Here is a 65,067-nt window from a genome sequence, read left to right on the forward strand (position 1 = left end):
TCGTGGTTCTTTACCTGGTGAAGTGACCCAAATCTTCATTTCTGAAGGGTCTGGGCCATCAGTGGTCCTGGCTGAATTCGATTTTTTACAGCTTTCCATTGATTTAATTACAGGATATGATGCTTAATTTTATGTGTCAACTTGATGGGTCACATTATTAAACATTATTTCTGGATGTGTCTCTAGGGGTGTTTCCAGATGAGATTAGCATTTAAATCGGTAAAGTGAGTAAAGTAGATTGACTTCCCCAATGTGGATGGGCATCATCCAATCCATTGAGGGCCTGAACAGAACAAAATAGGAGAGAAAGAGAGAATTCACCTTCTCTGCCTGATTGTTGAACTGGGACATAGGTCTTCTCCTGCCCTTGAATTGGGACTAACACCATTAGTTCCCCTGGTTCTCAGGCCTTTGGCCTTGAACTAGAGCTTATACCATTGGCTCTCCTGGTCTTCAGGTCTTCAGACTCAGATTACAACTACACCACCGGCCTTCCTGGGTCTCCAGCTTGCAGATGGCAGATCATGGAACTTTTTAGCCTCCATAATTGCATGAGCTAATTTCTTATAATAAATCATATATACATATTATTTATATTTATACATAGTTATATAATCCTATACATTCTGTTTCTCTGGGCATGATAGTACAGTTGACCCTCATTATTCAAGTATTCTGTATTTTTGAATTCCCTTATAATCCTCCAATCAAGACTAGCAGGCTTTTGTGGTCATTTGCAGATATGGACAGAGCAGAGAAAAATTTGAATCAATTTCTGGGCATGTTTCTAAGTTAGGTTATACACAAGGCTACACTCTGCTTTTTGTTGCAGCTCTAATATAAAGATAACCAGACGGGGCTTCCCTGGTGGCGCAGTGGTTGAGAGTCCGCCTGCCGATGCAGGGGACGTGGGTTCGTGCCCCGGTCTGGGAAGATCCCACATGCCGCAGAGCGGCTGTGCCCACGAGCCATGGCCACTGAGACTGCACGTCCCCAGCCTGTGCTCCACAACGGGAGAGGCCACAACAGTGAGAGGCCCGCGTACCTTGAAAAAAAAAAAAAAAGATAACCAGAAGGTACAGCCAGTAGGACAATGCAGTGATAGTACAAGAAGTTCCAGCTCTGGGGCCAGTTGGACAGGGTTTGAATTCCAACTCTGGCACCTGCTGGTGGGGTGGCCTCAGGCAAGTCACTTAACATTTCTGAACCTCATTTTCACTTTACAAAAAAATGAAACTTTTTGAAATAGTTGTAGCATTTTTCCTTTTGTGAAATAAAGAAAATGGAGTTTACCAGGATGAGTTGTTTTAGGATTTAAGATTGTAATCTATGTGAGAAATGTATGTATACATGTGAAATACAGACATATTTCCCCTGGAAACAATGGTTCAATATTTACTACTCAGTGTTTGTATGGGCTTTGTAGAACATAACCACCACAAATAAAGAGAAGTGACTGTACTAACAGGTGCCCTAGGGTATCTCCTGTATATTCTTCTTTACTTTCTGTATAGTAGCAACTCAATTTCCCTTGTTAATCAGGATAAATCACTCCAGCCACTAGAATAACCCCTTATTTACCTGTGTATTCAGAGGCATGAGGACCCCAAAGTGGCCAGATGTCAGTTTCAATTTCCATTTCAGTGGAATCATTGTTGTGTCTCCTGGTGGAACCATTCCTCCCTTTGGAACTAGGACCTCTAGACCAGCCTAGACCAGCAGAACATAAGTTTGTGTGGTTAGGTAGCAAAATCTTTGATAGTGAATCATCAGTGATAATCGTGAGTGAAGCCATTCCCGTTGCCACCCTTTGATTCCTGGACCTGTGAATCCTGGTTATGGGAGACTGATTTAGAGGATATGCTGCCTCTTGGAGGACATTGCCCCAACCCAGGAAGGTATTGTCACTTAGCCAGTGCTGTAACTGAGTCTTCAAAAGGCCATTCCACTATTCCAGCAAACTAACTGCTTCAGGTTGATGGGGAACATGATAAGACCAGCGATTTCCATGAGTATGGGCCCATTGCTGCATTTCATTTGCTTTGAAGTGAGTTCCTTTATCAGAAGCACTGTTGTGTAGAATCCCATGATAGCAGATAAGGCATTCATTCTACAAGTCTACTCTTTGGCACGGTCTGAAGCTGCTGTACACAGGTAGAATTTCTTCTTGATTAGGAAAACCTCAGCTCTGCTTTTAAGGCCTTTCAAGTGATTGAATCAGGCCCAACCAGGTTATCCAGACAATCTCTCTTACTTGAAGTTAACTGATTATAGACTCTAATTACAAAATATCTTCACAGCACCTTGAATCTGTTGGTTTATGTCTCTTGACAAATTTGGGAACCTTTTAGTTATTATATGAGTACTTTTTCAGTCTTGTTTTCTTTTTCCTTTACTTCCAGGACTCTGATGATACAAGTGTTAGATCTTTTGTTATAATCCCACAGGACACTGAGGACCTGATCAATTTTTTTCAGTGTATTTTCTCTCTTTTGTTCAGATTAAATAATTTCTATTGTCCTATCTTCTAGTTCACTGATTCTTTCTTCTGTGCCCTCCATTCTGCCATTGGGCCCATCCACTGATGGTTATTGTATTTTTAGGTTTTAAAATTTCCATTTAGCTCCTTATACCTCCTACCTCTTACTCTTCTTGCTCTTCTTTTCCTTCTTCTTCCTCTTCCTCATTCTCTTCCCCTTCCTTTTCTCCTCCTCCTGCTAAAAGAATATGTTTAGTTTTGTAAGAAGCTGACAAACTGTCTTCCAAAGTGGTTGTACAGTTTGTATTCACTCCAACAATGTATGAGAGCTCTGGTTGCTCCACATCCTCATTAACATTTGATGTTGTTAGTATTCTGGATTTTGGCCATTCTGTTGCTGTGTTGTAGTATCTCATTGTTGTTTTTAATTTACATTTCCCTGATAACATATAAATTGGAGCATCTTTTTGTATGCTTAGTTGCCATCTGTATATCTTCTTTTGTGAGGTATCTGTTAGGTCTTTGTCCTTTTTCTGTTTGTTTAGTTTTTGTTTTTTCCCCTTCCCAGCCCTCACATTGCCTGCTCCACTGATGGATGGGTTCCCCTGGGGCAGCAGAGCTCTGAACTGCAAGCAACCTGTCCCCTGGAAGACTGTGGTGTGTGGGAGCAATTAAAATAACAAATCTACCTACCTGGGCCTGTTACACATTTCACCGTTACCCCCTCTTTTTACCCATTTCTTAATCGTTTTTTTTTTTTATTACTGTTGAGTTTCAAGAGTTTTCTGTATATTTTGGGTAACAGTCCTTCATCAGATATATCTTTTTCAAATACTTTCTCCTAATCTGTGGCTTGTTTTTTTTATTAGCTTGACAGTATCTTTTGCAGAGCAGAAGTTTTTAGTTTTAATAAAGTCCAGCTTATCAATTCTTCCTTTCATATATTGTGCCTTTGGTGTTGTATCTAAAAATCATCAAACCCAAGGTCATCTAGATTTTTCCCTGTTTTATCTTCCAGGAGTTTTATAGTTTTACATTTTACATATAGGTCTGTGATCCATTTACGTTAAGTTTTGTGAAGGGTGTATGGTCTGTGTTTAGATTCCTTTTTTTTTACATGTGGATCTTCAGTTGTTCTAGCACCATTCGTTGAAAAGTTTGTCTTTGCTGCATTGTATTGCCTTTGCTTTTTTTTGTTAAAGATAAGTTAACTATATTTAGGTGGGTCTATTTCTGGGCTGTTTATTCTGTTCCATTGATCCATCTATTCTTTCACCAATACATACTGCCTTGATTATGAAAGCCCTAACTTTGTTGTTCTTCAACACTCTGTTGGCTATTCTGGATCTTTTGCCTCTCCATATAAACTTTAGAATCAGTTTGTTGATATCCACAGAATAACTTATTGGGATTTTAATTGGAATTGCATTCAATCTAGAGACCATGTTGGGAAGAACTGACACCTTACAATATTGAGTTTTCCTACCTATGAACATGGAATAGCTCCCCATTTATTTAGTTCTTTGATTTCTTTCATCAGAGTTTTGCAGTTTTTCTCACATAGATCTTGTACAGGCTTTGTTAGATTTATACCTACATATTTCATTTTGGACAGTGCTAATGTAAATGGTATTGTGTTTTTAATTTCACATTCCACTTGTTCATGGCTGGTATATAGGAAAGCAATTGACTTTCATATATTAACCTTGTATCCTGCTACCTTACCATAATCACTTATTAGTTCTAGAATTTTTTTGTTGATTCTTTTGAATTTTCTGCATAGATGATCACGTCATCAAGAACAAGCAGCTTTATTTCTTACTTACCAATCAGAATACCTTTTATTTCCTTTTCTTGTCTTATTGCATAAGTTAGAACTGCCATATTGATTGTCTTTTTAAATTCATTTTGAGATCTTCCTGGTTCTTAGTATAGTAATTTTTTTATTGAAACCTGCGCCTTTTTGTAATGAGAAAATGGATCTTATTTAAGCCTTCTGTTTTAGCTGCCTTTTTCTGACACTACTCTGGCAGGGTGCCATTGTTCCTTGTTAATGCTTTGTTACTTGTAATCAAACCTTGTTACCGCCAGACAGAGGTAAAAGTCCAGATGACCCACTTGGCCTCCACTGAGACTCAAAGGTGCGGTGCTCCTTGTTACTGCTTGGACAGGGTAGGAGTTCTGGTACCTCACATGACCTCCACTGACAATGCAGTGGCAGTGGTCTTGTTACTGCTGGACGGTGGTAAAAATCTTGATTCTCCAGTAGACCTCTAACACTACCTCAGCAGGGAAGTGGAGGGACACCGCATTACTGCCAGGTGGGAATGGAAGTCCAGTCTCCTCGCATGGTCTCCACTGACACTTCAGGAAAGTTACTCCATGTTGTTTCTTAGGCTCCAAGGTCTCTGGCTGGTTTCAAAGTCTATTTTTGCTTTACACAAAATGTCCAGAGTTTTTAGTTGTACTTAGCAGTCAGATAGAGAAAAATACATCTATTTCATCTTTCTGGGAGCAGAAGTCCTCAGCAAAAGTTTTAAAACTTTATAACACTGAATATTATCAAGGGTATGAGGAAATTGGTACTGGGAGTGTAAATTTTTTCAGATTTTGGTGAGAGCAATTTGATAGTAGGCATCCAAAAATTTGAACAAGATCAGCAATCCTACTTGTAAGAATCTATTCTACGCAAATACTAACATGAGTACATAAAGAATAAAGGTGATTATTTTAGCATTTTTTATAATAGGGAAAATAATCAGAAAAAAATTATCCAAAAATAGAGAAATGCTTAATATGGTATCCATAAATGAAATTGTATGACTTTTTAAAAGCAAGCTGAAAAATAAAACTTATTGAATGTTGTACACATACTAAAATTGTTAAGTGAGGCTTTTCCTGTTGCTTTGGGCAACTAAGGCTATGGGCTATGGGCAAAGGATCATAAAGTAACCTATTCTACAGTGATACCCTCCAGGGAACCTTGAACATTTGCGGCTGACCTCTCTATTAAGGCTAAAAACAAGTGGGCAAAATTAGCTCTGCTGCCTCCAAACATTATCCTAGTACATCCCCTGCCCTTCCTCCAGCCTCAGCCATCATCTCAGTGTTCCCTTACATTCCTATAAAAAGAAGACCTAGGGATAGTGATAGGGTTGGGAAAAGTCTTTGAAGTCAGATGCTGTTGGTTTATGTGGGATATCTGTTTATTCCCCACTGATTTCCATGGAAAAAGGAGAGGTGATGCTTACCCCCCACTGCCCCATCCGCACAAATCAAGTAAGGGAGAGAAGATCAGGAGAACTGCTTACAGACATTAAGGTTGCGTGAAACACTGTGAGACTGATCTCGTCCCCTGAAGGAAATTTTGGGATTTGGGCTAAAATAGTTGATCCATCAATCGGCCCATATACGTACATGAACAGGGGAAAACAGAACTGGAGACAGATGATAAATGGATGAGAGCTGACCACAGGGTGAGAGGACACCAGAGGCAAGAGGGAAGGTGCTGAAGAGGTTGGGAAAGCTAGACATGAAGATGTAGAGACAAATTCCACTTCATGGAACTGTGCAGAAGGGTGGCCTCATAGCATCCTCTCCCCTCCAATATCCCCCTCCCAGAAGAAAGCCTGCAGAAGAACTTACTCTTGAGCCCAGGTGAGAAGATATATTTGGGCCCTTGTTACATAGAGGGCAGCCAAGGCAAGTGAGAAGCAACAACCAGCAGAGGACCACCAGAGTAGGCAGTCAATAAAGAAACATCCTCTCTCATCCTCCCTTACAACCTGCACAACCGAAAATAAGTTCTTAAATAGGTAGAGGAAGAGATAAGCCAGACCTCTGTCCCCCTTGACTCCAACCCAAGTCAGTGACCAAACTCACTGCAGGTCTCTGGAGCCATGGACCATGGCTAGCAGAGATGGGATCTGCATCAGATGAGATTGGAGTTTTAAACTGGACAATACTGAATTTGTCTTTTAATTACGAAGTGTTGGAAATGCTATGGTATCTGCCCAAGATATCATTAAGGATCTGTTTCCCACTCAGAAGAGGAAATTCGACATAGCATAGTAACAGGAGGAAACTGAAACTGGTTTCATTTTTATCCCTGTGAACTTAAACCTGTTAATCAACATGTTACATGTTCATGTGTGTATGCATGTATGCAAGTGTGCACATATATTCATTAGTCTATATGTGTATATATTTTCTAAGCAAAAAGAACTGTTTGGAAGTTTCTGTGCTCCATTATTTACAGTGGCCACAATCTGGCTAATATAAAGATGGAATTTATAACAACCAATAGGTTTTTAATTTGAGAAATAAAAGGGTTTTCTTTATCAATAATGGATGTACGCACTGTATGTTCCAGCCAGATAACACCATGTCCATAAATTTCACAAAGTTGAAAAGGCTTCACCAATTGATGAGAATAAATCTTTCATATTTGTATCCCACACATCCCAATGGGCTAAGTCCCCACTGTCTTGCCTAGTGATCTATAGTCTTTTTCTTAATGAATTTCTAAGAGTTTGACCCTGTAGAGGGTGATTTTCAATGTTGGAATCTCTGGGGGACTGGTTGGGTGGGGGCAGGAGGTAGATTGAAGCATCAGGGCTGTCCTTTCAAGGTAATCAGAAACAGTGGCTTCTGGCTCCATTGAGCCAGTGTTAGCACTTCTAACTTCCTGCTCAGTTTGAGGTTGACAGCTGTCAACTCTTCTCCTTGAACCAGCTTCTTTGGAAGAGCAGGCTCCCTGTCCTCCCATGGGTTTCTGCTGCCTCCTCTGCTAATCTCGGGACTGTTTCCTGATATTCTTTTTACAGTAACTATTGGAAGTCTTCTATTTCTGGTGACTCCCTCTTTAAAAAGGGGGTTCCCAGAGCACAGTAATTTGCTCATCTGGAATACTATTCTTTCAGCCCTCAGTGGCTAGTTCAGAGGATGGTCGAGCCTAGTTTTTTATTCTCCCTGGAAAAAAATGCTATCTTCAATATCTGTACCCTGCTGCACAGCTGGTCCACTCCTTTTCACTCAGCCTTCACTGTCTTTCCACCGCTCCAGATTACTTTGGGGACCCGCAGGTTATCAGGTCTGTCCATCTCTTAACTCCAGCTATAAAGAGAGTTTCAAGTGATTTCTCACAGGACTTCTGAGCTCCATGCAAACCAAGGGGTATGCCTGGGCATCTGTTCTATACATCCCTCAGTATTTCATAGCAGTAAGGCTAATCATGCAGCAAATGTGACCAGAACATTTAGGGAAACTCTACGGGGTGGTGGCGACTAACTCCGATAAACCATATAACTCAGCAACTACCCAACCCAGACGCTACCAAGGGAAATAACTTGCCTTTCCTAGCAATCTGAACAATTTTGGGGGCAGAAACTCACAGTCTCTCTCAGTGAAAGCTGTATAAGAAATAAGTGAAGTTACCCCGACCTGGCTGGAAAACAAGTTGGAAAAATAATGAGACATCTTTGACAAAGACCTAGAAGATAATGTTAAGCATTCATAATGGTTCATTGCAATGGGTATTCTTATATGCTGCTAGTGGGAGTTTGAATGGGTATGACTTTTCTGTAAAGCAATTTTGCAATATTTACAAAGAATCATTCTTGGAATCTATCCAAAGTAATAATCTAAGAGGTAATCAGAGATATAAGGGTACATAAGGATGGTCAATACAGAATTATTTATCATAGGAAAAATTAGAAACAACTTAAATGTCCAAAAATGAATGATAGTTTCCCCATTAAATGGAAGATTACCCAGTCATTAGAAATCATGTTTCCAAAAAATTGTATGATGTAGCAAAAAGCCTGCTTCATAATATTAAGTGACAAGTAGTAGAGTACGAACCGCATATACAATATTAACCTAATTTTGTTATGTTTATCAACCTATATCTCTGGAAGTAAACCTTTTCTTTCCAAATGTTTTAAAATAATCATAGATTGCTTTCATTATCAGAAAAAAACTTACTTAAGAGCATTTGTTTTAATTTGGCAACACCTATATTGGGACTTTCTGGTTTGGGGGTAAAAGTCTTTTCTATAAGGCACATGAGGTAAAATTTTGTTTCTAAAAGTTCTTGAGGATGCAATAGAAAGGCAAAAATTTGGAAACAAGGCTACTCCCTCCCCCAACAGCTGCACAGTTATAATAGTCTTAATTTTTTCATGTTCTCCTTCAGCCCTTGCACAAAAACAAATATTATTTTTTTAAAGTTGTAAGTTGACCCCAAAGGGGATGATGGTATAAGTTAGCAGAGAAGAGAGAAATCTGTTCATCTCAATCCCTCATTCTCTTTCCCTACTCAATGGTTAGACTTCCTTATACGGGCAAGAGAAAAAAACAGTTAAATTTAAAATTTAGTCCAAGTAGTGATCTAGGTAATTGTTGATGAGGTGTAAAGTGAGAAGCAATTTGGCAAAATGTATGAAGAGCCTAAAACTGGTCATGCTCTTTGGCCCAGAATTTTACTTCTGGAAGATGCAGACAAAGATCCAAAATGGGTATCGTGAACAAACTTATGGTTACCAATGTGGAGGAGTGGGGAGATAAATTAGGAGTTGGGGGTTAACAGATACACACTACTATATACAAAATAGGTAAATAACAAGGACCTACAGTATAGCTCAGAGAACTATATGGAATATCTTGTAATAACCTATAATGGAAAAGAAACTGAAAAAGAATATATATATATATTCTAATATTCTAATATATATATATATGTAAAAAAAATGGGTATCATGGCCTAAAGTGAAATACCATCTAAATATCTAAAAATCATGGAATGGTTTGGTAAACTGTGGATAGGATAAATAAAATTTGATAAGACATTAAATCTTTTGAAGGTTCAGTAATTCTTCAGAGTGCCATGCCTTTGGGCCATCATCCTCTTTTCAGCCCTATTTTGCTTGTTCAGCCATTGGTGGAGATAAGCCCAGACCAGGGTCAGAATGGTAACCAAATAGATATGCACATATCATTTGTTTTTGAATTTTTTCTAAATATTATGTAACATGCAGAAAAGGAAATCATTCTAATAGAGAGTCTTAGAAGGAGTCTCATGTTCTTCTTGGTTCTGTATTCAGGGCCAGCAGAGGTTCTAAAACTAGTCATGGTACCAAGAGTTTCTGGGTCTTCTTACATTTAGTTGAGAGTGGTTGGGCATTTTCCTGGCCAAATACCAGAAGTCTGGCTCAAAAACCACATGAAAGTGTTTTCTAGAGTTACGACTTTTTAATTTAATGATGAAGGGAACTTTAAAAACATTGCTGGTGAAGAAATCAAGGCACAGTGAGATTAAATGATTAATGATTAGCTTGGGGTCAGAGTAGCTTAGCCCCTAAAGCTCAGGCCTATGAGTTTTTTTTTTTTAATGTTTTATTGTTTTACTTTGGAAAGTTTTAGATGTTTAGAAAAGTTGCAAACTTTTTTATAGACTCTGTATCTTAACTCACTTTCCCTATTTTAAAACTTTTTACATACACAATTTGTCAAAACTATGAAATTAACATTGGTACAATTATCCTAAATCCATACTTTATTTAGTTTCCTTTATCACTACCAAATGGCTTTTTTTATTCCAAAATATTATTCAGGATACCACATTTTACTTGGTCATTGTGTCTCCTTAATCTCCCTTGATCTATGACAGTTTCTTTAGTCTTTCCATTTTTCATGACCTTGATAGTTTTGAAGAGTACTGATACTTTGCAGAATATCTATTAATTTGGATATGTCTGATTTTTTAAAATAATTAGTCTGGTGTTATTGGTTTGGGGGAAGAGTACCATGGTGTCTATGAGCTTTTGAAAATATCACTTAAAAAATATCCTAATAAATTAGAGTATACCTGATAATGTAATATTGAAAAAGTGGAATTCAGTATCATATAGTTTATGAGTTGCTTTATAAGATTCAGAAGAGAAGAAAAAGCAAAAGACAGGTTCTGGAGATAAAAAGCTTTGGGAAGTTCGTACTTGTTTGAGGGGAAGGCCCCTGAGATGATGCAGAATGCTTGGCAGGTAAGGCATAAAAAAGTTACGCTCAGCTATTATAGGGCATGGCTGACTCTGATGGTCTATCATTCATAGTTCTGGTGTTGATTTTCCAGTAGTGAACATAAGTTTCTGCTAATGCACCTATCATATCCTGAAAATGTTTTGCTTTGGACCGAGAGCACGTATTTGCAAAATGACTTCCTATATCAGTGTGGTAGAAAGGTGGCCCACTATATATAGCCAACCTCCAAATGGCCTGAGATCCAATTCTAGCTTTGGGAAAATAAAAGCCTCCAGGACAACCACCTTGGATGCAAAAAGTGACGTTTGAAATCACTTCCCCAGATATTTGTTCACTCCTGGGAGATTGGTTAGTCTGGGGTAGAGGCAGTGCACCATGTTGGACTAGCTTAGTGAGTGACAGGCTGAGCTGTCTGCAGCACTAACTTAGAGTGTGGCAGAAGCAGCCAGTATGTCCCAGTAGCCCACCCTTCTGGAAACTGGTACAGCAGGTGCAAGACTGCCCTGCTCTTTCAGGTCCTTGCAGAGAAGAAAGTCTGCAACTACTGGAGAGTAAGACCTAAGCTGGAGATAAGGAAGGTGTCATCTTATCTATTTTCAGTGTGTAACACGGGGTCCTACATACAGTGGGTACTCAGTGATGATGCATGGGATGAAATGAGCTACTGTATATCATCATTCTAAGATGCATTATTTTTCACATTTCTAAAATTGCGATGCGCCTTAACACTGGTCTATTTGTTTGAATTTTCTATATTGTTGGTGTTATCCATGCTGGGTTAAATTGCCATGGAAAATGTCTTTTAAAAGATTATACTCTCCCTGGTGGCACAGTGGTTGAGAGTCCGCCTGCCGATGCAGGGGACATGGGTTCGTGCCCCGGTCTGGGAAGATCCCACATGCCGCGGAGCAGCTGGGCCCGTGAGCCATGGCCGCTGAGCCTGCGTGTCCGGAGCCTGTGCTCTGCAACGCGAGAGGCCACAACAGTGAGAGGCCTGCGTACCGCAAAAAAAAAAAAAAAAAAAGATTATACTGGGCTTCCCTGGTGGTGCAGTGGTTGAGAGTCTGCCTGCTGATGCAGGTGACACGGGTTCGTGCCCTGGTCCGGGAAGATCCCACATGCCGCGGAGTGGCTGGGCCTGTGAGTCATGGCCACTGAGCCTGCGCATCCGGAGCTTGTGCTCCGCAACGGGAGAGGCCACAACAGTGAGAGGCCCGCGTACCGCAAAAAAAAAAAAAAGGATTATAATGCATCAGAAGAAATTTTATTTTGGTATATAGATATCAATAATAAATATAATTTTGTTATGCATAGCAAGGCATGGAAATAGAGAACTAAAGTATAGGAACAAATGCATTTTTCATTGGAGGACTATCCATAATTCTGTACTTTCTTGCAAAGGCACGTGCAGATGCTTTATAGAGCTTAAGAAAGGAAGTAAACCATAAGTAGATGAACCTGTTACATTTTGTTACTGAGACACATGCAACAGCTTGCCTGTCACATGCTGTATTAGTTTCCTGTGGCTGCTGTAACGAAGGACCACAAACTTGGTGCCTTAGCACAACAGAGACTTACCCTTTCTTGGCTGACAGCCAGAAGTTCAACATCAGGTTCACTAGGTCAAAGTCAAGGTGTATGTATGGCCCCGCTGCCTCCGGAGGTTCTAAGGGAGAATCCATTTCTTGTCTCTTCCAGCCTCTGGTGGTTTCATCCCTCTAATCTCTACCTCTGTCTTCACATGACCTTTTCCTCCTCTGTGTATCTAATCTCCCTCTCCTTTTCTCTTATAAGGACACTTGTAATGGCATTTAGGGCCCACAAATAATCAAGGATAATCTCTCCATTTCAACATCCTTAACTTAATTGCATCTGCAAAGACTTCTTTCCAATTATGATAATATTTACAGTTTTCAGGGATTAGGATCTGATGTCTTTGAGGCCACCATTCATCCTCTTATACATGTCAAGTAATGAAACTAGTGTCAGAAGAACCTCCAAATTTCTAAGAATAGGTAAAAGACAGGTGGGTATGATTAACTTTTTTTTTTTTTTTCGGTACGTGGGCCTCTCACTGCTGTGGCCTCTCCCGTTGCGGAGCACAGGCTCCGGACGCTCAGGCTCAGCGACCATGGCTCACAGGCCCAGCCGCTCCGCAGCATGCGGGACCCTCCCAAACTGGGGCACGAACCCGCGTCGCCTGCATCGGCAGGCGGACTCTCAACCACTGCGTCACCAGGGAAGCCCGGTATGATTAACTTTTGTTGGTATTTTCTTTATCCTCCCTTCTGACAAAATCAAGAAAGGGTAAGCACTGAAATTTGCAGAATGTGTATCAGTGGCTTGGAAGAAAATCACAGTAATTATAGAGGAAAAATCTTCTAAGAAATATTCTTTGTAACCCAGAGGACAAAATGGGTGGTACAGCACTAGATATTGACAATTCAAAGTGGGAGATAATTCAGAAAGGCTAGACTCTGAATAGAAGAAGTTTTAGGAAAACCTTAATGTGGCAGATTAATTATAAAAGTGGTCCCAAATCTCACCCTTCTCTGTATCCATGCTCTATGCGATGTGACTGCAGCTTTTCCCATCAAGAAGTAGCATCTATTTCCCCACCTCTTGAACCTAGGATGCTCTGTGACTGGCATTAGCCAATACAACGCAGTCAAAGTGACACTAGCAAGTTTTGAACCGAAATCCAAGAAGCTTGTGAGTTTCTCTTCCCTCCGCAGTCACCATGAAAGAAAGTACATGTGGGCCTATTGGATGATGAGAGACACGTGGCTCTGTCACCCTCATCACCTCAGCCAGTAGCCAGCCTGCCATCAGACATGTGAGTGAGGCTATCCTTGACCAGTTAGCTCTCAGACAAATTGCCCCCCAACCACAGATATATGAGCAAGCTGAGTGAGAACAGCATAGCCCTGTCCAGATCAGCAGAACTGCACAGCTGACTTGTAGACGCATGAACAATAACAAATGCTTACAGCATTAAGCCATTGGGTTCTGGGGTAGTTTATTACATGACAAAAACTGATACGTAATGGGTGGAAAATCACTAGATTTTAATGATGGAGTAAATAAATAATTCAGAATGAATTGCACTCTGACTACAAAACAGGTTTTTGGACTATTTTAACTAACTTATTTTGCTTATAGTTTCCTTTTTTGTATCTTTAACAGTGGTAGAGGATAAAAAATATTAGTAAGTCTAAAAGAGTTTTTTAAATGAGTATAAAACAAAAATTCTGATTGAAAAAAGCATCATGTCCTGCCCTTCTTGTAAGGATTTCTTTCTTTTATAGGGCTATCCTATAACCCATCCTTAATTTCTTTTATCCTGGGGAGTCTCCTATTTTCAAGGCAGGAGACCATTTCAGTTTAATTAAGTAGAAAAATTCTATACTCAGCTTTCTGCCACTAATCCACCGTATATCTTCTGGTGATTTACTTCCCCTCTCTGTGTTTCAGCTGCTTTACATGAAAAGTAAGGATGATAATACCTTCTAGTTAGGGTTGTTTTGAAGATGAAATATGATTGTTCACATGCATGGTCTCTGTGTAATGCAGATGGATGAAGAAAATTAATAAAGCTGAATCTATACGAGTTAGCATTTTCCTAAATATGCCCAGTAATAGCACTGGCATACCAGTGGTGATTTTCTCAATAAAATTATTCTATTCCATAAAGTAGATCATTTGGTTATATGTATATATGTTTTCTTGATGTTGGTATCTCTACCCTTTCCCCCCATTACAAATACAACATGACCTTTTTCCAAACACATGTTGCTCACCATTGGTGTAGCAGAATAAAACCAGGTGGCCCATATGCAGACACCTCAACCCTGATTGCATTAGATTACATTTGTAGCAAACAGATTTGGGATTCCTGTCTCACCCAGAGCCTACATCTCAAAAGACTCTGCCCCAGCCATCAGGCAACCTGTCCATCCATCCCCAGCCAACCAGAGCTGACAGGACAAGAGGCGCACAACTGACCTGGGGAATTTAATCAGAGCCTCTTAGAACGAGTCTATAGTAGTCCATATGCATATGCCTTATCTTAAGAATTCAAATTAAGAGGTGCTGAGACTAAAATTTTGGATAGTAGCGCCTACAACTGCATGTTCTTATAGAATTGGGGCCATAGCAACCTAACAAACAAGTTCCATCTGAAATAAAAAGTTCAGGAGAAGTAGAAAGTAAGTCAGCACAGAAAATCAGAAGAGGAAATGCAGAAGACTGGCAGAGAAAGCAGAGATAAGAGCCCAGAGAGCTCCAGAGAGAGAGGAAGGGAGTTGTACTCTTGACTTTCAGTTTCCCAATAGATTTTCCCCTACTGTTTATTTTTTGCCTGGAGATGTCAGCCAGAGTCCTTGTACTATCTTTACAATGCCTCATTCCCCTTTTTATTTGAGCCAGTTTGAAGGGATTTTTGTTCCATGTAACCAAATGACCCCTGTTGGTTTAAAAAATTCTCCTGGGTTTAGAGATGTCTTGGGTTTCTTTTTAGTCCTTGGTGGGGAGAGAAAGAATGCTTGTTAAGAAAAAAAAAAAAGAAAGTTGAAGGAGCTATTGAGTGGGTGACAGATGCCTGAAAGTGAGAGATTAGAGGGCAGCAGAAGAAGATGGTATTCACATAAAGTGCAAAAGAAGAACAAAAACTTTCTATTAAGATTCATTAGTGAATAATTCCAGGAACCAAGCAGAAAAGTTTAGAGGTGACTGGTCCCCAGGGATAGTAAGAATACTGAAGGGAGACATGCATTGTTTTGAAAGACACAGTACTTACTATAGACATTTTCCTGGGATTTAGTGCTAAAAGGAGAATCCGCATGTGGTGAGGACTAATGTTTCAGGTTAATTCCCCATCAACACAATTGATGGTGAGTTTTTTCATTATAGATTTATTGTTAGTTTTAGAATACGTGTCCATTACCAAATTCTAAAATTAAAACTAGATGATATATTTAAACCACTTTTGGTTATAGCAATGCAATATGAACTTACCTAGAAAACAGAGGTATCTCTAAGAAGCCTATTATTAAGCTTTATACATTCAGTCCTCTTCAAACACTTACCACATGCCTGTCACTCTGCTAGGGGCTGGGAAACAAAAGTGGATCAGTCAGACATGGTCCCTGCCCTCATGGAGCTAGTGAGGATAAGTACAAACTAAGTAAAGAAACAGAGAAATGAAAGAAAATAATGATTACCTGTTATTGATAATGTTATAAATGTTGAAATACAGAGTTAGGAACCGGGGACTTCCCTGGTGTTCCAGTTAAGACTCCACACTCCCAATGCAGGGGGCATGGCTTCGATCCCTGGTCAGGGTCATGGGGGAAATTAGGATCAGGATCCACTGTGGACAAGGTGGTGAGGTCTGTTTTGATCACATTCAAGATGACCTGAAGCAACTGGGTTCTCCTGAGAATTTAATAATTATATATAATAATTATTCTACTCAATAATTACTACTGGGTAGATAACTATTTAGGGGAGATGCAGCATATCATTCTTTCAGGCACTTTTATAACTTAATGACCAGAAGAAGAAGAGAGGAAAGGAAGAAAACCAATATTAATTAGTGCCCATGATGTACCAGACATCGCCCACATACATTATCTTACCAGAGCAATCATTACCTTTTTTAAAATAATTTTTAAAATTGAAGTATAGCTGATGTACAATATTATGTAAGTTTCAGGTGTACAATATAGTGATTCACAGTTTTAAAGGTTATACTCTGTCTATACCTATTATAAAATATTGGCTGTATTCACCATGTTGTACAATGTACCCTTGTAGCTTATTTTCTACCTAATAGTTTGTGCCTCTTAATCTCCTACCCCTATATTGCCCCTCTTCTCCTCCCTTTCCCCACTGGTAACCACTAGTTTGTCCTTTATATCTGTGAGTCTGCTTCTTTTATGTTATATTCACTAGTCTGTTGTATTTTTTAGATTACACATATAAGTGATATCATACAGTATTTGTCTTTCTCTGACTTATTTCACTTAGCATAATGCCCTCCAAGTCCGTCCATTTTGCTGCAAATGGTAAATTTTCATTCTTTTTATGGCTGACTAGTATTCCATTGTATATGTATACCACATCTTCTTTATCCAGTCATTTGTTGATGGGCACTTAGGTTGCTTCGTATATCTTTGCCTTTTGGGTAGCATTTGCAAAGCAGTCATTATTATACCCATGTTTTCAGATGGAAGAACTTAGGTCCTAAATGGTCAAGTTTCTTACCCAAGAATTCAGTCAAAAGCTTTTTCCGCTATACCCTCCACTAGATGTAAATCTAACCCACACAAATGGCAACAAATTACTTGCTTATCACCACCTGGATTAATTTTAAAATAAGGATCCTTTCAGTTGTATAGTCTACATTTTATCCTATAAAGTCTCTCAAATTATCTCCACTCTTCAAAGCACCTTTTAAGCTAACGATTCTGACCTAAGGGCCATGTAAATTCAAAAATAATGTCATCTTCTACTGGGAGGGGAAAGAACAGACTTCATCTGAGTGTCAGGGGCAAGGGCAATTCAAACAACCCATCCCCAGCTGATGCCATCTGGTCCCAAGATGTCTGCTTGCTTTATTCTTTTCTCAAATATACACCCAGATTTCAACTAAGAGGTTCCGTTTCTTTCTTTTTTTTTTTTTCCAGAAATTTTATTTTTTAAATATTTTATTTATTTATTTATTTTGGCTGCACCATCTTCACTGTAGCACGCGGGATCTTTTAGTTGTAGCCTGTGGACTCTTAGTTGTGCCATGCATGTGGGATCTAGTTCACTGAGCAGGGATCCAACCCCGGCCCCCTGCACTGGGAGCCCGGAGTCTTACCCACTGGACCACCAGGGACGTCCGGTTTGTTTCAATTTAACCATGGCAACAGCCCCACTGTCAGTTTCTTTGCTCCACCTGCCTTGTATCTTAACTTCTTCCTTCACCATAGCCTCAGAGAGTTAATGATTCACTGGCGGTTCAACGTGTATTGAGGTGTCGGGCGCTAAGCTGGATGCTGGGTACAATGGATGAGATGACGTCGCCTCAAGGAGTCTGGTCTCATAACTCGAAGACATTCTCAACTGTTCTCTCTGCCCTTTCCACCCCTTTCTCCTCCCTCTGCCCTGGGAAGGGATCTGTAGCCTAGTCCTTGGGGTGGTTAATATTCCCATGAACGGGCTGGAGGTGGACCAGCTGAGCCTGCCAGATAGAAAGATCAAAGGCGCCCGGAACCCCGACGCCTGGAGGAAGCCAGCCTGGCTCTCAAGAATGCCACTGGCACCGTGCGAGTTTCCTAGGGCATCGCCAGAATTTGGAGAAAAGGATGCAAAGCTAAGAAAGGAAGTTCCTCTCGCCAGCTGGCTGGAGTCTGCGCCTCTCCTTGTTGGCTGAGCAGGGTCATTATCCTAGAAGCTTCCCTGGGCGGTGCCTTTGCGCTGGGTCAGTCCGCATTGGCACACGCACCCGGCTGTCTCGGAGGCGGCTCCCGGAAAGGGATGCGGACCCAGGAGGCAGTGTAGGCTGAGGCTCGAAATCGGATTCTCCATCCTTCTACTCCCGCCCACTTCCAGAAACTTGTCTCCCGGGTAGAAAAGCCTCAGAGGAGCCGTTCCCTACTCCGCCTCTTGGCTCGGGGCCCTTTCCTGCCCGAGAGCCCCACCCGGCGCTTGCCACGTTCTCCCTACCAGCTCGAGACCCTGCACCTCAACCCCAGGCTGACTTCCCACCAGCCGGAAGCACAGGGCCCCAGGCCAGAGCAAACCCTCATACTCCCCCTGGAGTGAAGGGGAAAGCTTTGCTGACCTGGATTGGACCGCGGGGACCCTCTGCGCAACCGAGAAGTTGTAAAGGGCATGAGTCCCGCGCGCTCGGATTTCTCTCCCCCTTAGGGGTCGCAACGGAGCCAAGAGCAGCCGGGCCCTAATCCATCCAGGCCTTTAATCCATCACCTGAAATCTCTTTGAGAGCTCAAGACGGACGCGCACACACATCCATACACCAGGGTTGCACAAATCTTTTATTAATATTTTCTGAGGACGAGTGGTTTGATGTCTTGATCGGCATTTCAGCGTTAAGAATACACTGCATGCCACCGTGGAGCAAGTAGAAATGTAAATGAAACTGGAGCCCAGAACATGCAGCCTCTTAAGAAAAAGTAATTCCCAAATATTTTCTTTCTCTCCGCTTCAACGTCTTTTGTTTCTTTAATGAGACAGATCCCCAAACAATTATTCTGAGTGTGGTTTCCCGACCAGTAGCCTCAGCATCTTTTGGGAACTTGTTAGAAGTAGAAATTCTGGGGCCTCACCTCCACCTCACACCTCTGGAATCTGGAACTCGATGGATGGAGCCCAACATTCTACTTCCAGGAGCTGTCCAGGTGATTCCCATACACGCCCAGGAATCACTGGCTCAAAAGCCTCCCTGGGCAGTGTTTCCCACTGATCACTAAATATAACTAGCAGGTACCAACCTTGTTTACTACTTATCTGTTTAGAAAGAAGTCTGACGTGACAGTGGGGAAGACTGCTGGAAGCACAGTGAGTTGCCTATAAGAAGTCATAGAAGCAATCAGAAGGGGGGAGAGACAGAGAGAGAGACAGAGAGAGAGAGAGAGAGAGAGAGAGAGAGAGAGAGAGAAGGGAGGAGAAGGGACTTCCCCAGCTTCAGTCCACTTTCAGTATCTGTCTCCTCCTCCTGAGAACACACAGACATGCTTATTTGAAACATGTCATTTTCCTTCCAGGCTTCTACAACCTGCTTTGGTTGTTCTTCTAGACTATCTTAGAAAGCACCTTCTAAGGTATTTTTTATAACTCAGAGGCCACACCTCCCTCACCCCTAACTATCTGGCTTGTGGTAAAGGGGGTCCCCCACTCCTTCTGATACCGCTTGCCTCCTTTACAATCGAGACATGCCAAGGACCTGTGCTGGCACAGTAGGCTCAAAGTCACACCCCGCTGGGACAGGCTTGAGAAGAGCACCAGACATTGGGACGTAGGGCATGGTGGGTGCAGGAGGACTGACGACCTGGCAGAAGAGAAGGGTCCATGGGAAGGAGAGATGTTTAGACTGTGGATGTGTGTGTGGAGGGGGGTGGTCCTGCGCCGGGGCTAGTGGTAGCCACAACCCTGTCATTCCCACCATGTTGCTTGCTCCTTTCTGTGGACAACCTTTGGGTCCCCTAGTGTGCCCAGGCTCAAAGGCTGAGACCCCTGTGCTCAGGGTTTCCAGACAGCCAGGCACCAGTGTAGCCCGTATATTTGCTGGTCCCACTCCGTATCTTTGTTCTCTGAATTTTTCTGGACTCTGGATTTCTAGGAAATCGTCACATTGGTATAAAGCTCTGGACAAAATGGGAGAACATGGAGGAGGGGTAAAGGGTTGTGTGTGTGTGTGTGTGTGTGTGTGTGTGTGTGTGAGAGAGAGAGAGAGAGAGAGAGAGAGAGAGAGAGAGAGAGAGAGAGAGAGAGAAGTTGTAACCTTCAACATTGCATTGAAGGGGTGTGTTGGTTCCTGCAGTAAAAAGACCCTAGCTTGTGCATGCTCTCGAGCTTCCTGCCTGAGTACTTTCAGGTCTGGTCGGGTCTAGTATAGGCAGCTCACCGCCAGCCACTTAGTACAAGTGACCAATATGTGCACGGATCTTTTCCATTACAAAGCAGTTGCAAAACTATAACTTCATTTGAGCACCACTAAGTCTTTGTGAGGTGAAAGAGGAAATATATGAGTACGATTATTATTATCATTATAATCACGTTTATCCCCACTTTTGGAGATGAGAGAACTGAGAATCCAAACACTTTGAGGAAAGAACTGGACGCAAAACTAGGGCTTAACTTGCGCGTCCCGCGTGCACAGCTTCCGGCCTTGCGCTGAAAGCACAGACTGCAAGTTGTCGGTGGGAGGCATGAGGACTTTTTTAACAAATTGTTTTGCTGTTGGGGGTCGTCAAAGAATGAGCAAGCAGAAATTTCTTCTCTAGGGGGCCGCCTACGTAGAGTGCTCAGAATTTTGAGTATTTATTGTAAAAACGTGAGTGGGAGCTTGGAAAATTTGCTGAACGTGAAACGCAGACAACTGAATCACGTTGGGACGCATCTCTGACTTGAACTGTGGATCGGTGAGGTGAGGGTAGACGGTCCATCGCTCTGGTAGAAGCGAATTTGGGAAAGGTGGAGGTGGCCAGAGCTTAAAATGCTCTCTTGAGGGTCAAGTCCGGGTAGGGGGTTAAGGGGCTGGGAGGGAAGCCTGACACCCTGAGAGGTCCTCCGACGTGCGAATGGCAGGTACGTGGATGAAGAGTCACCCGCGTTCCCAGCGCTTGGAGAATGGAGATGTGGACTTGGTAACGTGGTAACTGTCTCTGGCAGAGAACATCCCTCCTGGCACAGCGGTTCCCTGGGTCAAGAGCATCGCCGGCTCCTTCCCTGCTGTCCAGGCTGAGGGCTCCACCCCCTAAGCGGCCTTTGGTGTTGGTTGAAGGTAAGTGCAAGAGCGGGGGAGCCCTTACTCAAGGTACCTAACTGAGCCGAGAAAAAGGAAAAAAAAAAAAAAAAAATCGAAAAGAAAGAGCAAATGAAGCGGAAGTTTCAAGGCCCTCTGCGAGGAATAACAGTATAAATAACCGAAGACGTCTTGTAAACACTGCGGTCATAACCCCGAACATTAAACAGCCCCGGTGGCATCTGGCGCATCGGCCGCCGCTGGCTGCGCTGGGGCAGAGAGGGAACCCGGTCCCAGGCTCCTCGGACGCGCCTCTCTGTTTATCTCAACTTAATCTTCCCCAACGAGCTGTTCCGTAGCCTGGAAGATGTTTAAATTAAAACCCAATCCACCGGAAGTCGTGGAGAGGAGCTGAACGCGCTGGCTAATGTAACCGAAAGGCAGGCATGCGCGTTGTTATAAGTAATCATCAATTATTAATAAGAAATATAAAATACACGTTGCAGCCCTTTGAAAATCGTAAAACACATTCCAAAGGTATGGCATTTATGTTCTTCATCGCTCCCAGTACTTCTTCACTGTTTTGCAGCTATGGGTTGCTTGGGTTCACGCACGCGCCTGGAAAGTTATAGAATGTGGAGTTTACCTTCCTGCTCGTGTTAGCAATTAAACTGTGGAATAACTGAAAATCAGATTTTTCTTTTCTGGTGCGTTTTTCTCTTGAATCGTGTAACTGTTAATAACTTTAATCCTTCCCTTTCTTTGTTTACAGTTACATTATTTCTAGTTGTCTGAAAAGTAACGTGCAAACTTGAGGGACTAGTTTCTTTTTGAGGTTTCAGTGCAAAATATGATCTGCACCTTCACAGTGGAAATCGTATTTAATCATTGACTATCTCTAGAAGTTTGGATTGAGATTCAAAAGAACCACTTTTATTTTAAAGCTCCCCCATAGTTCCCCATCTTTCTATTCCAAATATATATTTTAAAAAATCACACCAAATGTCAGGGCTTTTAGCAATATAAAGAAAGATTTATTTTTGAAAGTAGCAAAACTTGTTTGAAAAAAATATATATCTTTAAGTGAATTACTTTATAAATGTGACTGTCAAAGTCAGCTATTCTATGATCTACATTTTACAACATATTGTACAAAAGATACACATTGATAGGCTCTTATTATCTATTTATATATTTATAATTACATATTGCACTTGGACCAGCAAGGCTCGCAGAGTCATTCACGGTAGAAGTTAATAAAGTTAAATAGATGGGAATCGTTGTAAGTACAATTGATGTCCTCTGGTTTGGAAACGAATCTCCTCGTCGCTGTAAAGTGTTCTCGAGGGGTGGGAAAGGGAGAGGAGAGTTGCAAGGGGGAAGAAGAGACAGAGAGCAGGGAGGGCAAGGGTCGCCTTCTCGGGGCCCGCTCCCCCCCACCCCCCCGCCCCGGGAGCGCGCCTTTCCCAGACTCGCACCTCCAAGGTCAGGACGCCGTGGTTCCACATAAGCGGCTTGCGGTCACCACTTCTTTCAGGTCACTCTCGGGTTTCCCGGCCACCATAAAGGGCCACGTCTGCAGGAGAGAAGAGGGTGGAGGAGGTAAGTGGCCATGGAGGAGGGGTGGGATGAGGCGGGAGCCCGAGACCAAAGGAAAGGGCGCCCAAAGGAAAGGGCGCGGTGGGGGGCAGGCAGTGAGTTGGAGAGGCCCGTTATCTCTGCAGTTTTCCCGGTGACCTAGTGCGCCCTGTGGCTGGGTAAAGCAGAAAGCGGCGTTGGCGCCAAGCCACAGCTCGAGGTGGTAGAGCAAAGAGGGGCTCGCCCTGGGTTTGAAGTGAAACCCAAGAGAGGAGACCCTTGGAAAGCCCAAAGTGGCTCCTGCCCTGCCACAGCCCGGAGGCAGATGCTAGGGTGAACGGAGCAGGGAAGCCGAGAAGGACCTCGCGCCACTGGGCGCCGGGTTCAAGGTGAAGCGCCCTGCTGGCCCTCTTCTGACGTGCTGGTCAGGCTTCCCAGCCCTCTCTTTTCACCCCTATGGATTTCCCTACTTCTATCTTTAGTTTCCTCCATCACAAACGCCGGTTTTAACCACAGTTTCTAAATTAATCGCCAGCTCTTAAAAACAAATAATGTTAATAAAAGAATATAGCCGTGTGTTTTCACATTGTGTTCCTACTGGGCTGAGCAAGCATAGCTTTCTCTTCCCTTCCCCGTTCTGTGTATAATAAAGCTCCCTTAAGTTTCTTATTCAAAGATGAAGGCAGCAGCAGTTGTAAATGAAGGCACTGCTTTCATTTTCGTTCCAGATTTTAAAAAGCTGTTTCCTCATTCAAAAACCCTGACTTTTAATTAGAAGGAAAAATATTTTTCACAGCAAAATGTGGTTTTGCATCCCCCCCCCCAATTCCTGAAACCAATTCAGAGAGAAGACAATTCAAACCTTCAAACCTCTCTCTCTAGTGCCCACCGATAAGAAGACTTTTAAGAGGAAAACCTCTCCTTATCATATATAAACAGAGGTGGTAGTTAGTTTTTGTTTTTCTTTAGCCCCTGGAAGGTTTAAAATTAAATCAAACGAAAAAGGAATTAAAATATAGTTCTTAAACAGTAAAATGCGGTTGAGAAAAATATTAGACTCAATGAGCATTATTCTTTAAGATAAAAAATATCATGTTCTTAAACTTGAAGGAGAGTGACCTATTTTAATATTATTTATTACACTAATACTCGTGATAATGTTCTGATTATGCTGGTATTTGCTAGAAATTCTGGGATTCGAGAATGTTAATCCATCTGTAGGAGAAGTGTAGAATATTTAAACAGTTGGGGACTTATGTGACAATTATGGGGGGGCATGATGTGTCCATATGTAAAGGTTCTACATATCCTTGGGAAAGAAACAGAGTTGGCTGTTCTTATTTACAGGAATTAGAGGGGGCGGGGAATCAAGTTCTACTCTTCAGCTGAAAGAATAAAAGTATTACTAAAATGCCGCCTCAGCGCGCAGCATCTTGTCCGTGTTCGCTGTCCCGCACCGGCCCTGAAGGCGCTGGCGCGAGTGCGGCGGGATCCCTCCTCTTTGCCAGCTCGATACGCCTGCAAACTCCTAATTGGGCTGCCACGTCAAATACTCGCATAAATCAACGCATTCCCGCGGCTTGGAAGGCAGAGAGTGAGGGCCGTGTGGGGATCGCCTGCACCGGTTCCCTAGAGACGCTGGCTGGCGGTGACTAAGATGCGCGGCTCCCAGGCTGGCGCGCACCCTCTCACCGGGGACCCAGTGCAGCCGCGCTGGGTCGCCCCCGCCCCCCTCCCCGGGACGCCGCCGCCGCACCGGAGAACTTACCAGGTTGACCGGGTGAATATAACCGTTCTCGTACTTGTCGTTGGCCAGGATCTGCCTCAAGTGGGCGATGTAGCTGGACGCCAGCCTAAGCGTGTCCAGCTTGGAGAGCTTGGTGTCCGGGGGCACCCAGGGCAGCGTGGTCTTGAGCCTGGAGAAGGCCTTGCTCAGCACCCGCATCCGGGCCCGCTCGCGCGCGTTGGCCGCATTGCGCTGGACCTGCTTCCCTTCCTGGCTGACCCCGCTCAAGGGGCTCTTCTTGGTGGGAGCCTTCCTCCTCTTGCCCAGGCCGCCGCGGCCCTTCTGGGGAGAGCCGGTCTCGCAGTTGGAGCTCTCCTCGGTGCTCTCGTTGGAAGTCACAAACTCCTTGTTCGAGTCCATTTTCAGCCCGTCGCAGTCCAGCATCTCCACCTCTTGAAGGTCGTCCACATCGCTGAGGGAGCCGGTGGACATGTTTGGGGGAGAGGATGAGAGAGACAGGGAAGGGAGAGAGGAGAAAGGGAAGAGAGGAGAGAGACCCCGAAACCAATGGACCCCCCGAACGTGGAGTGTGGGGCAGCCACCTCGGCTTGGGAGCCGGGAGTTGCGGGTCTGGTTGGGTCTCACACCCCTTTCCCCTTCGCAGTCTTGAGAAGGAGCCGCGAGGGCTTCTGCGGGCAGGAAGCCGACGCTGTTTCCCCACCCCCGGAGTCGTGGCCGTAGAGGAGTGTGAGAGAGCGCTGAGGAATTTGGTGGACACTAGGAATTTATCTGGGGAATAGAGGCGGATCCTTGCAGCCCAGGGGAGGGGCCTGCGAGGCCCCAGCAACTCTCTTAGACCCCTTTCACAACCGGAGGGAAACTCACGCACAGCCCCTGATTTCCAGCTTGCAATGTGGATAAACTCCATTGCAGGACGCAAATACCAGTCACCTTCTCCCACTCTTGGCCGGTCTGGGGAGGAGCGGGCCCTACTGAAGCTCCTTCTCCGGGGGGGCCCATCTCCTAAGGCCCGCTTTCCTTCTTAACAGGTCATAGCTGCCTGAAACTGAGCACTTTAGGAAAACGACCACATCCTTTTGCTGTTTCTGGGCCTTCCACCCACAAATCTCACTAGCATCCTCTGGCTCCCCGCTTCCCCTCAGAAAACACCAATTAAAATGCAGGCAGGGATCAACCACCTCCTGCCAACACCCTATAAGACTCTGTGGCTTTTCCAAGATATCTTCACACCTTAACTCTGGTGAATTAAGACAATAAGTGCTTTCTAGGATCATTAGGGTGATGACAGAGAAAGTACCAAAAAATCTATCTACACCTGGTCACTTTAAAGATATCAAGGAACTGCCGGTGTGTACATGAACAGACATGACCATTGCACACCCACACACAACCACACACAGTTTAGGGGAGTGGAGGAAATGAGATAGAGTAATACTGGTGTGTGGAAAACATTTTGTTAGTCGATAATCTTTTCTTAATGAAACTAAAACCTATAACCTTTTCTTAATGAAATTAAAACTTCCCCCTAAATTTCTTTCTAGAAATGCAGTTAATATTGTCTTAAGAATGTTAGTTGCTCTCAGACATCACCTTGTCCAGGACTTCTGGTTTCCTCCCTCCCAGTGCTGCCTGCTGCCTTCGCCTTCTCCTTACATCCTCTTGGCTACCACGGTTCTGCATGTAAAGCTGACATTACAAAACGTTAAGCAAAATGTCCTGTTCAGAAGGTTCTTTTTTCCATCTCTAACTCCAGCCCCGACCATCTTTCCTGGAGAAGAAGAAAATCTGGGGAGTAAGTAGAAAAGCAAAGGGAACCAGAAACCAAGGGATTGAATGACATCGATGAAATGAAATCAGAGAGACAGAATGCATGAATATTTCTTACTAGTTCTCCAGGTTTTATTTCCTTGCAATTAAGCATTGACAATGAGGGGCTAGAGCAAAATGCAAGAGCGGATTCTGAGCTTTTGGCTCGGAATCTGCACCCCTCTCCTACGTTAAGATACCATATCTCTAATCCTGGGCTCAGCTGGGAATTCACTAACCTCTAACATTTTGTTTTGTTAGCAGGGTCTTGTTTGCTTTCCCCCTATGCTGTAAACTAAACAGATTGTCAGCAAATCAGTCTTTATTAATGAATTAGTGAGACCCCTCCCCGCCCCCATAATATCTTTGCCCAGGATCCAAAATTTGTTAATCACCGGTGTAGAGATTTATGGGCTCTCTTATTTTCTGTTGTTTGTGCAGGTGGAGATTTAAATGACCATATCCACTACCAAGATTTATTGCGAGAGTGATTGATGTTATAAACCAGGAAAAGGACTCTTCACACAGCAGGGATGATAGAAATATCAAGTTGAAGTTGCCTTTGTCCTCATGCACAAATGACCCAGCACTACAACACAGAAAGTATAATAATTTAATCTGAGATTCAAGACAGAATTAAGGGAACACCCAACAGTCCTGTTAAATGTTTCCCCTCTGATTCCCAAATTAGTTTTCTTTGATTTTCCCTCCCTTTTCTCAGTCTTGGTAAGACATGAAAGTTTAAGTTATTTTTAGACTAAAAGAGCTATGTGAAAGTGGGCATTAGCCAATACTTTGTGAAACGTGTGTGTGTGTGTGTGTGTGTGTAGCTACTGAGATATCTGTGGAATAACCACAGGTAATTTATTTATTTGGGCTCTGGAATGGGATGATAATTAAGAATCAGAACTATGGCCTTACCACATGCCAGGCTAGTAAGCTAGGAAGATGTTGCTTAGAGTACTTTTCTTACTGGAGGGAGAAGGTCTGATTTTCTGCTACCCTTCAGTTGGTAAGCTGCTGAGGCTGTTTGGGGGATAGTAACAATCATAGTAATATATACATCCGAATAGATTTCTGCTCTCTGATTTTTCTAAGGTTTGAAACTTAAAAACAACAATTTCTGGAAAGGAGCAAAACTAGCTTCATGCCACAAGCTGCTTTTTGTGCCTTGCAATGAGTATTATTTTTTAGATAAGTAAGAATTAAGTCCACTTATCCTGCAGTGATACAGTTAGTCTGGGAAGGGCTAGTGGGTTGATAATGAACTTGGAGTATTTGTAAAAACCCTCTAAGCGATAGCTACCTGTTTGGGAGCAAGCTATGAAGAAGGCTGTTATTTAGGTACCTGATGTGCAGTCTTGAAGACAGTAGACTAAGATGAATAATACTTTTTCCTCTTGACATTTTGTGTCTACCCTACTAATAAACACTTAGGGACAGATGGGTGGGGGAAATGACTTATTGTTGGATTCTACTGAGAAAATCAGTTAAGCTGTAACTTAAGCTGTGCCAGATTCTCCCAAAATATAAACTATAATTCTGTGAGAAGAGAAGCATTTTTGAGAAACTGTATTAACTCTTTCAATAACAAGAGAAATCCTTTGAACATTACAGTTTCAAAGAACTAAGTAGAAAACTAGTGGTGTGAGAGCATGAGGTAGTTACTAAAAGTTCTTACCTTACTTTTAAGAGAGAATTTATGCCTCAGCGACATCTGGCCAATTTGTTGCACACTTCCAACAATTTGTTCTGCAAGAAAGGCTATCTTTGAAAGATTTCAATGCTAAGGAAGATTTATCTCCAAAAGTAGTAAAATGAAGATTAGGCATGGAATGTATCCTTGAACGTAAATCCTCGTTTATCAACTGATAAATTTTCAGGAAGTTCAAATTTGATTCAGTTGCACTTGGATGGGATAATTTGCTTCCTTTTTTATGAGAAGAAAAACATCAGGGCTTCTTTTGAACTGACTTCATCTACCATCATCACATTCTCTTTCCGGGGGGCAGGGAAGTATGTCTTTAAACTCGAATTTTAGTCCTTTTCTCATACTCCCTACTAGTTGGCCAGGAGGCACACAGGCTGGCAAATTGGCGAAACTGCCAATTCTATCTTTCTTTCTTCACTTTTAATTAACACCTCCAAATGTGTTATTCTCTTTGTTTGATGGTAACCAACACCACTTCAACAATATGCTGACCTTCTATGCAAATTGACACCTCTTTCTCCATTGGACATAATTGCCACTGTATCCTTTGCTGCTAATTGATTATTTTCCATCTTCAGCTTATAAGACTATTGAAATTTGACTGTATTTTGTTAAATTTTAACTTATTTTGTCAGGTGAGCATTATCTCCCCTTACTGATTTCAAATTATAATAATGCTGGCCTGTTATATTTTGGCAGCCAAAGTGAGTACAGCACCAGTGAGTGAGACTGGTGGCTATGTAAGGACATCAGTGATGGTGATGCTATTATCTTTACCTGGCACCGTTTTTAAAAATTTATTTTATTGACATATAGTTGATTTATAATGTTGTGTTAATTTCTGCTGTAAAGCAAAGTGATTCGATTATACATATACCATATATACATTCTTTTTCATATTCTTTTCCTACGGGGCACCATTTATGATCAGTATTCAGAAGTCCTCTTGGTGTTCACCTTACTGTCCCCCTCCTTTTCATTTAATTCAATGAATTGTAGATCCAGTGCTACAGCACTAAAATTTAAAGCTGGCAGACAGCAACAATAAAGTCCAAAGAAAGACTCATGATTTTCAGATCCAAGAGTTACCCTTGCATCCCACATGCTCCAAAATGTAACTCTGAAAGCAACAAGGCCTGTGCACGTGAAAGACAGAGTTTACCTTAAGGGGCAAGTGAGCTGAAAGAAACTCAGGCAGATAGTGAGAAGTGAAATTTTTACAAATCGAGTTTGATGTCATCCTAAGTCTTCTAACACTAGCATATTTTATTAGACCTGCTCAATATTAGGAGAGAAGAGAGAAGAAACTGAACAACTCTCCTGTCAGGTGCCATGTGAGGTTCTGTGCCTCCGTTCTCCCATTTTATGTAGAATCTCTCTTTTCTGTTGTCACCACTAAAGAAAGAGCTGCTATATGAAATAGAAATCTTTTTTTTTAAAGTTATATTTGCAATTTTTTGTTGAAGTATAGTTGATTAACAATGTTTCAGGTGTACAGCAAGTATATATCTCTTTTCCAGATTATTTTCCATTACAGGTTATATAAGGTTATTATAGGGCATTACAAGATATTAAATATAGTTCCCGGTGCTATACAGCAGGTCCTTGTTGCTTATTTATTTTATATATAGTAGTGTGTATCTGTTAATTCCAAATTCCCAATTTATCCCTCCCCACCCTTTCCCCTTTGGTAACCATAAGTTTGATTTCTATGTCTGTGAGTCTATGAAATGGAAATCCTAGTAGAAATGTGTGCCAGAGGCTTTCCACCCATAACAAGGAAGTTTTAGAAAAACTTGCTTGAGTGATGACTTTTCTGTGTCTTAGTGTAAAGCCTGAGCAAAACCTCCCAAGTTTTCCTAAAAATAATAAATTTTATGGATTATTTGAAAGATGCCTATAAAGCATTTTATGTTAAATATGGCCCATTGATGGCAATAAAACAAAGAGGCCAACTTACTGTCGGGCCCCTTCCTATCAGGTTAGGATAAGGTGGGCAAAAAATAAAATCACAGCTTCTTTCTGGTGATGATCTGCTTGTAATTACGTCCTTGTGGCAGGTGCTTTTAGCCTCAAGGAGCCAAAAATCATGAGTCATAGAGTTTAGATCCTGGGACCATCAAGAAAGTACTTAGAATGTGACTCCTGACCTCATGAGCATAAAATATGTCCAGGTAATGTAGTATTTTAAAATAGAGCTCCAAAGTGATAGACTCTCAGAATTGGAAGGGGCTGAGAATCGAGAAGGCCCCTGAGTGGTCAAGAATTCTGTGCAGGCTCACATAAGTGGTCAGCTACAGCATTGCCACTTGAACCTGTGTCCTGATTTGCCTTGTAATGCTCCTTCCACTAAGCTAGATTGCTTTGAATTGCTTTTCCTGTTTGAATAATAATAAGAAATGGGTGAGAAAACTTATATTCGATCATCCCCTATTTAGTAACAAGAATCTGTAGCAACTGAACCCTGAACTATCCAAAATGAGACAAACTCGAGCCGTCCTGGGGTATAATGCTTTGAACTCTGTCTAAGGGGTTAAAGTAATGTAAGTTCCAAAGTGGCCTTGTTAAAATAAATCTCATTTCTACCATGGGGACCTGATGGGCAGCCCAAGGGCCACTCATTCAATGAACACATCCTCAAATCTGCCCTCTTCTCTCCATCTCCCCTGCTAAACACTGGTTCAAGTCACCAAAGTCTTTTGCTAAGATGACTACAAAAGTCTTCTAAATGCTCTTTCTGCTTCCATTCTTGCCTTTCTAAAATCGTCTTCCAACAGAGTGATCCAAGACATTCCCCTTCTTAAAATCCCTCAAAGCTTTCTATTGTGTTTAATACAAAATCCAAATTCCTTATCATGGCTTACATGATTCTGTTTGGCTCACCACCCTCCAATCACACTGGCCATGTCTGTATCTCTCAAAAACACTGTATCATTGCCACCCCAGGATCTTTGTCCTCACTCTTCTCTCTGTTTGGAGGCTCCTCTCCAGCTCTCTGCGTGGTGGAGTCCTTATTTTTCAGGTCTAAGTTCAAGGGTCATCTTCTAGGTAAGAACTTCCTGAGCATCCACTATGAATATTTCTGTCCCATCATCCTATTTTATTTATTGATCATAAATAATAATAGCCAACATTTACTAAATGTTTACCACAAACCAGGCACTGTTGTAAGCACTTTCCAGATTAACTCACTTAGTTCTAGTAGCAACCTTATGAGATAGGAACCTTGGAGGTGATAAAGTGGAGGCACAGAGAGAGTAAGAAATGTGCTTAATTCATGAAGCTGGTGATCCAGTTGGCTCCTGCTGTGTTATAACCCAAATTGGTGGCTTAAGTTAGTGTCATTTCTCTTGGTTCTGTGGTTGCTTGGGCTCAGCTGGCTGGTTCTCACTTGGGGTCTCTCATGCTGTTGCAGTCAGAAGGCAGCTGAGTCAGCTGAAGGCTTGATTAGGCTGAACATCAAAGATGACTTCTTCATTCAGACACTGGCATGGGCAGAACAGCTAGGGTTGGCCGGGCCGGGCATCTCTCTCTGTACAGCCTCTCCACATGGCTTCCTCAGCCTGGCAGTCTCAGGCAGTTGATCTTGTTACATGACAGCTGACCCCTTTCTGGGTGAGCATTCCATAAGATCCAGGTGGAAGCTGAAAGTCTTCTATGACCTAACCTTGGAAGACACACAGCATCACTTTGGCCTCATTCTATTGGTCAAAAGTGAGTCATGGAACCTGCTCAGATTCAAGGGGAGGGGTCTATAAAAGAGGAGGTGTGGTTCAGTGTGCATATTTCTGTTTGGGGGGGTCATTCTTGGAGGCTGGCCACTACAGGGGATAAATGGCAAAATCTGGGTTTAAACATGGGCCAATCTGAGTGTAGAGCCTTCACTTTAAACAACTGTTACTGTTTTGAAATTATTGTGTTTATTTGTATTTACTTTGTTCCCCCATCACTGTAATGAAAGTTTTCCTGAGTTCAGGGACTTTATGTGCTTGGCTTAGTTGTGTGCTTAGAGCCTAGAATAGAGCTAACACATAAGATGTACTTAAAAAGTAGTTGTTGAATGAATGGATGGATGTTCTAGAACATAGCATATGGAAGGCACACTGTAAACTGTAAGATATGCACATTATTTAGAGGACTAAACACAACTCCAACGTACAGTGGCTCAGACAAGTCACAGATTTACTTCTCTCTTCCTTATAGTGTAGACCTTGGCAGGTGGTCCAGGATGGGTGACTCTACTTCACAAAGATACCCAGGCACCCAGGTTCCTTCTGTCTTGTTACTCTGTAATCCTTTGGGAGCTGGATGACTTCATATACATAGGTAAAGTCAGTTTACCCTCACCAGCCCTCAGGAGGGAGGAAAAAGAGGGTAGAGGGCGAGCAGGTTCTTTATAATAATGGGATCTAGAAGTTATACATATCACTTCTGCTTCCATTCTATTAGCCTCTTTAGTACAAGGAAATTTTGGAAATATAGTCTCTGAATATAAGGGGAATCCATTAGTAGAAACAAGGGGAGCCAATTTATTTTCTGCCAGTGTATTTGTAGCATAAAGGATCAAGTTAACCACAGCTAGAGTAGAATATTTTGTTTGATTCTTATAGAAAAGGCAGATCACAAGTTCTCTATGAAGTTTATAATTTGTTCAAAGTACCAGTGGGCTTCACTTCTTATTTGGAGCTCAGAATTAGTTGAAAAATATTTAACAATCTACCTCTGACTACTCATCTGAGAAAACTCATCAATATGAGCCGTTCCAGCAAATGTTGTCGTTAACTTACTCTCAGTAAAATAACTTTTTAAAGTTACTGCTTTTGAGAAATGGCCAGAAAAAATGTGCAGGTTGTTAAGGCTGTTTACTACCTACTATTGGCCCTAACTGAAACCCTGTAAATTGCTTGTTTAATTTCTATCAATCTGATCACGCAGCAGGTAAATTTATAAGGGGTTAGAGCAAGTGGAAAGCTTCTTAAAATTTTTTTACTTTTCTGACATATTTTTAAGGTTTGCTAATAGTTTATCATCTTAGTCAGCAAAATACCATAGACTGGGTGGCTTAAACAACAAACATTTATTTTCTCACTGTTCTGGACGCTGGAAGTCAGCGATCCTGGTACCAGCCTGGTTGGTTTCTGGCGAGAACTCTCTTCCTGGCTTGCAAGTGGCCACCTTCTTGCCGTGTCCTCACATGGTTTTCCTTCTGAGTACTTTTGAGGAGGGAGAGAAAGAGAGTGGTCTCTCTCTCTTCCTTTTCTTATAAGTCCACCGATGCTGTTGGACCCCACCTTTACGACCTCACCTAACCTTAATTAACTCCTAAAAGCCCTATCTCCAAATACAGTTACAGTTACAAATTTGACATGAATTTGGGGGCAGGGAGGACACAAATCAGCCCATAGCAGTTATCTTTGGAAATTACAACTGGAAAATGGTTTTTCTTATTTATTATTATTTCCAACTTTCAATCTACTCAGGATATGCCTTGGACTCTTCTGTCATTTGAGGGTTTACTGCATCCAATGTTGTTATACCAACCACAATTACAACAATAAGAACAACACACCTCAGGCTTTGTTTGTCTTTGTTTTCTTTTTCTGAGGAATCATTAGGATGAAGAGCTTTAAATCCATGGTCTATGACAAGAAGGGTCATCTGATACTTATTCTTAAAATTTACAAAGGGCAATCCTCCTAGAGAAAGGAGGACCATTCTTTAGTTAGAAGCTCTAAATCAATTCTAAAGAACCCATTAGTAGAAGAATTTAGGAATTCTTCATCCATTGCATTTGAGTATACCACATAGCTCCCACACAGAAACAGACATGGGTTAGATCAATTCAGTACTGAAATTTGCTAAATGTGTTTTTGGGGGTTACTCAATAGACAAAACAAACAGTTGATTGACTGTACTGGGTTTTTTTTAACTGGTCACTGTGACATATTTTGGATAAAGCCAGTATTATTTTCAGCCAGAATTTTAGGCAAATACTAAACTGCCCCTCACATGAATAAGTTCTTTTTTCTTTTAACTCAATTCCAGAACTGACCACAGTGAGACAATCTACCCAGGAAGGGTAGGGTATAACACTTCTCAAATGAATTTGGGCAGAAGAGTGAACTAAATGTTGGATGTATAGTGTAATGCTCACATCCTGTTAAATTATAAAATGTGAATGTTCTTAATAGAATTATGATTTTTGTTCATGTTTTTCTCTTAAGTTATTGTGGCAAGTACGACACTAAGGGACTGGGTCTAAGTTCTGCTTATACAACCAGTTAGTTGTGTGAACTTGGACAAGTCCCTTAATTTAACTTCACTGGGTCTCAGAGTCCTCCTATTTAACCTGATGACAGCAGGGATGGGTCCCATAGTGTTTAGGGTGTATTAATTGAGATGGTACATGTAAAATGACTTAGTTTAGTGCTTAACATATGATAAACACTTATAAATAATGGTTGTTGTTGTGATGGTGGTTGTTGCTATGACAGTTATTTCTATGGCCCTTTTCAATAGTTGCATTCCATTTTTTCCCCCCATTTTCACTTTAGGCTAGGGGTAAGATTATAAAAGATACGACTTTCAACAGTCATAGAACAACAACAAAGAAATCCCTTTTTAACAACTAAGCCCTAAAAATATGTGGGGAGGACAGGAGTAATTTCAATAAAATCTAGAATTCTATTATTTTGGATGAAAAGCAGTTTATGATGGCAATCTCAAAATTAAAACTCTATTCAGTATTAAGCTATAACTACTTTAGTCTTTCCCTTCACTTTCTGGTGATTTAAATGATTGCTTTATTAGCAATCATTCTTTTTTCCCCAAAATTAAATTTAGGAAGTCTAGACCATGGTGGAATAATGATATAGCATGTTTTGCAAAGGCCTCATAGTAGGTCACAGAAATCACCAAGTGTTTGACTCTATAGGTAAAAATCACAACTTTCTTTATCATGAAAGTAACTACACTTTTGATATAAAAGTTGTTGCCAAAGATTAACAGACACAACTATATTTATATATAATAGTTGCAGACACAACTATATTTATTTGGGATACTTATTTTAAAATTGATGCTGCGTTATCATCTGTTTTGACTTTTTTGTGATGGAATTCTATTAATAAATGATTTCCTCTTTGCCTTGGTATAGATCTAATTTTAAATAATTGCTTGAGTTTCTTAGAAAAGAAAATGGACTATTCACAGTGAAGATGATCTGCTGCCTATTCTTTGGCAATTCTATTACAAACTTTGAAAATTAGATCTCAGTAAAAAAAATTTATTCTAACTGAAAGCCAACATGGCCACATCCTATAATCCTGGCCTCAAATTTCATTCTTACTAAGAAAGGCCAACACCTTGAATAGCCCCTGTCTTTTGAATTCATAACTAAAGAATGAACTTAGAGATTTTAAAGCACAAGTCTTGTATTAATTTCCTAGGGCTGCTGTAACAAATTACCACAAATTGGGTGGCTTAAAACAATGAAAATTTACTCTCTCATAGTTCTCAAGACCAGAAGTCCAAAATCAAGGTGTCCACAGGGTCATGCTTTGTCTGAAGGCTCTAGAGAAGTGTCCTTCATTGCCTCTTCCAGCTTCTGGTGACCCTAGATGTTCCTTGGCTTTCAGTCACATTATTGCAATCTCCATCTTTATCTTTACATGGGCTTCTCTCTGTGTCTCTTTCTGTATTGTTTCCCATCTTTTATAAGCATAGTTTCATAGGATTTAGGGCCCACCCTTATCCAGTATGATCTCATTTCCATCCTTACCTTAATTAACATCTGTAAAGATCTTATATCCAAATAAGGTCACATTCTGAGATTCTGAGTGGCACATGAATTTTGCGGGGGACACTATTCAACATGTCTCCATTTTTACTTTGTGACTTACACTACATACGACCATGAGCAAAAGTCTCAGGTTGGGTTTCCATGGAGTGAGAGAATTAAAATGGGTTAAAGCACATAGTCACCAGTTTGCATCATGAAGACATTTCAACTTACATTGGATCGTTATACAGATGGAAAATGGTGCCAACCTTTACTTCTGGTGATGGTGGGGAAACCCCCAATCAACAAACCAACCAAACACACACACACAAATGCTTTTTAAAAGGACACTGTGGAATAAAGGTTTTAAACTTTTAGAACAGGAGGAAAAAATCATCATGCCTCTCCAATAATATATATACATATGATTTCTCATTAAATGGAGACTAGTAACGGAATCATGCAACCTCTATTTTAGTGTTACTCAAACACATACTTTTTAATTTTTATTTTCATATATGTATTCATATTTATATACATTTTAAGTCTTACAGAAGATCGAGTCTTAAAAAATCATCTAAGAACTGAACCAATTATTGAATGTATTGTTCATCATTTTGCCTTTAATAGGAGAAATTTTAAAAAATTATCGTCTACTGTAATGTTAAGAAAAACATGAAAGGCTTAAGTGTTTCACTTTCAAATTTTATTTCTACCAAGTAACTCTACTTGATTCCAATTATTTTGCATTCTTAGATCCACCTTTAATTGCCTTTCTTTAAAATGTGTTCGAAGTCAATATCTGATGCTGGATAATCTTATAATAAATGTAATGCCACTTCCCATTCCTTGTGGACTTCTATCTATTGGACCAAATGCCTCATAGACTTTCCAAACAGTAAAGAGTTAGCCTTAGAACATTACTTAAATTATGCAAATTAGGGGGTATTTCTTTTTTTTTTTCTTATTTATGATAATATTTCTCACTGTGGAAGACAGAGATGCTTGATCAAACAGATGTCTTTTTTCCTTTGGGTTGTTTTGATTTGTGTTGTTACTTCTACACATACCCTGAAAGGTCAGATATATACGCTCCTTTAAAGATTTTAAAATAAATCTTCAATTTAAAAGACGACATGAATCTGATACAACTAATGAGAATTTGTTCTGGGCACAGGGAAGTGTCCCTATTGTTGGGATGTTTGGTGGAGGTGAGAGTCAGTGAGGGCCTGTGTCCTCTCCAGCCAGCTGCTTTGCCTACTCAAGGACTATTCTGTCCCGTCTCTGCCCTCACACTCAATTCACCACTCAACAGCAGAGAGTTAACCCTGAATTTCTCTTCTTTGTCATGAGGTAGCAAACTTTTGGAGTACACAACATTTTCTTCTTAACATTGACAAATACACATTAAGAAAAGAAAGAGCATCTGTTCTTTAAAAAGCATCATTTATTGTAAAACTGAAAATAAGTAGATCAAATAGTTACAATTACAAATGAGAGAAAGGTGTTTTTGAGTCCAGGTTTCCATTGCTAAAATAAAAGTTTTCAAAACATTAATTTAAGGATTGTCTGAAAGTAAGGGAACAGATATTTCTTCTGGTATTTACCTTTAATTATGACATTTATGATAATCTGTTAAAATTATTATTTAGTAATGATTTTGATCAGATTCTAGTGGCAGTAACCTTTGTGACTGCTTTCTACAATTTTAATATGGAAATAAAAGTATGTTTCTATTCTTTCCTTGTGGAGGTATTATTGGACAAATGTCCTTTGTTTGCACTGCAGGTTTGTAAGAATTATGGAATGCCTTGAGAGGTCTAGATAGGGCATGGGGCCATCATACAATGAGCTGTCTGGCTTCTTTGAATGTATATTTTAATGCTTTGCACTCTTTTGGAAAAATATAATTTCAGCACATGACCTAGATGAGTTGAATATAGGGTATGGATGGCAAGCAAACCCTTTTCTTCCACAGTTCTCTCTTTATTATGGGTTCATTGGTGAGATATGAGAACTGATTTAGATCTTAAACAGCAACTTATACTAACATAGAAATCCACTGAATCAGTGGGAGTAATGTTTAAGAGTGACTTTCCTGAGGAATTTTCTAGGTGCGCTATCATCTCTAAATTATTTAGTAATGTGGTTCAGATGTACGTGTGTGTGTTTTAAGATAAAACATTGGCATATAAAAACAACTCACGTTGTATTAGACTTCCATCTTTGATACTTGCAGTGGTATTGACACATACCAAGTGAAACTAGTTAAAAGAATAATATTATCTTAAAGCCCCTGTAGATATTATTATATCTTTCACTATGGAAAATAAATGACATGTAAGAATAAAACATTCTTTCTCAAATCCTAGAGAGCGCATGAATTTTTAAATCAAGTAACTGATGTCTATTTAAAAAGAATTCGGTGCCATAGAAACTCAAACCTGTTGAGATTAGATTCTTTTTTTTTAATAATGTAAAAGAAAAATGTCATGCAAACTAGGCTGATGGCTATTTGTCATATGGCTACGTGCTCTGTAATCTCACAATTTTCTCTACAAGGAAAATGTTGACAGTGATAATGTCTTTTTTTGACTGCTTGCTCCTAGAATGTTAAACTCTACACTAATATACTTCACTTACATTGTTTGTACATATGCAAAACAATTAGAAGAATTTTCATCTTTAGCACAATCCATGCCAATATTTTTCTCCTGAAATATCAAGATAACTGAGACAAAACTGGTATTTCGGGAACACACTTAAATTATCTAACCAATTGCTTTCCTTCTCTGCTTCACAAACATAATTATAAATTTTTTAAAAATCTTGAATATTTTAGCTTTCTTTTCTTATATTTTAGCTCTAGGTCTGTCCATTTTGTGATAAAAATGCTGTTTCATTTAAAATTATATCCAAAAGAGTGGGATCCATTTGGCCAACTCATCCTTTTATTCCTGGCTTTCTATAGTTGTTTTCCTTTCAAGGCATGTTTGGTGTGATGTCCTATTTCAATGAACAACTACCAGGTCACAAACCAAACTCAACTGAGAGTTGCAAACTTGTGGAAACACAAAACTTAAATGCCTCTGACAAAAAGAAAGAGGGTTTTTAAAGGAGTAGGCAAGGCATAAGTTATCATGAGGGCTGTGGGTAACTCTATAGTGTAAGTAGCCATTGACCTGTCCACCGAGTTACTGAAACCTCTCCGGGCACTCCAGGAAGGAAAATAAAGTGTTAGTAGAAGTTTCCTGTAATCCCTCCTCATCATGACATAGGATCCCTTGGGAAACTGCTGCTGTTTTAAGATTTCTCTACTTGTATGTGGAGGGGCAATTATCTTCCCAATGTCATAGTTTAGGCCCCTTAGCAAGTAATCCAACTCATTCTTACTCAGTTGCCATCTTCAATAGCAGGTCTTTTCAAGTTGCTGGACCTCTCCCATTCTAGCTTTACTTTAAAATGGGCTAGTTAAGGGACTTCCCTGGTGGTCTAGTGGTTAAGACTTCACCTTCCAATGCAGAGGGTGTGGTGGGTTCAATCCCTGGTCAGGGAGCTAAGATCCCACATGCCTCGTGGCCAAAAAACCAAAACATAAAACGGAAGCAATTTGTAACAAATTCAGTAAAGACTTTAAAAATGGTCCACATCAAAAAGATCTTAAAAATAAATAAAATAAAATGGGCTAGTTAAACAGTCCATGTAAATGTTAAAATTTAACAGACTGAAGCTGCTTCTTCAAAAGCCCAAATAATTTATAGATTGCATTAATTAAGTGAAATCAAACAACAACAACAACAAAGAATTAGATTTAGTACTTTAGAGATATTATGACAGCACTTTAATTTTCAGCAGCTTTATTGAAGTATAATTTATATACCACAAAGTTCACCCTTGTGATTCAGTGATTTTAGTAAATTTATAGAGGTATACAGCCATCACTATTGTCACAATCTAACTTTAGCCCATTTCTGTCACTCCAAGAAGCTCCCTCTTGCCCATCTGCAGTTACTTCTCACTCCTGCCCCCAGCCCCAGGCACTCACTGATCTGCTTTCTATGTCTATAAATTTGCCTTTTCTAGACATGTTGTATAAACCATAAGTGATATAAATCAAACATTATGTGATCTTTTGCATCTTCCTTATTTCACTTAGCATAATGTTTTTGAGGTTCATCCAAAATATAGCATGTATTAGCATTTTATTCCTTTTAATTGGTGAATGATATTCTTGCATTTTACTTTTTAACTGGGTATTTGGCATAGCATGGAAACACAGACCCAACCAAGGGGCATAACTTTGACTTTAGTATTAACAAATATATGTTCAGTGTTTTAAAGAGAAGCAACAAGGTAAGTACTTTCCTTTCACTTTTGAAAACCATAATGGAGTATGATGACTAGTTTCTCATAGTTTTTACTCAGGTTTCTTATGAAGATAACACTCAGTTTGTTCTAGGAAGACTGTAATGGAGAGAATCAGCAGCTTTTTCTCTATATAAATAACTCCTGAGAGAGAAACTATGTTCCTATTTACACAGACACTGACTGGGATATATTCCACTCCCAGGCTCCCAGGTTACATTAGGTTTGAACAAAGAGGAAAAAACTGAATAACAATACGGAAAACAAATGCTTACTATTATACAGCAGGGAAAATTACATGAACTACAGCTACACTCAACATTATGGATGAAACAATGTTGAATGAAAAATCAAACCATAGAAGACTACATACACTATGATTGTATAGGGATATATATACATTATAGAAAATGTTATATAATATATACATATTTAATAAATTATATAGAAACATAAAGGGAGGTTGAACACAAAATTCAGAATACTGATTTTATCTAGGGTTATAAAGGGATGTGACTGACGGAACGCAAAAGTAAATTCACTGGTGTTGGCAGTGTTCTAGTTTTTATGTTGAATAGTGGTACTAGGTGTTTGTCTTACTCCATTTGGTCAGCTATAACACAATACTATAGAATTTGCGGCTTATAAACAAGAGAAATTTACTTCTCACAGTTCTGGAGTTTGGGAAGTCCAAGATAAGGCACTGGCAGATTCTGAGGCTGGTGAGAGCCTGCTTCCTGGTGCCATGTTTGCACTGTGTCCTCACATGGTAGAAGGGACTAAGAAACTCTGTAGGGTCTTTTTTATAAGACCACTAATCCCATTCATGAGAGTTCTGCCCTCATGACCAAATCATCTCCCAAAACCTCACTGCCAAATACCATCACACTGGGGATTAGCTTTCAACATATGAATTTTTTGGGGGGGGACAAGCATTCATTACTATAGTAATGTTTTTTATTACTATGTTTCATAACTTACACATGTACTGCACAAATTTCTTTTGCATGGATCAGATATTGTACAATTATATCATTGTATGATATAACCATGAAATAAACTGGATACAACCCCCTAAGTTTTATGAAGTTCATTAACTTATTATGTCTTCTCAAATAACACAGAAACAGATTTATATTTCTAAGAAAGCCATTCTTTGATAGCATTAAATATTTCAAATATTACCCTCAAAAGAAAATCTACTAGCCACTCTCCATCAGTATGCCAGGAAGAACTAGCTGTTGAAGGTGATAACTTCAGTGACGCCAAACAATTTTTTACCGACTGAATATCTTTGGAGTTCACTGCCTTTGGGATTGATTATCCTCTTCTCTTTCGCATTCACCTTTTGGGACTTTTCACTACTCATTAAGCAGCTCCATTAGAGAGGAGGGAAAGGAAAGGAGAGGAGGTGAAATCCAAACCACCCAATGTTATTACAGTGTTGGTTAGCAAGCTGTTCTGGTAAGAGCTATAGGACAGATGCTGAAATTAATGGCCATACTAAATTCTTTTGGTTATTTGTGAAATTCAATTTAAGATGTTCTTTCATAACTTATTTAGATAGAGTCCCAAATAAAAATAAGCCTTTATGTGGGTTCTGTGTCAAGTGACAGAAAACCCATCATGATTTAAAAAGCAAAGGGAAATTTATTGGTTCTTACAGGTGAAAAGTCCAAGGATATAGATGGTTCAGCATATTGAGGATTAGTGCCTAATTTCATCATTAGAATTCAGCCCATGTTTCTCTGCTGCCTTCTGCTAGGTTGATTTCTTTATCAGACTCCAGATGGAATCAGAATTGCTGGCTGAAGGTCTAGTTACACCTCCTCCCATGTATAACCTCAGTGGGGAAAAAAAAAAAGAGGGAATGATCTTCTCCCGAGCTCCAGCAAAAGGTCTCATGGCAACTCAACAGCTCTGACGGGCTCACTGAATATCTCCCAAATTTAATCCTGAGAAAGTCTCTGGTTACCAGTTTTCTTTAGTCTTTCCCCAAGGCACAGATAAAAATCTTGAATAGGTCGTATCTGTAACTCCCCCTCCAACCCCTTTCACCTCTTCTCACCCTGGTAATCAGGATTCTTTCCTTACCAGTATTCTGAACTTGCTCTTTTTAGGCCACCATCAAATTGCTAGTCATAAAACAATGACCTTTCCCTTCGTTTCCATTCTCTTTGGTTTCTTCCTGCATTATTGGTTGCTGGCTTATTGTTGGTTTATTATAAAAATTACATATAGTTTATTACCATTTACCCAAGTAGTGCATAAGTATAGTTTTATTGCAAAGCTTCAAACAAAGCAGAAGTATCTTAATCAAAATAAGAAAGTCCTACTTCAGACTTTTCTCAAGCCCTCTTTTTCAGTGTGGTGATCAACCTGGAAATCTTACAAGTACTATATTCTATGTATATCTATCAATCAATCGATCGATAGACAGCTCCAGATTTATACATATGTGCAAGAATATATATATAGATCCTACATTTGTATTATGCAATGCTTTTCATTTTTCTCTTACATTATTTGGAATCATAATATACATAAATCATAATATATAAATATATATATATATATTTCTGTGATTTACTTGTAAATTTAACAATATGACTTGGGAATCTTTCCATGGTAGCAAGCATAGATTTACCTCATTCCGATGGTTGTGTAATAGTCTATGGTATTACTGAACCATAATTTAATTATTTGCTGACTGATCCATTTAGGTTATTAACATTTTGTTGTTATTTCAAGCAAGGCTACGTCACTTTCTCTGTATATATTAAAATTATTTTCCCTTTGTTTGGATCCTGTGACACTATGTACTTTATGTTTATGTTTGATCATTTGTTTTATTTTCACTGTCTTCTTACACAAATCACCTAAATATGGACATTTCTCAAATTTCTGTTGCTGGTTTTCTCATTCCTTTTACATTGAATGATCACATCCATTTTCAACTCTTTAATACCATTTCCCTACGCAGTTCTCCAATTAAGTCTTTACTCTGGATTTAATTCCTGAAGGCTAGGAATGAATTTTCATATGCCTCCTGGTCATTTCCATATGAATATATCTTGCAGGCATCAGGTCCAAAACTAAACTCTTTACTTTCTCCTTCAAACTAACTTCTTGTGTCACACTGATTACTGATAAGAAGGAATAATTGGGATTACAGTGAACCAGATTTTTCAGAGGCTTCCAGCCTTATCAAACCAGCCCAGGCACAAGTTATGCAAGATGAAAATACATTTTTACAATGATGATAAAGAAAACCTTAAAAAAAGCATCAAATAGAGAAAATAACTAAGGTTGTGAGATATCAAAAATTATTTGTCAGAGCCTTGTATTCTTTGAAAAATTATGGTGGTTAAAATCCAGCCATCAAAAGGGGCCCAATCAGATATCTCTGGTTATGGTTCAAGTCATTGTAGATGATGTGAGCAGACACTGTGCCTCATACAATTGGTCAGTTGGTCAACAATCCAGATTAACCTTGGCTGGTCTGAAAAAATAGCCTTTCTTTTCTGAGTCTTGTAATATTATTGTAAGAAGTGTTGACATTCAGTTGGTAAGTACAAAGATGGCCATGCCATTGGTTAAAATTCAATACTTCCATTCAGGTCAGTAAATACTCCAGTCTTGTCACCTGCCTCCTCAATCCTGCCTTGTACTTCCACAGATCTCCCCAGCTTTATCTAAAAGGGTTTATGCCTGGGACGACTGAAAGGCCAGGAAAGTAGGGGCACTTAGGAGCTTGCTTTAGTACTACAGGCACCCAATTCTCCTTAGTTAGCAGTACAGGTTGTTAAATATTTTGAATATCATCTGTCTAGAACTTGGAAAATTATTTTTAAAATGTGAGTAAGTATAGGGAAGATGAAGGAGCAAATTTAAATTCAAGGTATTAATACATTTTAATCCACTTAAGTATAATAGGAAGTTTTATAATCATTGTGATCATCTGTGTGAGTTCTTCGAAGTGTTTAAATATATCTAATGTATTAGCTTTGTGATTTCAATTAAATGAGAATTTTGATTAAGTAAATTTGAAATCATTACTGAAATGGTTGAATTACTTTGTTAAGTTATAGCTTTTGATTTATTAGTTGTATAATAATCTTTGCTTTTAATAAAATTGTAAAATCAATAAACTGAGCAAATACAATGTACAAACAACAGGGATTATCCCTGTTTCAAAGGACTCTTCTTAAATAAGTAAAATAATGCTATCAACACCTGTAACAACCCATTCTTGTCCAACCCTCAGGCTCCTTTTTCCAATCTGCAAATATATATTAGAACTTTCCATGTGTCAAGTAACATACAAGGCCCTGTGGACTTTATCTTGTTCATCTTTATCGCCATCTTATTCATCAGGTTGGAATGCAAGGTGCTTCGTTAGCCACAGCCACTGCTTAGGGCAGCAGGCTGTAGCTGCAAACTGCAATCAGCAGGTGCAATATTGGATTTCTTTTTTCTTCCTTTCGTTTCACACATGTTTTGAACTAAGGCATTTTTCTACTAAAGGTGTTTTTTAGATTTAGGTCTGTGCTCCAAATATAAGAGTTTGGTTTGTTGACCACAAAATAGACAGGTCTGAAGCAGAAAGGGGTCCTTAGTGTATTGTGACCCTTGTCTTCTTTCCACGAACTGGCTGCTCGAGAGAAATGGGTACCTATGAGAGACAGACTAGCACAGCCAGGTTTGGAGCCAGATGGACGGGTCATTCCCAGTTGTGCTTCTCTCTGGCTGTATGAGCTTGGGCATGATTAACCTCTTTTAGTTTCATAGGGTGGTTAAGAGGACTAAGTGAGATCACACACACACATACACACACAGAAATTAGCACATCCTAAATTCTCTATGAGCATGACCCCTTGCTATTACATATTCTATCTTGTGTTTCTTATATGCTCCAAGTTACGGTTCTTTTTCTTCCCCTTTCTCTAAGTAAAACATGCTACTTCTTTGATCATTTAGGTGTATATCTTAACCTAAAGTTTCTAGAGAAATTAATCATTATAGTCTGCAATGTGAACTTTTAGTGAATTGTAAGCTGCGTGTTTGAGCAAACCCACGTACCATGAAAATCTTTGTATAACAAAATGACTATAAAGCCATGGCTTTAATTTATGCATTTTAATAAGCATTGACTAACACAACAATTTCAAGGCAGTTAAAATATTTGAGCTCTTAAGATCTTTATAACACAATTAGAACTGTATCATTGTTATAATTTTTTTTTTAATTTTTATTTATTTATTTATTTTTGGCTGTGTTGGCTCTTCGTTTCTGTGCGACGGCTTTCTCTAGTTGCGGCAAGTGGGGGCCACTCCTCATCGCGGTGCGCCGGCCTCTCACTATCGCGGCCTCTCCCGTTGCGGAGCGCAGGCTCCAGACGCGCAGGCTCAGTAATTGTGACTCACGGGGCTAGTTGCTCCGCAGCATGTGGGATCTTCCCAGACCAGGATTCGAACCCGTGTCCTCTGCATTGGCAGGCGGATTCTTAACCACTGCGCCACCAGGGAAGCCCTCATTGTTATAATTTTGATGAAACTTTTAAGCTGTGTTATACAGTTATAAGAGTACCTTTCTCCCATATGACATTTAAAGAAGTTCAAAGCAAAGAAATATATTAGAAAAATCAATGTCCTGCGCCTTTTAAAAGACCAAATTTCACTGTGACAGTATTGTGTTTTACATTCCTTCAATGCATTTGGTAGTTTTATAGAAATACAGGTTTATATACCCTTTGTAATAATTCTTTCTGCATTCATTATTAAGAATTTACAAGATTACAAACTCATTTCATCAATATTAGCCTCCAAAAGTGATATTTTTATTTAAAAGGCAGTAAATAATTTGCACTAAAGTGTGAGGGACTGGCTGATTTACTCTTAGGAATTACCTGTTTATTAAAAGCAAATGTGGTAATAATTTGAGAGACTTCTGATTCGAAGGGAAAGAACTACTGTGTACCAGGAGGGTTCAGTGCTTGACGTGTGTCATCATGTTAAATCCTCATAATAACATTTTTAGGTGGATGTCATCATCTCCCTTTACAGACATAAAACTAATACTTAGAGTGATTATCCACCCAAGTTCACTCATTCAGCAGCAGGGAGAAGCTGATGGAATCCAGGTTTTCCTGACTGGTATTTCTCCACTGTTTCACACTGCTTCCTAATTACCCCTTTCTGATAGAAATCTTTCTCAGTGGAGTAATTGCCAGATGGTTTTCCTTGTCAGATGAAATGGTATTCTCTCAGAGGTGGATTCTTGGGGATCCATCTTTTTATAATTGTTTGAACTATTTCAGGGACATGGTTTGGTGTCTTTGTAATATCTGCAGATGCCTGTATTAGGTTCTTAGATATGTATACTAACTTCTTAATTATGCTCACATTTTCATGAGTCTTGAAACTGAGATACTCCTGTTCCCATGGTCATCTCTGTTCCCAAGCCATGGACACAGATCATGTGAGCCTCATTCCTCTGGAAAAGCATCAACTACAGAAGCCAGAAACTCAGGACTGATTCTCGACATTTCTTTCTCTCTCACCTTCCATAGAGGATAGTCTATCACCAAGTTCTGTTGATTCTACCTCCTAAAAAGCTATGGAATCTATTCACTTCTTTCATCTTCCCAACCAACATTACTATTCAAGCTACCACCACCCCTCACCTTAATAGCTGCAACTGGATTTGTTCAAAGTGGTCCTACCACATCCTTTCTTGCCCCCCTCTATCCATTCTTCATGATGCAGCTGGAGTGATCTTTGAAAACATGAATCCTGGGGCCAGGATATCATGCTTATCATTGCTTTTAAGCTAAAGACAAATAATAGTTTTTGGTGAGAGGTAGATCTGAATATGGCATCTTCACTGATGTGGTGATATAGAAAGGAGTAGTATCTTCCATGCCTTTTCTCATAGCTTGACATTACGAAAATTTACTGTGTCCGGCTGTGGAGATAAAAATGCATAATTTTGAAGAAAAATATGATATAGTAAAACTCAAACCAGATGAGGCAGATGAGGACTAATAGTCCTTAGAAAAAATGAAAAGTTGTCAAGACTTTCCACCACACTCCTCACCAAAAAAGCAACAGAACTAGATGATTTTATCATTCTATAGTCTCTAAAGAACAGATAACTGCATTTACTTAAGCAGTTTCAGAGAGTAGAGAGAAAAATTTTCTAAGTTATTTTTATGAAGTGAGTATAATATTGACACCAAATTTTAAAAATGCTATTATACTTGAACTTGTAATAGCCATTCACCATGCCCAAGAACTCTAGTCTATTTTTGTGGAAATCATCTCAAAGATCCTAAACAAAATATGAGTAAATAGAACTAAGCAGCATATGAACAGACTAATATGATACACATAAGTATACTTACACACTTTTATATGTATGAACACAATGATATTTAATATTAGGAAATCCATTAATATATTCATTACGTTAATTGGTCTCAGGAAAAAAACCCACAGAGTCACGTCTGTATGTGCTGAAGTCATCTGATAAAATTTAACATTGACTCATTAAAAAAAAAAACTTATAACTAAATAGAAACTTCTGTAATGTGACAAGGAACTAGACACATTCTCATTGAAGCCAAGGACAAAAAAATTGTATTATCTCTACTATTATTCTTTATTGTTCTAGTAGTCTTAGCCAAGGCAATTATACAAGAGGAAGAAATGGGTTAGTATAACTTCATCGGAGAGAGACAATTTACAATTGTTTTCAGGAGGACAATGTATAATTGTTTATAAATGTTTTCAGATGATAAAATTACATACTTGGGTAATTGAAGAGAACCTACTGAAAAGCTACAGAAAGAATAAGAGAATTAATAAAGATGGCAGTTTGTAAATTGATACATAATATCAACAATTTTCTTAATACAAGTAACAATCTGCTAGAAGAGATAAAAGAGGAAAAGTTTCCATTTACAATAATAACAACAACAAAGAATTAAACACTTAGGAAAAAATTCAAAAAGCAATGTTCAGTATCTAGTAATAGGAAATATGTATTGAGCACTTACTACTGCTGCACACACTTTGTGCTTTGAGGAGCTTCTCACTGAATTCTCATTACAACTCTCTGAAGTAGGAGTTATTATTATTTCTGTTTTACTCATGAGAAAAAGGAGGTACAGAGTGTTTGTGTAACTTGCTCAAGATCTTATAAGTTTAAGAACATATACTTTTAATTCACAGAATACAATTCCTTCTGGGCAGTGTAATACTCACTGAGGAACATTTTTTTAAAAAAACTGGAAAAGAAAACCCACCATGAAAATTTATATTGCTCTTGGTCTGAAGACTCAATATTTTGAAGACATCAAGTCTCCCTATTTAATTAATGAATATAATGTACTATCAATACAAATACAAAGAAGAAAATTTAAGTTAGATAAACTGGATTTTATATTGCCAGGTATATTCCAAAAAAGAATATAAAAAATAATAAGGTAATAAGGGAGGAATGGTACCCTATATTAAAATATATTATAAAATTATATTCATTTAAATAATTGTGTGTTGGCACCTGAGTAAACAGACACATTGTTGGAACAATATGAGGAATCTAGACATCCAAATATAAGTGAAAATTTTATTTTTGAAAATGGTGTTATTCCAGATCAATGGAAAAATACATTCCTTAATAAACTGTGTTAGGACAAATAGGCTGTATCCTCACTTAACTGCTTGAACTCAAATAAATTCTAAATGGACTAAAGATTTAAAAGTAAAAAATTAAAACTATGAAACTAGTAGAAGAAAAGTGAGAAACTTTTTAAAAATTTAATTTTAGTGTGTGTGGGGGGAGGCAGGGGGGTGGTGGCTTTCCAAGCAAACATGAAACACGAAAGCCATGAAAGAAAAGGCTGATAAATGTGCTTCCATATATATTTTAAATATAAACAAAATCAAAGCACAGATTTCAAATAGGAGAAATACTTGGAAGCACATACTAGAAAGAGGGCTTATTTCCTTAATCTATTAAGAAATTTGTGAACCAATATGGAAAAAGCCAACAACTCCAGTAGCAACATGGATAAAAGCATGAAAAAGGAAGACGTGCTTTCTAGCACATAATCTTTCTGTAGTTTAAAATTTCATATATATAATATAAAACTTTTGAACAAAAAAGTAGAATATCATTACCCTGTGATAAACCACCTGCATATATATCTTCTGAGATATTTTCTATAAATATATTTTTTACAAAACATTGAATTGTATTTTATAATCATTCATTTTGTTATCTTACATGTTATCAATATCTTTGGATGTCACGAAATGTTCTATGACGCAATTGAATGGCAAAATCATTTTTCCTGTTGTACACATTTGTTTCCAGTTTTTTGTTATTATGAGCATTCCTTAAATAAGAATCCTTATCCACATCCCATATGATATTAATTAATTCTTTATGTCAAACAACTTCCCCGAAATAGAATTGCTAGGTTAAAATGCATATGTATTTTTTAATCTTTAAATAATAATTTTGAACATTTTTAGATTGTTCTAATTTATACATTCTCAGACAGTATTTTGGAGTAGTTGTTTCATTGATTTCTTGTCAAAATTGTGGATTACCGTTTTAAGAAATCCTGACTAATAAGATCACTGAAAAATGTATCTTATTATTGTTTTAATATTATATAAATGATTACAATGAGATTGAATCTTATATATACATACAGACTTTTTTTTTTTTTTTTTTTCCTCTTGTGATGTTAGGTATCTACTTAGAGAAAATAAATGCTGTGCCTATTTGGCTAAAATAACTATCTGGACTAGAAACAAATGATCTGATTATTTCAATTTCCATAGTCACTGTAGTAGGTATTCTTGCAATCAGTTTAAGGATAGTGTCACAAACAGTATCTTAACTCTTAAGTAGTTACTATTAGTCAGGGAACCTACATATGCAGATTCACCAAGCAGTCATACAAGAAGAAAAACCTGATGAGTCATCACAAAATTTGGATGGTTCGCCAGTGTTTTTGCTGATGGTAGAGTTTTTCAACCACTTCCTATACGTTTTTCTTATGATTTCTTTCCATAACAAACCTGATAGTTTAAAACTCTCCCTTCAACGGAGCTGGTTTCATTTCCAACAGTCAAGGGAAGACACAAACAGCTCGGTGTTACATAGTCAATTAAACCAAGGTGGAAGAGGGGGAGGGTGGGCACAGTGATAAATGAGCAGTCATTTCAATGTTTTCTTTCTAGAAGAAATCAGAGCCAGATTACACATTATCTCCTCGCCCTGACTTTTAGCAAGATAGATAGCCACGCAAAATTTTCAGGTTCAAATAGTCTCCATCAAAAGGGCGAAAACCCTCATCTTCTGGCCACACTGAACTTTCATCTTTTTAACTGAAGGGATCCGATTTCTCTTACTGAATAAGAAAGAATTTATTCAAATGACTCTCTCAGTGTTAGGTCTTTAACCAAAATAAAGGCAAAAGATGAAAGAAATTAACATCACCGCTTGATGCAGAGCTTTTCAGAGATTGTCCAAAAAGTGCTGTTTCAGATTCTAAAAGCAAAGTGATCGTGTTTACTTGTCATCAGTACTTCGAGTTCCTGTTCAGAATTCCGCATTTTAGGTGTCTGGTCTTACATCGTTGCGTTACTATAATACATCGTTGGCCTTAAAGCTGAGGCAACAATAAATTACATTAAAAGCATACACTGTTAGGAAAATAAATCCTTTTGATTGTATTTCAAGTTACAAAATTACCTATTTATCTTTGCCGGTCGATATTTAGTACAAACTTCTTTGTTTTGAGAAGGTTTTAATGTAGCACTTCATATATTAATGACAGAAATAAATTCTAAGAAATAAATTAAGATTAGAAATAGAGAATGAATGAATTGGTTTGTTTTTTCTCGTTAGGTGTATTAACTGTAAAAGCAAACGCTGTAGGCTTTTGCAGAATCGGCGACACCAGGGTCTAAGTTATCTTCAATTAGGGACCAGTGAGTACATTAGGTTGCATTCCATATTAGGTGGAATTAAATTTCGGGTTCAAATCGTTTGTCAGCGCTCTAAAAACCCCAAACGACCTCTCTGATATATGACCCGGATGCTGCCAGACCAAACAATTTTTACCAAAGTGGGCCCTCCAGTGTGGGCTTAGAACTGGGTCACCTGCAGGGCAGATCTCAGCTTTGGTGACCTTCCCGGAACCTGGGGAGAAGGTTCCGCCGCAGAGGGAGCGGAAATCTCCCTTGAAAGGGCCTGACGGCTGCAGCCCAAACCCCTCCAACCGGGAGAGGGTATCCGGGCGGGCTGGGGCGGGTAGCTGGCCGCGGCACATCCGCAGGTGGAGATGCGCATCTCCGCGGAGGTGCGCGCAGCTCTGGGTAGGGAGCAGGTGGGAGGATCCCGCTTTCCGCCCCAGCACTGCCCGGGGTCAGAGGGATTGTCCTCTCTATCACTGCCCAGTCAATTTGTCAAGGACCCGCATCGGATAAATAGCTGTCTCCCCCAGACCTGTATAGTGACTAATCCAAATAAATCGCAGTCACTTTTCCTGAGCGCTTCAAGCGGGCAGCCGGGCTTTAAAGGCTCTGCCTCCCAGACCGCGGCCACTGCGCACACCTCAGCGCCCCTGGCCCGCCCGGGAGCGGCAGCCTCCTCTCCCGCGACTTGGGACCAATGAGAGCGGTGGCAGCCCAGCCCCAGCACGCTGGCATGATCTAACGGCTGGAGTTGCCCTTTGGGGTCCCCGGGGTGAAAAGCAACGGTGAAGCCTCTCATCCTCCTGTGGACTTGTCTGGAATTTTACCCCCCTGGCCTGGTTTGAAGATCTCTCCTCTGGGATCTTCTTTACTCCCCACCTTTCTACCTCTTCCGCTGCTGCTCTAAGCCTCAGAAATTCGAAATATCTTCCGCATCTCGTTTGAAGCTTTTGGGCCAGTCAATCAGGATCTTTACCGGTTTCCTCCGAGATTTTTAAAGCTTTGATCCCCAAACTTACAGCTCCATCTCCCCCACTTCCATCCTTTTTCCTCTGGGATCCCCCTGGATGCCTGCTCAAAGTACCTGCTGGCGCCAGAGGAAATTCACTTGTAACAGATACTCAGCGGGTGTAAAACCAACACTCTGCTTCCGGGGTCATTTTCCTCCCCACCTTCTGCCCCATCAACTTGTCGCTTAGCCAGCGCCAACACCAGGAATTATTGTGAATCCTGAGTGCAGGGCTGGACAATTTGGAACCACTTTAATAGACCCGATGATTGCTATTTAACACGTTGTCTCCGGGACTCTGCTTTGTGCAGCCCCAGATTCTTGGCATCTGTGAAATGAACATGAGGCCCAGGATTGGTCCACAGGTAGCTTTTATAAAGGGATCCAGCAAGTCTTAAAGCTTCAAAATATGTAAAGTAAAAGTGAACTATTCCATTTGCTTCCAAAACCCTTACTGGAAAAAAAAAAATGCTGGGGAAAGCAGAAAATCTCACTCATTTTATTTTGGTGTTAAACTGGAAAGATTTAGGCAACATAATTTTACAATGGATTTATTCCCAGATATTATTTACATTTCATGTATAAGGTGAATCATTGATGAAGATATCGATGTTTTATGAATGTTTACCACCAGGAGGTTGAAAGACAGACTTTCTTTTCCTAAACATTTGTAAGAGCATCAGGTGTGTTTTATTTGAACAAATAAAATCATTATTATATCATTTCTTTTCACAAAAGCAAAACCTAATAGTCCGATAATGTTTTGTGACTGTTATAACATTTTGCTTTTCAGTTCTACCTAATATCTCATTTATTTTTCAAATTTCACTCTTTATAAATCATTTGCCATGCCCATGATTATTATGTAAAGCTCTTGAGCTTTATAAAACACTGGAAAACCATGTGCTGTGTTTATATTTCTAAACATTTAAGTTTGTTGGAGAAATAGCAGATACTTTTAGGTAATTTTATTTGAAAATTCATCTGAAAATTGTTGTCTTTCAAAGATCTTTGTCTGAGTTTGTTTTCCTGCTTGGCCCTGCCTCTGTGCTGCTGAGCAGAGCTTCAGGTCTTCAGTAAATGTTCACAGAACTCATTTTGGTTGATAGCTAAAGAGGAAAGCCTGTCCAAAAGCCCTCACTTCAATTTCCCTGTCACCTAAAACACCTAGAGATTAGCTCAGCTGTCGTGGGGTGCAATTTTCAGTCAAGATCTGTGACGCTTCATAGTTTACTTTCTACTGTGGCATCACTCCCATGGTCATGAACTTCTGGAATGCTGTTGAGCAGAGATTTTCCCGTTTCATAAATCATTTTTGGAGATCTCGCCTGATTTGTTAGTCAGAGACGGAGTTTAAACAGTGGTCAAAGATAAGGTACAGATCTACACTGGGAGTTCATTAAGATCTTCCTGTGGGAAAAGATCTGCCATATTTCAGAGATTTGGAGTTTTTCATGGAGCCAAAAGTGACATACGATTTTTGTTACTTGAGGTATTTCTCATTTACAAGGTTTTCCAGTTTGTGTCTCTGCCAAAAAGAAATGGCAGAATATATCAGTGTATGAAATTTGTAATTTAAAGACAACATCTTCTAGGTTCTAGAAAAGCTAGGTTAATTTTACGAATACCAAGGCAGACATATGAAATACTCCACAAATTAGAGCTAGATGTCAATGTTATAATTGCTGTTTCTTGAACCTTTTAGAGAGCATGAGGGAGGGACAAGGAGTAGGAGGGAGTTTCTCAGGATTTTACCAAATTAGATTTTTGAGTTGTCCATTATGGAATTTATTTGACAATTAAACTGTGCAAGGTCAGTTAACCAACTGAATTTTCTTTTCTCACTCCAGAGTATGTCGGTGGGTGACAGAGCATAACAGTGTTATTTCAGATATTATTAACTTATCCTGAAAATAAGTCATTTTTGGACACCACTCAAGGTAAATGATTAGCTTCAGGTTAACGCTGACAAATATGAGAACAAAGCCTCATTTGGGTTAAGTTGAAGCAAATTATTCTCCTAGTAGAACAGGAAAATGACAACAAAAAAGGAATGAATAAAAGATTAAGACAAAAAAAATAATGCCAGTTTGATCATAGTATCACTTTTGATTTTTATCTTTTGACACAATTTTTTTTTTTTTTTTTTTGCGGTACGTGGGCCTCTCACTGTTGTGGCCTCTCCCGTTGCGGAGCACAGGCTGCAGACGCGCAGGCTCAGCGGCCATGGCTCACGGGCCCAGCCACTCCGCGGCATGTGGGAATTCCCGGACCCGGGGCACGAACCCGTGTCCCCTGCATCGGCAGGCAGACTCTCAACCACTGCGCCACCAGGGAAGCCCTTGACACAATTTTTTTTTAAAGTCTGTCATACTTTATAACTTTATCAGATTTTTTTAAGAAAGGAGAGTTAAAAAACTCCTTAAAATAGTTTTGAAATACAATAATTATCTTTTCAAAAAAATAGAGTTGACAGTAATTTTCTAGTGAATTTGATAGAGTTTGTTTAGAAAAACAAGTAGACGATTGTGCCTCCAAATAACAAATCTAAGCCCAGATAATTACCCAAACCTCCCATCTGCTTAAAAAAAAAAAAACAATTTTATTGAGATATAATTCACATACCATACAGCACAAAGTGTACCATTCAAGGTTTTTCAGTATAGTCACAGGATTGTGCAAACATTACTACAATCTAATTCAAAATATTCCCCTCCTCACTACAGACAAACCCCCAACAATTAGCAGTCACTTCCATTCCCTCCTTCTCACCCCAGCTCTAGGCAGTCACTAAGCTACTTTTCTTTACGGAGTTGCCTATTCTGGACATTCCATATAAATGGAATCATATGATATGTGGTCTTTTGTGACTAGATTCTTTCACTTAGCACAATGTTTTTGAAATTCATCCACATTGTAGCATGTATCAGTACTTCATCCCCTTTTGTGGTTGAATAATATGCCACTGAATAGATATACTACATTTTACTCATCCATTTATCAGTTAATGGGCGTTAGAGTTTCCATCTTTTGACTATGGTGAATAATGCTGCTATGGACACTTGTGTATAAGATTTTTTTTAAATTTTATTATTATTTATTTTTTCAGTGTATTTTTGGCTACGTTGGGTCTTTGCTGCTGTGCGCGGGCTTTCCCTAGTTGCAGTGAGCGGGGGCTACTCTTCGTTGCAGTGCGCTGGCTTCTCGCTGCGGTGGCTTCTCTTTTGCAGAGCATGGGCTCCAGGCGCCCGGGCTTCAGGAGTTGTGGCTTGTGGGCTCTGGAGCGCAGGCTCAGTAGCTGTGGTGCACGGGCTTAGTTGCTCTGTGGCATGTGGGATCTTCCTGGACCAGAGCTCGAACCCGTGTCCCCGAATTGGCAGGCGGATTCTTAACCGCTGCGCCACCAGGGAAGCCCTGTGTATAAGTTTTTGTGCTCCACTCTGCTTTGATTGTATATAGTGTCAAGCACTGCTTGATCTGTATGTTCATGTGATAGATAGATGGAAATTTGCTTTCTATCTTGAAAGAAATAGAAATCTAACCCCATTTTTTACTGCCCATTTACCAGATTGTGAATTGTTTTCCATGACATATTCATACAATTTATCTCTAAGAAGCACTGTAGGAGTAAAGAGTTATTTAATTTGTCTATTCATTTGAACCAGGTAGAAAAAAGGGCACTGGAAAACAGAAAAAAAAATGTTTTTTGTTTTCAGATAGTCTAATTAATAAAGTTATCCAAAAGAAACTATATGCAGGTATTAGGATCTAGCTATATTTGCTTGTGGACTTTCCATCGGGTGCAATTTAGTTGATTTTGTTGTTGTTGATTGTGCTAACCCTAAAGTCTTGTATGCTTGCTGACTTACTATTGTAATTCTCATATTCCCACAGAATATTCATTTTACACTTTAGTTTTCTTCTTCCATTGGGTAAACAGAGCCTCTTTAGCCTTTTTTGGTTTGGTTTTATCAGTGAGCACTTGATTTCTATGACAGCAGGCTCATTTGCATTTTTAAGGGGCTGGGTAGAATACTTATGGTGTTCTGCCTTGCAACTGTGATGAATCTGGCTCCAACGTGTATTTTAAAATATTCATTGTTTGCAAAGTAGAACTCCAAGAAGAACAGATGGCATGATATTAGATTGAATGGACAGCAGTTAGCACTTGTACATGTTCTCTGTAAAAAAGTGTCGTTCAACAGATATTTATTGATTACCTCTCAACACAGTGCTGATATGGTTGATGCAGATGAGTTTCTTCTATTTGCTTTTTATGTAACTAAGGATTTACATTCTTCCCACTAAAATAGATAAAGTACTGCTCAAGACTGGGCCACTCTTTGATTGTGGCCTCAGTTGCGAGAGACTAACTTGCATAATGTGTTTAATTATAACATCCAAACATAAGTATTAAAATCTTTTTGTTTTAGGATATTATTTATTACATAGATTTATTACATAGATCCACGTAGCACCTGCTGGTATACCTGAAACCTTTTTGGAACCAAACATTTCATGGAACCAAATTTGTAACACACAACAGTTTACTAGCTTTGAAATTCAGTTGATTCTGTTAAGAAACCATGTAACTAACCTAATTCCAACTGAATTAAGGTTTACATTGTGTAGAGTCAGTTACAGTATAGAGCTGGTGGTTGTTACTATGTAGTTAATAATAGTTAATCATTGTAGATAACTCTGAAAAAGAAAATCCCCTTTGGTAGCATCTGCAACACTTTTGCAAAAATCTCAATGTATATGAGGTTTCAAAGGAAATAAAGTAGATCTCATTCAATTTGCAAGAAGGCTTTTAAAGAGGTAGATTCTAGTTATTGAGACTCAGCAGTGGCAGTAGGGATAAAATCATAATTCCCCCCAAAATGTCATTAACTCTTTTATAACCTAAAACACGGGCTTTCCTGAGCTATGTGAGGTTTAGAGTTAATGCAATGAGATTCAACAGGACTTCGGTGCTTTCCAATTCCCTTTCTCTCCTGTGTCATTTTGATTAAACGCATTTATGTTTTAAATCCAGACACAAGCTATATCCTTTATTTTAAGGTCTCTTTTTAAAAATATGTATAGGCAAGAAATGGCTTTGGAATTCGGTGAGATTAGTGGCCTGAGAATGGGGTTTTAGATGTGGCAGCATGAACTCCTGGGGTATGAAGTTCAGATGAAGACACTCCATTCCGTTAACTTCTAATTGGTCAAAACTTTTGACTCCCTTTTCCTGCTCTAGCATTTCAAAAGAGGTCCTGCACAGTCAACATCCCCCTGAGCTTTGGAAAGTTTGTTTCCAAGTGTACTGCCCAGGACAAAACATGTTTGGGTGCTAAATAGTGTAGGAAGGTGATTCAGTGCAATGAAAAATGTTAATTTGATGAGCCTGGGTATCCCAGGCCTAGGATTCTTCATTACAGAATGATTCTCCGATAATCTTCTTTGCAAGAAAAGAAATGAGACCTGACTTCCTTTCATGGATATGCACAAACTTAGTCTTTCTTGTAGCTTTATATGTTTATCTTCTTAAGTATACAGAGATTTATAACTCCATGGTATTTACTTATTGCAGGACAGGTGGCCTCCTGACAAGTTGTCTTCAGAATAGGATACAGTAATTAATCTTATTATAGATATATTGATATTAGTACCATACAAATCACTCTCTAAAACCATTGTATAGACTGTCTACTGGCTTCCATTTAAACTTAAAAGACACAAAGATAAGTGAATAAATAGGAGAATGAATGACGTAGTGAATACAGGGTAAAATATAGGCATCTGTTTTCTATATAAGAGGGAAGGAGATAGTTAGCATGGTCTTTGGCAATCTAGTTAAGTAATTTGCATTTTATTCTAAGGATACTTATCACCTTCTCTCTCTCTCGCTCTCTCTCTCTTCTTGCACTATGTTAGTTACTATTATTATCTGGATAGTTAAAAAGCTTGGCTACTATACTGTATAGGTCAGCAAGAGAATGAGAAATTGGAAAATTAGCATGTATCTCATTGGGAATTTCAAAATGCTTATATAAGTCTTTTAAAGATACTCTATTGATGGACGGGGGCTGGATCTTGAAGAAAATATAGAGAAAATGACAAAGCAACCGGAGTAAACACTGATTTTCCCGCTGTAGGAACCTGGGCTCTGAGTGTTTATAAACTATAAAAAGTATCCTTTTTCTAACTTCATTAGTTGAATCTTCTATGGTAGCGTGTCATTGCCTAACTAACATCATGACTATCCAGTAGGTGTCAAATATTGCTTAAATAATTGCCGTGTGGCCAGACATAAAACTCTGTGCTTGGTGTGTGTGTGTGTGTGTTTGCACGTGCACACGCACATGTGGTGGGGGAGAAGAAGGAAGAGGAGGTGGGAGGAGGAGGGGAAGGAGAAGAAATAAAAGATCTTGAACTTGCTACGCTCTAGTAACTAACAATACAAGGTGTACAAGTGCTCAAAAGGAAGTTTCTTGTTCAGGATTATAAAATTAAAAAAAAAGAAATTTATTAAGGTATTAATTTTGTAATGGGAGAGAGAATAAACTCAGTTTTCACTATAAATATGGTGTTCTTTTAGCAGCAATCGTTACAGAATGTCAGCTGAGTACCACTTAATTTTTTTTCCTCTGAGGGGAGGGAGATATCATACCTTTTGTTTTTATTACTGTCTCCGTATGTTCAAGAGCTGGGCCAGGAAACTGATGGTGTTTAATCTGCCACAAGTTTTTGTGAAGCCATGATTCAAAATTTCTTCTCTTTTTAAAATAGCTGCATTTTATTCACTTTGGAAAATTTTGAAAATGCGGAAAACGCAAAGCAAATGATAACTACAGCCATGTTTTGATTCTGAATTAATCTTACAATAAGATTAGCTTTTTTGTCGATGACCTTTCAGTGTCTGGTTGGGCACTTATCACTTCCTGTGTATTCACATATGGTGGGAAGACTACACATCTCACTGGGCAAAATAGGCATGAAAATAAATCCTCTAAAGCTTCCATTACTTTGCAAGGATAAACAGAGTTGGTATTAGAACAAATAGACAAACATTTGTGTCTTTTATTCTCTAATTTTGAAACTAAGGGGAATATGTCCAGTCAGTGGTAAGAGATACATGTTGTTTTATTTTAGAGGAAACAAACCTTTAAAGAACTATCTGTGTTCCTCTTAGTTGTAAAAATTTCAAAATATGTACTAAAACAAGACATAATAAATTATTGTTGCTTATAGTTCCTTCTTACCAGTGCAAAGAACAGTGGAAAGCTGAGGAATTTATTTATTAGATCCAACTGAATCTTTGTTGTGAAATAAAAAATACTGCCCTCTAAAACTGTGATTTTTTTAAAAAGAATTTCAAATAACCCAAACCTGCCAGGGTAAACGTGGTCTACATTATCACCTAAAGCTTAGGGGGAAAAACATACACCATGACTATTAATTTAAAATAAATACTCACCATTGTGCATGCTTTTATAAGTCATTTAAGTCAGAATTTCAAAAATTGAACTATGTACCACTGAATATTAACTGAGCAATTCAGATTAGCATGACTCTTGTGGTTAATATTTGCAGAAACTTCTAATAATTATCAAGATGGCCTTTATTTGTTTTTTCTTGCCACTGACCCATAGGATATACGAAAAGAAAACAGATCAGCCTCTTTCCTGATAAGAAGAGTAACAAGAAGGCCATCTGCAAGAACTAAGTGGTGAGTAATTTCTTTTTTTAACATGAATCGAAATATTTTAATATACATTACCTTGGGCAGATGAGATGTATGATTTCTTTAAATAAGTTCAAAGACGTTTATATAAAAACAGTGAACAGAGGCATGTTACTTCATCTTTTGAAGAGAGAACTAGTGAAAATGGAAATTCCAGAAATGTCTGTTTCTTAGAATGAGATCAGTTTAAAATTTTCCAGTGCATAACAAAACACTTAAAAATTTTTAAGCATTAAACTTAACATACCATGTTTTAGAAAATACATAAGAGCAACCTGGATTTAGGGGGTTTAGACCAAGTCTTTGAAGTATCTTAAATCTCCTTGAGACCTAAAAGATTGTTTATAACTAACGGTTGCTTTGTAAAAACAATGTTGACGAGATGTTTTAAAATTTTCCTGTTAAATTTTTATGAGAATATGTGGGGTTGAGAAAAGGGAGCATCTGTATTGCAAGATGATTTCATAAAATTGATTTATGTAATCTCAGAAATGGGGAACAGAATGCTTAGCAGGAAAGAGATTTATCAGTGGGTTGTATATGTGAAGCAAATGAAAATACGGAAAGCTATATCAGCTTAGATGGGCCTAATAATTTCTGAATATTAATATAAGATTAGTGATACAGCATCTTTAATAGATTTTTTGTGGGTCTTTTTTGTTAGGACAGTGGAACCCAATACTGGGGTGCACATGACTGAGAGGGAACTGTCAGACTATTGGATATATCAATTCCACTAATATATATTTTTCTGCAAAGTTTTGCTTTTATAGTGATCAGATTTTATTTAAAACAGATCTAAGAAGGAAAGTTTTTTTTGGAAATCAAGACTGTATTAGTATTTGGAGCTGCTGACAGGGAGAAAATTCTATTCTTAAAAAAAGCATTTCTCTGTCTGACTGTATTATATGAGGTTTTTTTTTTTTTTCTTGTTTGCTTTTAACTCATTCATTCTTGGCTATGTGCTCTTGTAACATAGTCAGTTTTTGTCAAAAGAAGGCCAAATAATGGAGGGATACTCAACACAGAAACAACCTTACAAAATGTTGATTTTTCATTTCTCAGCTATCAATTAATCTGCTGATCATTTATTTCACTAATTAGCCTCCTCTTGGAAAAGGCGAACAGAAATTTTTACCACTGCTAAATTCCAAATTAATAAAAAAAATTTACCTTAGTTTTAATTAGCAAGAGATTTAGTAAAGAAGAGAGTTAAAAATACTTGGCATTTTACTTATATATTATTAACATACACTTGACTCTATTAATATATAATTCATAAATACATTTATTATATATTACTATATAGGAATTGTATTTGTTTTTTCTTATCCTAATTACATCTACACTACAGTATAGAATTTTCAGAGTTAATTGCAGTGACTCTCCTGTCTTTCCCTCCCATTCTCTCTAGATTCATTATTTAAACTATTAACACCTTATATTTTCCAAGATTTTGTTCTTATACCAAAATAATATTCCTCATGATATAATGGATGTATTTTGATCTATTTTCACTTTAGATTTATAAGGCTTTATCATTACAGAGTAATAATCCTAGATTTCTTAACATTTGGAGAATTCTTTTATTAAATTAGTGGGTGATTTGAGGAAAGCTTTTTTTGCGGGGGAGGGTTGCTTTGCATTTTGTTTCTTCTTTGGGGTTTTTTTTTTTGATCATCATCACTATACTCTTGACAAACGGACATATTTGTGCTTATGTTAAATAAAGTGAATTGAAATTAATCTTATAAGAATTGCATTTATACTCCTTTAAAAAATCAGTATTTCTTGGATACATATATATGCACTACAAAAAAGTGCACTTGATTTGCTGTCATTTTTCTAAAAAAGATATACACTTAGAGACTTAAAAAGATCTATGTCAAGGTACTTAGTGGGAATATGAATGTTTTAAAGAGATTTCCCTTTGTTTACCTGTATTTACTAACTTTTCTAGAGTGAACTTTAATTGATTTTGTACTCAGAAGTACAAAAATATATTTTACATTAAATTAAAAAAAAATCAGTCGAGTGGAATTGATCCAGAAAGCTAGTCTCACTGGGTCTTGACAGATGGTGGTACACCTGATCCTTTGTTCAGTGGTTAAGTCAGAAGCCACACCCTTGTCTGAGAGCTGGTACTGGATGTGGGGAGGATGATTATGACCCAGAATCAATGAATTCACACCTTGAAGGGGACGCCAGTGGCTGCTGCTAGGGCAGCCTTCTCATCCATCCTGCAGACGTGGTCACTTCCCAGTTCACATGGCCACATAGCCAATGTGGGCTTCAGGAAGTCTTTTTCCAGAGGTCACAGACTCATGAAATATTGGCTGCCATATCAGGTCTGCAGGTCTTCGCTATTTCTTAACAATAGTTAAGAAATTTGGAATTAGTAAGTGCATTTAGCAATCAGGAGTATTCACATAAAAATTCAGATATCTAGGCTGTCTTGAAAATAACCTTGAAAAGGCCAACTTAGAGTTCTTTTCATAGGTGACAGGTGAGTTGGAATAGTGATTGCCCATTTTATGAGGGCCACACACTTTTGTTCTCGGCTGACTTCCTATGGACCACCAGGCCCTACAGGCCTTTGAGTTTGCAACTTTGATACATTAGTCAAAAGCTATATAAAACTGCGAGAAAGTGATTCCTCCCTGATAATAATTAGGTTTGCCGAACACCAGTTCTCAGGATGCCTTAGTTTTCCTGCTTGTACCTCTATGTTATTTGGGAATCACCAAATGGGAAATGAAAAAAAGCAAATGGACCTAACTCACAGCTTGAAGTACTTAAGAGTCAGACTAAGTTAGGAAACATGGCTTGAGAATATGGGTTTATTAACTCTATGACACATGGATGGTGGGGAAGAGAAAGCATCAGAGGCAATGACACTGTCCATTGGATTTTCCTGAGACCAATTTTAGACAGCAGGAGAAGATGACTCTGCCTTCTAAGTGTCTTTTGTCCCGGACTCATAATTCTTCCACGTATATTCATTTATACAGTTCTTAATTTTAACTACATCTCTGATGGCACCCTGAAGCAAAGCACATAGTGGGAAAAATGCATTTGCTAAATCTCGACCTTTGGATTCAAAGAGGATGTTTTAGTTGTGATGTCATTTCCAGACTATCCTTCTGCAAGCAAATTATTAACATTTGTTAGTGGGAATTCCCCAGTGGTCTAGTGGTTAGGATTCCACGCTCTCACTGCAGAGAGCCCAGGTTCAATCCCTGGTTGGGGAACTAAAATCCCACAAGCCTCATGGCGTGGCCAAAAAAAAAAAAAAAAATTTGTTAGATGGACGTACCTACTTGTGTACATCTTACTAAACCTTTCCAAGATGGAAGTGGATTCTAAGGTTGACGTTAGCATCATAATTAAGGGTGAGTGACAAAAACATTTTACTCAGAGATAGAGGAGAGTCATATGTATTTAAATAGGATGTCAAGTAAGGTATGTGTTTCTTTCATGCACTATAATAATGACACATACCTTGAGGACATTGAAAATTTGGATTTGTTTTGAGGTTTCAGTATCTGTTGTCACATAGGTTAAGCCTTTGTGTGCTGTAGTTAGAGATTTGCTGTAGTTATATATGCTGTAGTTAGAGATTGCAAAGTGGTTTTGCTCATTTAATATTTTTCTAGAATAAGTCTCATCTCTTGGCTCTGAATGGCCAAATCCCTTGCTTATTGTCGATTCATCTTCATAGCTACATTATTTGACCTGAACTAGATGATAACCAGTTTTATTTGCAGGAAAACATTAATCTAAGCAGAAGGATTCAAACACATGTGTAGAATCATTTCTCCTAGTACACATCTCTTTCATTAATTTTATTTCCCAACATCTCACCAAGCTACCTCTGGCACAGTTTTCTTGTTAGTCTAAACAGGAGAGTCCTCCTCAGTCCTACATGACTGCTTACATAGGCCGTTGATCAATTTTGTTTGGATTTTTAGAAGTTGTCATGGCTATTAAACGGAAAGGCAATACTTAAAGCACATTCCTTTAGATATATTTTTTTCCTGATTTTATTCCTAATTTTTAATTATTAAAATAATTATTAAATTATTCCTAATTTAATAATTAGGAAATGAAGAACTGATTCCTAAATAGTTTTTGGCTGAAAAACAAAATAGTATTTTTTAACACAATGCTTAGCTGTGGCTTTTGGCCAACGTTTATGCCTTGCATGTCATTTGTGAATGCTTTCAAATAAAAAATGTGCAGAGTTGCATTTATTTTTTGGCCTCATAGACCACATAAGAGCAGTTTCCATGCTTATTCTAAGCCAGCTCTGTAAAGAGATGTAATGCTACTTAAATTTTTAAACAAGTCAAGAATCTCAAACAGGGCTGTGTTATGTTATCACATCTGGTCATTCTTTGCATTAAAAGGATTATTCTCCCTGTTTTGCATTGTTCACTACTTGGACATCCAAAATGTCAATAACAGACCAAGACTGCAATAGGTCACTAGAGGGAAGAGAATATGGAGAGTAAAGAATAGCATTGAAATACGCTTTAATCTCTAAAAACTGGTTTTTAAAGTTTTGGGTTCATAGATTTTGTTAAGAATCTAATGAAAGTTGTAGAACCCTCTCTAGAGAAATGCACATATACTTGCAAAATCTGAATATTCAGTGAGGCTCATCATGACTTTGGGCTTGGAGATCACAGGTTAGAAACCCTTGCAACAAATTGATATGTTATATTTTACACACAACATAGACTATGTATGTATGCACATATGTGCTAGGATGTACATAGTCTAATTTTTTTAAAAATTCCTTTAAGTAATTATGAAGTTAACTCCCCAAGTAGTTGAAAGCTTGGAAATCTTGGTTGTTTCTGTCTAAAGGGATGTTTGATTCCATAAGACACAGGTAGTGATGCTAACTTTTAAAAATCAATATTTTAATGAAATAAAAGAGTATGCTGAAAACAAGTGATATAAAGGTAATTTATCTAACTGCAACTGGGTAATACCTTCTGACCCTCATCCCTTTAACAGTTTTTGATTTCAAATGTTGACAAGATGCCCATTTTCTATGTAAGTCTGTAAAAATTGGATGTTAGATTCCTTATGTCTTCAGTAACATTCAGTTCAAAATATTTCTAACTTTCCTTGTAACTCCTTCGTTGGACACAGAAAAAATTTAGAAGCCTGTTGTATAATTCCAAAATTACTTAGAAATGTGTTATTTAGAGTGTGTTCATTATTTTCAGGTATTTGGGGGTTTTATATGTCTTTTGTTATTGATTTCTATTTTAATTCCATTTTCATGAGAAAACACTGTGTATGAATTAAATCCTTTGGAATTGATAGTCACTTGTT

General features: G+C 39.0%; 1 protein-coding gene across 2 annotated transcripts; it reads right to left on the bottom strand.

Moving 5' to 3' along the window:
- Positions 1–22,011: 22,011 nt before the first annotated feature.
- On the bottom strand, positions 22,012–25,041 carry TCF21 (transcription factor 21). 2 transcript variants are annotated; one of them, XM_060030521.1, is made up of 3 exons: positions 24,340–25,041; positions 22,472–22,569; positions 22,012–22,334 (listed from the first exon to the last, which is right to left on the bottom strand). In XM_060030521.1, exons 1-2 carry the CDS (start codon positions 24,787–24,789, stop codon positions 22,480–22,482), a joined length of 540 nt encoding a protein of 179 aa, XP_059886504.1. In that variant the 5' UTR covers positions 24,790–25,041; the 3' UTR covers positions 22,012–22,334; positions 22,472–22,479. The 2 variants fall into 2 exon arrangements, with proteins under 2 accessions (XP_059886504.1, XP_059886503.1); XM_060030520.1 differs by having other exon boundaries at positions 22,012–22,569.
- Between the last annotated feature and the right edge of the window lie 40,026 nt (positions 25,042–65,067).

This window comes from Delphinus delphis, chromosome 14, assembly GCF_949987515.2.
Source record: "Delphinus delphis chromosome 14, mDelDel1.2, whole genome shotgun sequence".
Classification (NCBI taxonomy): domain Eukaryota; kingdom Metazoa; phylum Chordata; class Mammalia; order Artiodactyla; family Delphinidae; genus Delphinus; species Delphinus delphis.

What these genes read in the sequence shown, in the direction of transcription:
- TCF21 (XM_060030521.1), bottom strand. Translation starts at nt 24,789, where the DNA reads ATGTCCACCGGCTCCCTCAGCGATGTGGACGACCTTCAAGAGGTGGAG. An exon ending in ATATTCACCCGGTCAACCTG is followed by an intron (nt 22,570 to 24,339) that starts GTAAGTTCTCCG and finishes TCTCTCCTGCAG; the next exon opens with ACGTGGCCCTTTATGGTGGC.